The sequence below is a fragment of the Chiloscyllium punctatum genome, unplaced genomic scaffold, assembly GCF_047496795.1.
Source record: "Chiloscyllium punctatum isolate Juve2018m unplaced genomic scaffold, sChiPun1.3 scaffold_90, whole genome shotgun sequence".
NCBI classification, from domain to species: Eukaryota; Metazoa; Chordata; class Chondrichthyes; order Orectolobiformes; family Hemiscylliidae; genus Chiloscyllium; species Chiloscyllium punctatum.
Window position 1 is genome coordinate 241,348 of NW_027309824.1, and position 72,089 is coordinate 313,436.

Consider the following 72,089-nt stretch of genomic DNA (forward strand, 5'->3'; position numbering starts at 1 on the left):
GGTTTTGTTTATATTATTGAATTACTTTGTGGCTCCGTATGTGGCTGAACACATGATCAGCTGAGAGTGATGCCATTCTCCCAGTTTCTCTGGCTCTGTCATTTCTGATTGGGGATGTCACATTCCAGTGGGAAGCTTCCTACATGACCACCTTTTCTCTCAAATAAGAAATCCTCTCACTCTGATGGACTGACCCTTGAGCTATGACTGCCCCCATCTCCCTCACTTCTGCCCTCATACCTTCGCCTCTTTCCCAGAACAATGATAGATCTCCCCTTGCCCTCAATTCCTACTGCACTAGAATCCACTTTCACAGGATCATCCTCCGCTACTTCCACCACCTCCAGTCGAACAGCACCTTCAACACATCTTCCCCTCCCGTCCACTGTCAGCATTTCACAGTAATGATCCCCTTTCTGATACCCTCCATCACCTCGAACACTTGCCCCACTTCCTCGTGGCACCTTCCCATGCAATTGCAGAAGCTGCAAAACTTGCCCATTCAACTCTTCCCTCCTCACTGTCTAAGGCCCCAAACACACCTCCCAGGTGAAGCAACATTTCACTTGTACACTTTCAATCCAGTCTCCTGTCATTGCTGCTCAAAATGCAGTCTACCTTACACTTGGGAGACCAGAGACTGCTTTGAGGAACACTTCCACTCTAGGAATAACCCTGGTGTTGTGATTGCTCCCCATTTCAATAAATACCTTTCCCTCAAGTTAATGAGAATCCTTTGAAGAGGTAACAAGCAGTTTAGATCAAGGAGACAAAATGGAGTTAACAATGTAGACAACCAGTATGCCTCTAATACGGTACCGCACAGGAGGCTGAAGAGTAAGATAAAGACCCATGGTGTTCGCGGCCAAGTACTAACATGGATAAAAGTATGGCTATCTGGCGGGAGGCACAGTGGGGATAAAATGGTCCTTCTCAGGATGGCAGCTGGTGACTAGTAGTGTTCCACAAGGGTCAGTGTTTGGAGCACGATATTTCACTTTGTAGGTTAATGATTTGGGCGGCAGAACTCAGGGCATTCTGGCTACTTTTTCAGATGATGCAAAGATAGGTGGATGGGCAGGTAGTATTGAGGAGGCAGGGAGCCTGCAGGAAGATTTAGACAGTTTAGGAGATTGGGAAAAGGAGTAGTAGATGGAGAGTGTGGGGTCATGCATTATGTTATGAAGAATAAAGGCATGGACTATTTACTAAATGGGAAGAAAATTCAGAAATCTAAATTCAAAGAGACTTGGGATTCCAAGTCCAGGATGCGCTGAAGATTGTAGGTTGAGTCATTAGTTCAGAAGGCAAATACGATGTTATCATTCATCTCGAGAGGACTACAATGGAAAGGTAGGGATTTTGAGGCTTTTTCAGGCTCTGGACAGACCACATTTCCAGGATTTACACTTCCTGAAGAAGGGCTTGAATCCGCGATTTTCGTGCACTTCAGATGCTGCCTGACCAGCTGTGCTTTTCCATTGACACACACCCATGTCTGTGAGTATCTAAATGTGGGTGCAGTTCTGACAGTCTCTGTGGTGCTTAAAATGACACAATCTCTCCTGCAGCTGGCCTCTGCATCCAACTGCAGTGACAGTGGCAGAGTGTGATAACATACAATGATTCAGTCTGGGTGGGAGAGAGGGCAGCAGCTCACAGCACCATCAACACACACACACAAGCAGACATAAACACAATGCTGGTAGATGGAGGGTAGCAAATATACTTGGGATTGTCAGAATGGAAATTCTCACCTGTGAGTGAACCCTTTTGTACGGAGATGAGAAGATTTATTTCTCATTCTGTGTCTTGCAATGCTTAAAAAATGTGAGAAAGTATTGAAGAATCCTGACAAAGGCCTAGCAGTAATATTGCTCAATATTGATGAAACTGGTCTGTGTGTTCAAAGATATCATTCGAAAAACTAAACAGCAATGCAGTTTCAGAGATCGACAGTAAAGGATTTGTTATCTTATCAGAGAGTTAAAAAAACTCTGCCACTGATGCAGTGGTGCGGGAAGGCCAGCAGAGGGTAGAATTGTATGAATCTAATCATAAAACTCATTGGTTCTCACTGCTGCCTCACAGCACCAGGTACCCAGGTTCAATTTCACCCTCGGGAACTGACTGTGTGGAGTTTGCCCATTATCCCTGTGTCTGCATGGGTTTTCTCTGGATGCTCCAGTTTCCTCCCAAAGTCCAAAGATGTGCAGGTTAGGTGAATTGGCCAAGCGAAATTGCCCATAGTGCCCGGCGGTGTGTAGATTAGGGACATTAGTCATGCATAAAAGTAGGATAGTAGGGGGATGGATCTGGGTGTGTTACTCTTCGAAGGATCAGTGTCGATGTGTTGGGCTGAAGGGCCTGCTTCCACACTGTAGGGATTCCATGAACTCTATGAACAACAGGGACAGACAGAGAGAGAGGAGGAAGGAGACTGATTCCAATTTCAATGTATTTTCTTCAAAAACATTGTATGAAGATGCAGACAGAGGTGCACACAAACGTAGATACTGACACTAACACACATAACACATGCACACAGAGATATGCACGTGGATATGGGCATTTACACACAAACATCACGAACACAACCCTGCGTGCAGGGACACACTATGTCTTTAATACACATATATATTATTAATAAGCGATCAATGGTCAGTCGAAGACAGGATAATGGGGTTGATAAACATTTCAGCCGTGATCAAATGCCACGGCAGAGTAGTTGGGCTGAATGGCCTTATTATGCTCCTATGTCGCATGGTGATATGATATTGTGGTGCCTGGGATTGTCTTCCCACAAGTTCAGTGGAGACCCAAATTGGTAAGTATGTGATTTAGGAGAGTTAATGGGAATATGAGTAGGTTTGGGGGATTGAATGGTCAATATTTGTTCCTAATTATAATCTCCTTGTATCTCAAAAGAGTGGTGATTGGTTTGAGGATAGCACATTTTGAGAATAAGCACCTTCCCATTTCAGACTGAGACAGGGATGTTCCTTTCTCTTTAGGGTTGTGTGATCTGCGATGTTCTCATGCCAAAGTAGCAATGAAGACTGGGTTACTGAAAACACTCAAGGTTGATTTCCATAGATCTTTGATGAACAAGAGAATCCACGTTTAGGGGAACAGACTGGAGAGAGATATTTAGTTACAATCACATCAGCAATGCACATTCTGATCGGTGCAGCAGGCTCGAGGGGCTGAATGGCCAGCTACTGCTCCTAACCCATGTGTTGTTCTCTGAAGCACTCAGTAATATTACAGAGATAAAGGAAGTTCCCACTCAGCCAGTCAGCATCGTTATAATGAGACCATTCTGCCCTCTAAGGATTTATGCAGGAATAGATTGATGTCATTCAGCCTGCTAAGTACATCATACAATGACCTAAACCCGGACTTCAAACCCACCACAGCAGACGGTGGAACTTGAATTCAATAAAACATTTGGAATTAGCAATCTAATGAAATATTGGTGGTGGTCAAAACTAAAAAGCCCTGGCTCACTAGTGTCCTTAAGAGAAGGAAATTTGCTATCTTCACTGGTCTGACTTACATGCGATTCCAGGCCGTCAGCAATGATAGACTCTCAAATGCCCTTTGCAATGGCCAAGCCAGCTAATCAGGCATAATACTACAAGTTCTCATAGAAGTGAAACCAGACAGACCTGAGTACTTGTAGCCGATAGTATGTCTAAGTGCATGGGTTTAGAAAGGCAGTTCCCCAACACCTTCTCAAGAGCATCTCGGAAAGGGAAATAAATGCTGGCCCATTAATGAAGGAAAGATGTCCACACTCAGGAAGGAGAGGTGGAGAGGATAGAACTCACGTGAAACATGGACTTGGAAACATACCTACATGTGCATGATACACAGGAATATGCGAAAAGGTGAAAATTCATGAAAATAATCTCACATTTTAATTCCATCGCAGCTGATTATCAATAATCCATGTTTAATCCTTCTATTTCTCCATATACTCCAATCATTCCACCAACACATATTCCACAATTTCCCAGGTGCTTTCAGATCTGACACATGGTTAGTGGATTTCAAATGCTAACTCTTTTTCTCTCGACAGAGGCTGCCAAAACTACTCTGTTTCCCTTGCACTCTGTTTCTTTTTGTTTCTGATCACCAGTAACTTATTTTTTTTGATGTAACTTTTTTTTTAATTTTGAGGGACATTGGCCCATCGAATCCACACTGACCGTCTGCACAGCATTTCACCCAGAACCACCTCATATCCTACTTCTGCACTTGCATTTGTTAACCCGTTTTCTAGCTTATACAAGCATTTTCCATAGCTAACACACCTAGCTGCACATGGTGGGTAATTTATCATGACCAATACACTGAATCTGTTTGGACTGTAGAAGGAACCATGAGGAAACACTAGCAGACCCGTGGAGAATGTCAAAACTCAATACAGTGTAAACTGTGTTCCTGGGACTGTGAGACAGCTGTCTTCATCACTGAGATACCGTGCTGCCCTCCCTCTCCCGCGCCTCCCCCCCCCCCCCCCAAATCGGGTCCCTGGTACTGTGAGACAGCCGTGCTAACCACTGAGACACCATGCCCCCTCCCCCTCCCTCCCCACAAACCGGGCCATTGGTACTGTGAAACAGCCGTTCTAAACACTGAGACACCATGGTGGCCTCCCCCTCTCCCCCAAACCGGATCCCTGGTACTGTGAAACAACCATGCTAACCACTGACACACCATACCCCCCCCCCTTCCCTCAAAACTGAGTCACTGTGCTTGGGAATACTGGGGAAAATGTAAATTTGAAATACAAAGAGTAAACAGTGACAAAACACCACAGATGAGTCAGGATCTGGAGGTAGAAACAGAGGCAGCATATTGAGTCTGATATGATCCTCTTCTAAAAAAACTCATATTGGACTCAAGAAGTTAATTATGTTGTCTCTCTTCTCAGAACCTGCACATGTTTTCCTGCACTTTCAACTTAGTTACTCTTTTGGACTGTGGATATTTGTCTGATCTGAAAGGGAACAGTGAAGCTGCCATTTCTGTTGACGCTCAAGTTACGGTTTTTGAATGAATAATTAAAAACTCTGTGCCTGACAACTCCCTAAGTACCGATAGTTTATTGCCATTGTCATAATGCATCATGAAAATGTTGAACTCTGTGGTCATGACATCACATGAGCAATCCTCTGAATATAACTGATTGAAGTACTGATCCCAATTGTTATCAATGTCTTATCATGCTCCTGTTGTCACTCATCCAGCAAGGTCTTACCTTTCTGATAGTTTGCATATAACTATGAAAACATAAAATATCTTTGTATTTTTAACAAGACATATTCATCCGGGATTTGGAAGGCACCAGCAAGGGCAGACTTTATTTGTCATCCTCAATGGCTCTGGAATAAGCGACACAGAGTTGCCCTGTTTTACCTCTTCAATCTGAACTGAAGCAGCTTCAGACAGAGCTGTTTGTAGGGGTATTCCAAGATTTTTTAACAAATACTTGTGAATGAACAGCTAATTAGTCCCTTGTCAGGATGACATGCAACTTGGAAGATACCTTTCAGAGACTGATTTTTCTCTTGTTCCCATTCCCATTGCAGAATGTTCTCTAATTCCCATTAATCACAGTTTTGCTCAGGGTCCTTGATTCCACCCTCAGTCAAGTCCTGCTTCGATTGAAAGGGAAGTCACTCTGATCTCACCTTGAATTACAGGGAAATATCAGTTGAAAGAATAAGGAGCAAAAGACAAGAACACTGTTTGTTTGAACAATGTCCTCGCAATATTCAAAAGAAAATTGTTGGGTGGTCTTCTTTAATGCATTATATCTACATGACATCACTTTTCAAACAATATTCAGAATGGTGGGTATTTGTTCTTTTTATTTGCTTCCCATTCAACGTAGAAATGACAACGTGAATTATCTTCTATAGTGTGTTCATAATCCAGAATTTAATTCAATCTTTATCATCATTGCTCCAGCTCTTTCAAACAAAATTAATGAATAAGCCTGTGTCCATCCTGCAGATGAAAGGGTTCTTCCAGCTCCGACTATTGCAACGAATGTTGTAAAGAATAAATTACAGGCCCACGTAAATTGGAAATGCTGCAGGACAAGGTGCCAAAAGTTAGTCCAAGGTTAATGATGTCCAAGCATTATGAATAATACATGCAGAGGGGCAGAGTATAAAAGCAGAATTCAACTCCATGTCCAAAATACTGTTTGAGGCTCTCTCACAAAAGACCATAACTGATTCACGCTGTAAATTCACCAAAATTGGAAAAAAAACAAGAGACTGGAATTCCCAATTCTGAAATCACATTGGTAGAACAGGAAGAAAATCAAGTTTTTTTTTCTGAAATTCATAAATGGTGATGATAAGAATGTGGGAGATGGTGGGGGGTGGGTGATATTGGAGGATGATAAACGATGTTGTAGATGACACAATGATTAGCCAGTGGGTCACAATGAGGTAAAACTGAGATATGTGAGGTGCTGCATTTTGGAAGATGTAACAAGACAAGAGAGAACTCAAACCATGAAGATAGGTTACATTTGCTTTTGGAGCAGAGAAGGGTGAGGGGTGAACCTGACAGAGGTGTACTATAGCATGAGAGGTATGGGACGAGTGAACAGACAACAGCTATTCCCCTTAGTCAAAGGGGAAATACGTTTGAAGTGAAAGAGAGGATACTAAGAGAGAGTTTGTGAAATCTGTTTTGAACCCAGAGCATAATATGTGTCAAAAATGCATTGTCTGGGAGGGTGGTTCAGGAAGGTAACCTCACAAACTTTATATAGCACTTTTATCAGCACTGAGTGATGGAGACACGATGGGCGTTGTCTTTATTAAATGATTCCATGTGTTGGCATCCATGAAAGCTCTGATATATACTGAAGCAGTTGGACTTGTTGGATTGTTCCATCGAACTGTGCTTAGTAAGTGACGAGATTACTAACAAGCATCATCCCATGGAGTATCAGCACTTACTCAACTTCGGACAGCCCAGCCATCTCTGAAATTATCCAGGATAATTCACATGCACAGTGCAAGAATTGCCCAACGACAGCATCAGCATTACTTCAGCTGTTTAACACAGTTATTTTAAATTCACCAATAACACAGAAACAGACTTCGTTTCATTATTATATAGACTTCTCGTGTAAGGTTGTTATTTCTCTGAAGACTAATGAATTCCTTCCCATATATTTGTATTGACAAAGAGTCTGTTATCCTGCGAGCTGTTCATCACAACGTGACAGTTTGTTTAACACTCCATCCACCACCAGTAATATTTACTCCCAGTTAAACAGCCACATGAGATGCACTGCTGGCACTCCCTCCCAACAGCCACTTGGATGGACCAACATCAACTGGACTGGAAATTCTCAAGGGCAATTAATGCTGGTCTAGCGACGTTAAAATCCCAAATGAACTAAAAAGAAACCCCAATTTTCTAATAATTATTAAACAATGAGGACATTTTATTGATCTGATGGGTTTGACGCTGTCATTGAAATTGTGTGATCTATTTCTGTGAAATCATTTCGTACATATATTGAAAGAACAAAACAGCTCAGTACACAGATACACGGTAACGCAGCATTTAAATGCAAAATGAAAGGGAATAGTAGGCTATAGGTCTTCAGGTAACTGGGAATAACATAGATTGGTGTTTTCTGGCTGATGTATTTGTTTTGGGCTGGAGGGTCGGTTTGTATGCTGTATGACTGTCACTTTAATTGTTGGAAACAGAGAATGTGGTATCACTATTTCCATAGCTTTTGAGCATCAAATAGTGAGGAATACAATCTCCAAGGACACACAGGATTTGAAGCTATATCATTCTCCCTTCACTATCAAATTGTTAAGAACCCTATTTCTCCCTTTGTAACATTCTTGTTAGTGTTTCTGTACCACAATAACCCCTGGGGTTGATCACCCTATTCTGATCAGAAATTAAACACAGGCAACAGAATGCTGGCCTTGCTAATGAAACGCACCTCATAAGAACAACTGAAAGGAATCTGCATTGTTAAAGTTATCCATTCGACCCAATCTGATTCCTAAAGCAGTTTCAAGCGAGGCTTTCCCTTTGTCCTATGCTCCTGATGTCTCTGCAACATCATGAATCTTTCCTGAGTGCTTTTGAGTGCCGTTTAAAAGTCACATATGGAAAGCTGTGCCCAATAATCTGAAAAGAAAAATCTTCATGTTCATGAGAAACGTGTCATTTTTTTTCAGTATCTGAAGACAACAAAAATGTAGAAACTAGCGTCAGGAATAAGGAATCTAAACAGCTCCGTCATGTGATAAGGTCGTGGATGATCTGATTGTGACCTCAATCACACATCACTCCTTTGCCCTTACAACGTTAGTGCGTCATTCTTAGTCAACAATCTGTTTTAGGATTATTCAATGTCTTATCCCTCAGTGCTATCTGGGAAGAGAGTTCCACAAAGACACAACACTTTGAGAGGATTACATCAAATCACCATCTTCTTTACTGAGATATTCTTCCGTCCACTCGTGGTAATCTCTCACACAAGCTGAAATATTGTTTCAGAATTCAATTTGTAACAACTACTTGGAATATTCTGGAGTTAAACAAGTTCACATGTTGTTTGCCTAAACCCCAGCAGATCCGGGGCCGTCAGTTCAAGATTTCCTCCTGAAATAAACGATCCTCACAAGAGTCAGCTGAATGAATCTTCTCTGTACAGCATTTCATATCATTGTGGTCATAGCACTTTCGATGTGGTTAAACCCTTACCTTGTAGATCTGTAGAAAATATTCCCTACTTTTAAATGTATTCTATTTCAGAAACTTTCAACATTTAACTTACCTCCCTAAAAAATGATGTGCACCAAAAGGTTTTGTTTTGTAATTCAGGTTCCCAGTTCCTCGGTTCCTCTGTGCCTCAAGCCAATCTCTCCATTGAAATAATACCCTGCGTTTCCATTCAACCTTCAGACAACTTTGAGCACAGACATATTTTCCAACTGTGCTCCATACACCAATATTTGGCTGTTCACTTGACCCATCTTAATCTCTTTATAGACTCATGTCGTCGTCATATCTTCATTCTCTCACATTTTCAAAATTTTCAAAATTGTATTTTTCCATAATACAGACAGAATATTTGGCCAAAGATATACACTCTGGCGACATTTCAAAGTAATTGACAATTAAATATTTTTTACTCAATGCCTTAGCTAGAAATTTGTGGTAATGCTGGAGTATTTTGCAGTCCCATTACTCAGTTCCCATTACTCGAAGTAGAGTCAGATGGTATGGAATATGTGTGGGCAGAATTGAGGAACCACAAAGGTGCAAAACCATAGTTGGATTTATGTCCAGGCCTAAGAATCGTAGGCAGGAGCTGGGACACAAGACAGAACAGGAGATGGCAAGAAAAAAAGCATGTGTAGGAAAGGCAAAGGTACAGTGATTTGGGGGATTTCAATATGCAGGTGGACTGGGAAAATCACTGGCAGTGGTTTGCAAGGAAAGGAATTTGTGGAATGTCTACGAGATGGATTTTTGGAGCACCTTATGTGCAGGCAACAAGGGAATGGGCAATACTGGAGTTAGTGTTGTGCAATGGGGCAGACTTGAGAAGGAAGCTTAAGGTGAAGGAACCCTTTGAAGGCAGTGATCATAATATGATTGAACCTACTCTTCAGTTTGAGAGGGAGAAGGTAGAACCGGAGTTAATATTACAGCTGAATAAAGGCACCTACCAAGACATGAGGGAGGAGCTAGGCAGAATTGACTGGGAGAGGGGCCGAGCAGGATAGACAGTGGAACAGTTATGGCAGAAGTTTCTCGGAGCAATTTAGGAGTCACAGCAGAGATTCATCCCGAGGTAATAGATGCACTGTACAGGGAGGATGAGGTATCCATGGATGACTGGGGAATGCATGGCTAGGGTAAAAGAAAAAGAGAAAGCAGATAACATGGCAAATGGCAGTGGGAAACCAGAGGATTGGGAAGCTTACAAAGATGAACAGAAGGCAACAAAATAAGAAATAAGGACGGAGAAGATTAAATACGAAGTTAAGCTATCCAGTGCTGGAAAGGACGATTGTAAGAGTCTCTTTAGATATATTAAGGGCAAAAAAGAGAAGCAGAAATGGATACTGGGGCACTGAAAAATGACGCTGGAGAGATAGTAGTGTGGAACAAATAATAGATGAGAAACTGAATAATTATTTCACGTCAGATTTCACGGCAGATGACATGAAACATATCCCAAATATTCAAGAGAGTGAGGAGGCAGAGCTGATTAGGAGAAATTGCTCGAATAACTAAATGGATAAATAAACAAGATGGAGGCATTAATAGTGATCTTTCAGGAATCTCTAGAATCAGGGAGGGTCTCAGAAGACGAGAAAATTGCGAACGTGACACCCTGTCTTTTTAGTAGATATTATTATTGAAAACAGAAGATTTTTGAAATATTTTACAAAATTACAAAAATAGTACAAACTCGTTTATTGTGCTTTACAATATAATAACAACCCCAATATAGAATTTGTAAAAACTACTAATCTGTTCTACAAACTATCAAAACATGAAGTAGGATATCCTGCATTACTAACAATAGACAAAAGGAGTAAAGAAAATAAATAAGTAAATAAATAACTAGATACATATTCAAAGTAAATCTATATTAACTCATAACAGAACCTATATTGGTACAGGATTCCTGCTCTCAGGGGCCCCCGAACCAGCCAGAACCGTCCCCACGGCTAAACAAAGGCTCTGAACAATGTGGCTTATATATCTGTGCAAATGTAGTTCACAAATGCTCCCATATTCCATAAAATAATTCAATTTTTGGTGCACCATATTCATAAGTAAGTCAGGGGATATATTCCATGACTATCCTGTGCCAATTTGAAACTCCTGCGGGACCTTCGGATACCAAATTCGATAAAATATCTTTCCTCAATCAAAAGGGAAGGATAGTGAATGATTTCCTCCCGTGTACTTCCAAAAAGGGGAAATTTGGGGAGCCCGAAAGTAGAGACATTGGGTCCAACCCAATCTCTGTATCCAAACTCTTTGCCAGGGCATTCGCTACTCTGCCCCACTACCTGCAGATCTTATAACAGGTCCACAGACTATGCGTGAGATTACCAACGACTATTTTGCATATGCGACACATTCGAGATGTTCCTGCCTTGAACTTTGCAATCACTCAGGTGCCATCTGAGCCCGACGAATTATCTTTAATTGGATAGCCTGAGTTCTGTTACAGATAGAGATCTTCCTGGCGTTTTCCCAGATACCCTCCCACACGTCAAAGGAGATTTCTATCCCCAATTCTTGTCTTTAGGTTTTATATAACCATTCCATGTCCTTCAATACCTTATTAAATAGTTAGTGGTAGAGAGTACTGGGCACGGGCGGACGCATCAGCCGAAGCACTCTACTTTCCCTCTCCGATTTATAAGGATTAATTATCAATTTGCAAAAAGTCGCCTATTTGAAAATATCGAAAAAGATCTTTGCTATGCAGCCCAAAATTCTGATGAAGTTGTTCGAAGGACGTCATGACCTCCCCATCGAACAGATCTCCCAAACAGGAGATACTTTTGCACTCCCAGGTTCTGAATACCGCATCACTCAGCCCTGGCTGGAATCACAACGTTCCCACTATAGGAGTATAAGGGAGGTTTTTTGTAGTTTACCCGCATCCTGTCGCATTATCTTCCAGGCTTTGATTGTATTTAATACAATAGAATTTTTACAATGATCCGTAATAACTCTCATCTTGTCCAAAAATTGTAGATTGATGAGGGGATACTTTCCGAGGGAAGCTTCAATATGTAACCAGATTGACTGTGGTTCACAAGAGACCCAATCAGTTACGTACGATAATAGAGAGCTCAAATGGTACCTCCTGAAATCCAGAAAATCCAGCCAACCCCTTACTTGTGGTAGCTGCAGCTTTTCTAATTTAATAAGCGGCTGTCTATGAATCCAAATAAAGGAGTCGAGCCAACCATAAGCTAACGCAGCGCCTGTCTCGGCAGCAACAAGGGGAGCATTCTCATAGCGTATAAAAAGCGAAGTAGGATGGTCATGTTGACCAAAGCTATTCTCCCTAGCCAGGATATCAGGAGATCTTCCCAGCGTTGAAGGTCCTATCTTATTTTCTCAAACAAATGTGTATAATTGGTTTTATATAGCTGACCAAATGCCGGAGTATTAAAAATACCAAAATTAAGAAAACCTCCCAGTGACCACGGAAAGGGGAAACGGGATTCATCCGGAAAATTGGATATACTGGCAAGACGTCCCAGCACCCTCTCCAGTCTTAATGCCAACATTTTTGTGAGAACTTTAAAATCCATATTAAACAAGGTATAGGTCTATACGAAGAACAGTCATCTGGGGCCTTTACCTTTTTTAAGAATGAGAGAAATATTTGCTTCTCTCAGAGAAGACGAGAGGCAGCCCTGACTATGTGAAGAATTATACATATTTATAAGTGGCCTGGTCAACTCCCCAATAAATTCTTGATAGAACTCAGCCTAGAATCCATCTGGTCTGGGCGCTTTGCAACCCTGGAGCTGCCTTATCGCCTCCTGTATTTCCTGGGTTGCCGGGGGGAATTCAGGAACAACACCTGTTCCAAGGTTAGGCCTGGGAGGGCCATATTATTTTTAAAAAAGGATTATATTCGTCGTTCTATCCTCACAGCTCTTTGAACTGTACAATTTGAAACAGAACTTTCTAAAGGCTGCATTGCTCATTTCACGATCTCAAGTCAGGGTACAAGCACTCTTTCCAATAGACGTAATGGCTTGGGGAGCCTTTTTCTTTCATGCAAGGTATGCTAGATACCTGCCAGGCTTGTCACCGTATTCAAATAATCTCTGCTTCGCAAATAATATATCCCTCTTTGCTGTCTGAGTCAGTGTGGCATACAAAGTTGCCCTAAGGGCTGTGATCAGCTGTAGTCTAGTAATGGAGGGTCTACCCACATACGCTGTCTCAACTGCCTTCAGGCGAGTCTCGATCAGATGCTTTTGTTCTCCCTTGTGTCTTTTCCGGGTCACAGAATATGACATGACCAAGCCTCGCACATTTGCCTTACCAGTCTCTCACATCACCGAAGGGTTACCGGCCGTGTTTGAGCTGATATTCCAGAAGGTTTTAAATTCCTGAGAGAAATATGTTATGAACTTACTATCCTTCAATAGGAAAGGGTCCATACACCAATGTCGGGAAGCTATCTCGTCATCACTAGTCTTAGCCTCCATATATAATGCGGCATGTTCTAAAATAGTTATATTACATAGTTTGCAAAACAATATTGAGTTCAAAAGGGTCGAGGGGGCAGGCGAATATCAATTCTGGTATGGCACTTGCGTGGGTTAGAATAAAAAGTAAAGTCTCTACCCTGAAGGCGAAGACACGTCCATATACATACCAGCCTTACCTCCCTAATCAGATCCACCAACTGCCTAGATCTCAAAGATATGCCCACAGAGCTCTTAGGTATTCTGTCCACCTCGGGACAATGGTACAATTAAAATCTCCCCCTATAATTGTGTGGCGCACCCCAAGAGCAACCAACTTGTAGATCACTTCCATTACAAATTTAAATGGTGCACCGGCGGGCAATAGAGATTCAAATTCCCATATTCCTCTCCATATATTAGGGCTTTAATTAATATATACCATCCAGACTCATCTTTTATCTGGCTTCGCATTTGGAAGGGAAGATGCTTCCCAGTAAGACTGGCAACTCCCCTACTTTTTGAGCTGAAAGAGGAAAAGAACACCTGGCCGAATCCACCCTGTTGCAGCCTCGAATGCTCCTTATCAAGTAGATATGTCTCCTGTAGAAGGGCGACATCCACGTTTCTTTTTTTAAGACTTGATAATATTTTTTCCTTTTGATTAATGAGTGGCTCCCCTTGACTTTGCAGGTGTACCACCTAAACGAATGACTAGCCACGATAGTCTAAGCAAGCCCGAGACCCCACAGGAGGGAGAACCCCACCCAAAAGACATTGGTTAAAAACCAAAAATGAATCACACATAAAATACTCTTTAAAAAAGCTAAATCAAAACAACTAAGAACTATTCCTAAAAACAAATAACACAAAACATATTTAAAAGGAAACTTTTCCCCTTGTTCACAAGGGGCATTACTACCTTACAATAATCCCACCATAACATCTCCCAGCCAGAGGCATGCCCTCGGCACAGGCATTACAATATAGAGTAAATAAATTCCAACACCTTATAAGACAGATGTTAGAAGTGTACGAGCTAAACCACCATCACCTCGATACACTTAGCAAAACAACACAAGATGAAAATGTATAAAATTACAAAATTACAATCCCAGCAAGTAATAAGCAACCAAATAAAAATAAATAAACACTCAGCAAAGTCCCCCAATCATCAAATAAACCGCACGATAGATAAGAGTCCATAGAAAGGATAAGGAGCTAGCACTCCCCCTCCCCCACCACCACGGAAAGATGGAGAAGAGAAAAAAGGAAGAAAGGAGGAGAAAAAGAAAAAGAAAAGGGGGGCAAAATTAGGTCATTATCCATACAGTTCCAATCCTGCAGTTTATTTGAGAACATTCAGGAATTCTTTTCCTTTTTTCGGTGATCTGATACAGATCCTCCATGACTGTAGCATAGCATTGCCGGATTTCGCATAGAATATTGAACATATAAATCCCTCAGACGCTTCTTCGCCTCATCAACTGCCTTCCTCTTGCGGACCACAGCCAGAGAACAACATTATCCTGGAGGCTTTATATATCATGGCATGGCGATCCTTCCCCAACATTTTTGTGGACTCAAGCAGCATCTGTTTTTCCCTCTAATGCTGAAGTTGAACGAGGACCGGGCAGAGGGGCTGGTCCGAGCCGGGCCGGCGCATAGCAACCCGGTGGGCCCGCTCAACCGGCAACCAGCCCAGCTCCAACTCCAGTTTCAGCAGCTGTGGGAGCCATGGCTCCAGGAAATCAACAAGCTGACATTCCTCCTCCCATTCGGGAAGGCCCAGCAACTGAATATTTTTCCGATGACCTCGATTTTCGAGGTCATCAATATGATCATCTAAGGTCGGCTCTCGATGTTCCAGAGCCCACACCTGACCCATGGATGACTCATCAGTGGTCTCGGAGGCCGAGGCCCATTGCCCCGCCCCACCCCTCCCCCGACACGCTGCCCGAGTTTCTCGACCTCTCCGTCATGTTTCTGCATCATGACCGAGATCGACTCCCACCTGAACAGTGTCTCTTCAATGGACTCATCAATCTTCTCTCAGAGTTTAAGAAATTCCGAGATTAGGCTTGCCCTTGCAGGTCACGCCCCGGGGTGGACGCAGGCGTCTCTGTTGCTAAGGGGTAGTGGGGGGAAAGTCCCTGCCTGGGCTCTGCCCGTTGTGAACTGTGAGAGACTTTACCTCTGGTCATTTTAAAAAGCATCAGACTGCTAAAGTTTGATGTAGAATGGCTAGGGCTGCTGGGCAAAAGCTATTTTAGCAATTTAGCAGGTGAGGTGAGGGTGGGTACTTCAATTTGCCTGAGATTTGGGCAGAGCTCTGCAGACTGAGACCTACTGGGCCGCCGCCATCTTGGATCTCACTGGCATCCTGTTTAAAAGGGGAATGAGGCAATAGACAGAAAATTAAAAACTGATTAACCTAACCCCGGTCATGGGTACGTTCCTGGAATCCATTGTGATTGATGAGATTTCTGAATAATTGCCAGTGCCTGGTAAAGTACGGCAAAGTCAGTATGGTTTCATCAACGGGAGGTCATGCTAATGAATTTGTTAGAATGCTTTGAGGATGTAACAAGCAGGTTCGACTTAGGAGAGCTAATGGATACTGTGTATCTGTACTTCAAGAAGGACGTTGACAAGGTGCTACACAGGAGATGGCTGAGTAAGACAAGGGCCCATGGTGTCAGAGACTAGGTACTAGTGTGTACAGAAGCTTGACTGTCTGGCAGAAGGTAGAGAGTGGGAATAAAAGGGTCCTTCAAGGATAGCAGCCAATGACAACTGGTATTTTGCAAGGGAACCACAACTTTTTACTTTGTACATGAAGAATCTAGATGAAGAAACTGAGGGAAATACTGTGTTTGAAATCTTATATTCAGCAAAAGAACTGAGACATCTCTTATAAACAATGATATTTGTTTATTGAACACAATTAATATTAGAACAATAAAACGTACAATACCGTAATGAAAAACACTACAATCTATCTTATTGTTTAACTGAACTTTGGATGATCACATATCACCCCACTAGAAGTTGACCAGATTCCACGTGGTGAAGTCTTCTTGTTCTTCTGATGGTCTTGTAGGTGTCTTGTCTTTCAGTGGTTTTTCTCGAGCTACCAGTCTCTAAGCAGTTTTACGTTGATTCTTATCCTCCCAAGTCTTCACGCCTTTTGGGAGGGTGTGAAGAATCTGCCAATGAAATGATCAGGTTCATTTACCCTGATTAATCAGATCCAACCTGGGGTTGTCACATTGATGGCCCAAAGGCGACATTCCATGGTCCCATTCAGGTCCAATTTCAGGTGTGTATTACAGGGTCTGGAGCTGTCAGGTTTGTTTGCAACCATTTGTGGGTAGCCGCAGCCTGTCTGCATTCTGTAGCATGTGGAAGAGCACAGAGACTTTGGTCAAGGCTAGGTTCTTCTTCCCAGCATGTTTTAATCATTGTTCACTTTTGTCACTCCATGGTAAATGTATTATTGTCCATCGTAAGATTATTATTTAAGGTGGCCTTAAATACAGTGATCGCATTTCTTTTGCAATGACTTGAATGGATGGACTTCTGTGGCTCGACAAGACTCTGGTCAGACAAAATTTGGTTTGTTGTGTACCGTTTTGGGCCCCATAACTCAGGAAGGATGTACCACCCCGGAGCATGTTCAGAGTAGCTTCATAAGAATGGTCCTAGGAATTACAAGCTCAACATATGAGGTCTCTGGGTCGATAGGTGCTGCAGTTTATAAGGGTGAAAGGGGATCTAATAGAAGCATACAGAATACTGGTTGCCTGGTCAGAGTAGACATTGGGAAGACGCTTTCACATTGAGGAGAGAAAAGATCAAGGACATAGCCTGAGAGTCAAGAGATAATCTTTAGAATGGAGATAAGGAGGAACGTCTTCAGTCTGAGAGTGGTGAATCTATGGTAGAACGGCAGTTTCCTTCCCTAAAGGACATCAGTGAACCAGGTATGTTTTTCTTGGCAATCGATTCATAACCACCATCAGTCTCTTCATTCCAGATTTGAATTCAAGCTCCGCCACTTGCTGTGGCAGGATTTGGACCCAGGTCACCAGAACATTATCTGGGTTTATCACATAAGAATTCAATGGTAATACCACGAGGCCACTGACTTGCCCAATCCTCCACAGTGTGACTAACATGTGCAGTATGACATGTACTGGGATGTGCCTTCATGTTATCCTTGACTTCCTTATCAAGGTATGGATGATTTTTCTCCGTTATGCAATTCCTCTTCAATCTTTAGTATCTCCCTAACTATTTGCCAAATTTCTTCAGCTGTCCTGCCTTTGACTGATCTTTGCTCCCCCCAGACCATACAGCCTTCCTTCCTTAGGTCAGTATAATTATCATTGCCTAACACTAAAACTCTCATGTATGAGTCAGTCTTCACTCTTTCAATCTGAACGTGAAACTCCAGCATGTTGTGGTAACTTCTTCCAAGATAAAGCTCATTCACCAATCCTTCCATGCTAAATAATATCAAATCTAAATTAGATTAGATGCCCTACAGTATGGAAACAGGCCCTTCGGCCCAACAAGTCCATACCGACCCTCCAAAGAGTAACCCACTCAGTCCCATTTCCCTCTGAGTAATATACCTAACTCTATGGGCAATTTAGCATGGCCAATTCACCTGATCTGCACATCTTTGGACGGTGAGAGGAAACCCACTCAGACAGGGGGAAAATGTGCAAACTACACGCAGACAGTCCCCCGAGGCTGGAATCGAACCTGGGATCCTGGTGCTGTACTAACCACTGAGCCATCGTGCTGCCGCATTCTCTGGTTGTTTCCATATCGTCCTGCTCTCAGAAATACTCTCTCATATACTCTATATTCAAGGATATCACTGTCCAGTTGATTAATTGAGCCAATTTGCATGTTCAAGCCACCCATAGTTACTGTTGTGCCCTTTTTACAAACCCTCACTCTTTTCCACCTCAGAAGTACTTTGGGGGGACAGTGGCTGAAAATTCCTCTTCCCAAGAGGTTTCTTCTCTTGCTTTTTATTTGCACTGAGACGGATTTCAAATATTGTTTTTGCACAAAATACTTTGAAAAGGTCTGAGTTACCACTCACACGAACAAATGTTTATTTTTTTTTTCACTAGCCACATTTCATCAGTAAATAGCGAGGAATTAAGATGGCTAAAAGTGGTCATGAGATATCGTTAGCAAACAGGGTTGAGGAAAATCCCAAAGAGTTCTTTTCATAGATATGGAGCAAGAGGGTAACTAGAGAAATGTTTGGCCCACACAAGGACAAAGGAAGAAAGGATTAAGAGAAATTGGGTGAGATTCTTAGCGAGTACTTTGCATCTGTATTCACCAAGGAGAGGGACATGACGGATGTTGAGGTGAGGGAGAGATCCCCAAATACTCTGGATGAAGTCGACATAAAGAGGGAGGAAGTTTTGGATACTCTAAAAGGTATTAAAGTAGACAAGCCTCCAAGTCTGGATGGGTTCAACCACAGGTTACTGAGGGATGTGAGTGTGGAAATAACTGGGGCTTTAATATATATCTTTGCAGGATGATAGACCATGGGTGGGGTCCCGTAGGACTGGAGAATTGCTAATATTGTCCCCTTATTTCTTAAGGATAGCGGGATAATCCAGGTAATTGTAGACCAGCGAGCCTGACATCAGTGGTAGGGAAGTTGCTGGAGAAGGTACTGGGGGACTTGAGTAAGGCGTTTTATTAGGTTCCCCATGGTCGGCTGATGGAGACGGTGAAGTCGCATGGGGTCCAGGGAGTTCTATCTAGATGGATAGAGAACTGGCTGGTCAACAGGAGACAGAGAGTAATAGTGAAAGGGGATTTCTCAAAATGGTGACCTATGACCAGTGTTGTGCAACAGCGATGCGTGCTGGGACCACTGTTGTTTGTGATATATATCAATGATTTGGAAGAAGGTATCGGCTGCCTGATTAGCAAGTTTGCAGATGACACCAAGATTGTTGGAGTAGCAGACAGTGAAGGGGACTGTCAGAGAATACAGCAGAATATAGATTGATTGGAGAGGTGGGCACTGAAATGGCAGATGGAGTTCAATCTGTGCAAATGTGAGATGATGCATTTTGAAAGATCCAGTTCAAGAGTGAACAATACAGTAAACGGAAAAGTCCTGGGGAAAATTGACTTAGAGCGAGATCTGGGTATTCAGGTCCATTGTTTCCTGAAGATGCCAACATAAGTAAGTAAAGTGGTCAAGGCTGCATATGGCATGCTTTACTTCATTGGATCAGGTGTTGAGTACAAGCGCTGGCAGGACATGTTACAGTTGCATAGGACTGTGGTTTGGCCGCATTTGGAATACTGCATATAGTTCTGGTCACCACATTAACAAAAGGATGTGGATGTTTTGAATAGGGTACAGAGTAGGTTCACCAGGATGCTGCCTGGGATGGACGGTGCTGGTTATGAAGCAAGATTGAGTAGATTAGGACTATTTTCATGACAAAGTCGAAGGTTGAGGTCAACAAAATCAAGACAGATATACACAGGGTGGATAGCAAGAAGTTTTTCCCCCACATTATGGAACTCAAATACTCGGGGTCATGAGTCCAAAGTGAGAGGAGAAAGGTTTGGGGCAGATATATGTGGGAGGCTTTTTACACAAAGGGCGGTGGCAGCCTTGAATGTGTAGCCAGCGGAGGTGGGTTGGGGCATGAACGAAAGCGTTATCTAAGATGTATTTATACAGAAATATAAATGGGTAGGGAGCAGAGGGATACAGGACCTTAGAAAATAGGTGGCAGGTTTAGACAATAGGAGGATCTGGATCAGCACAGGTTTGGAGGGCCGAAGGATCTGTTCCTGTGTTGGAATGTTCTTTATTCTTTATCATTCATTCTAAAAATAGCAACTTTTCAACTTATTGTATGCTACAATTTAATAATATAAACGATTTATTTATTTGATAATGCATGTCAAATTATTATCATTTCTAAATTACAGTCACAGGGTCAAAGAGATAGACAGCATGGAAACAGACTGTCTGGTCATACTTGTCCATGCCAACCAGATATCCCAACCCAATCTATTCCCACCTGCTTGCACTCAGCCCATATCCCTCGAAACACTTTCTATTCATATACCCATCCAGACACCATCTCAATATTATAATTGTACTAACCAGCACCACTTCCTCTGGCAGTTCATTCCAAGCACGTACAACCCTCTGAGTGAGAAAAAAATGCCCCTTACATCTCTTTTACATTTTTCCCTACCCAACCGAAACCTATGCCCTCTAGTTCTGGACTTCCCTATCCCAGAAGAAAAAGACCTTGTCTATTTACCCTATCCATACCCCTCATAATTTTATAAACCTCTATAAGGTCACCTCTCAGTCTCCAACATTCCAGGGAAAACAGTCCCAGCCTGTTCAACCTCCAGCATAGCTCACACCCTCCAACCTTGGCAACATGAATGTAAATCTTTTCTGAACCCTTTCAAGTTTCACCTGATTAATCAGGTTCTGGGGATTTTTCCATCTTCATGCATTTCAAGACATCCAGCACTTCTTCCTCTGTAATATGGACATTTTTCAAGATATCACCATCTATTTCTCCATATATCTACATCTCCCATGTCCTTCTTCTGAGTAAACACTGATATCAAATAGTCGTTTAGTATCTCTCCCATCACCTGTGACTCCACGTAAAGGCACCTTGCTGATCTTTGAGGGCTCTATTCTCTCCCTGTTTATCCTTTTTATCTCATGTATTTGTAAAATCCTTTTGGATTCTCTTTACCTCTATTTGCCAAAGCTATCTCATGTTCCCCTTTTTGCCTTCCTGATTTCCCTCTTTAGTATGCTCCTCCTGCCTTTATACTCTTCTAAGGATTCACTCAAACTATTCTGCCTGTATCTGTCATATCCTTCCTTCTTATTCTTAACCAAACCCTCAATTTCTTTAGTCATTCAGCACTCTCTATAACTACCAGCCTTTCCTTTTACCCTAACAAGAATATACTGTCTCTGGACTCCGGCTATCTAACATCTGAAGACTTCCCATTTTCTAGCCGACTGCTTACTTGGGAATATTTGCCGCCCTCAGCTTTTGAAAGATGTTGCCTAATACCGTCAAAATTGGCCTTTCTCCAATTTAGAACTTCAACTTTTAGATCTAGTCTATCCTTTTCCATCATTATTTTAAAACTAATAGAATTGTTGGCAAATAACTGAAGCTCACACATTTCAGAGGAGAAATTAAATCGATTGATTTTATTTAAATGTGTCAGAGTTATAATTCTATTTGATTGTTCAATCATTTGCTCACTCTGAATATTAAATCATGTAGAGGTCAACCATTTTGCAAATGATAGGGTGACAATGTATGCATTTGAATACTGAGATTCAATGTGTAATTGTGATCACCAGCACAGTCAGACAACATGTCCTTTTTCGATACAAATAAAAATGTGATTCCTTACTTTTGTATCATAAAAGATTGTTTGGTGTTTATATTTTAATTCTATCAATATAAAATCAACTTCATTGTTTTCAGAGATGATGCAGTTATTGTTCATTGAATAATTGAAGCTCATACTTTATTATTGCCCAATTCATAAATATGGCAAACTCCTGATCATTGTTCAGGTCAGCAAACCCATCACTTTGCATCATGACCGACATTAAAAGTGGATTCTAAAAGGCCTGAATTCAGGTACAGTGCTACTGGACCTCACAGCTGCATGTAGCGATGACAGAGACCCTGTCCTGGTCCTGAATCTGTGAAGAGAGTTTCCAACCTGTGTCAGGGCAGTCATAGAAACATTCCCTCACAGAGAATCATTTGGAATCCCCATTGAGCAGGAGGAAACTAGCCAACAGTCTATCACTGCTCTCAGTGTAGGCACAAATACTGTCTAAATTAGATACCAATGACTGACCAGGAACCAGGTCTGACAAGTTCATCATCAGTCAGAGCCTGGCCCATGGAGCAGATGTATGGACATGGAGTGTCAGAATCACAATGCACACATTACTTATGGTGATGACATCTGGCATATCACCCAGACTCCCTACATCTGCACCCTGGGCCAGACACTGGGTGAAAACGTTCACATTTGACAGTCTATTGAAGCATTTTGTGTCTTACAGTGAATCCTCTGAAACTACATCCAATAAATGTACCTTCACATTCAACAGTATCAAAACAAAATGAAACATGTCTGTGGATATTCAGATACTAATTCATGGGTCACCCAGCAGAATGTATCTGTAGAAACCAGGAGCAAACAGCAAGCCAAAATCGTTTTAATAACTGAACTTGTGGATTTTGTCTGGTCTTGATAACCACACATATTGTGCTGACACTTAGGTGAATGTAACAATTACATCAAAAATGGAAGTCTTGGTCTAACGTCCCTACCCACCTTCCTGACCTCACACACCTCACTCCCTCACACACTCCATTCCCTCACTCCCTCACCTCCCTCACACATTCACCAACTGACGAAAATCCACAAGCTGAGTGAAATTTGCAACATAGAACAGTACAGCACAGTGCAGGCACTTCATCCCTCAATGTTTTGCCAGCCTTTTATCCCACTCTAAGATCAGACTAACCTATATAACCTTCAATGCACTAACTTTCGTGTGCCTATCCAAGAGTCTTCTTAAATATCCCTAATGGATCTGACTCTACTACTACTGCTGGAGGAAAGCCCTAGCAGCTCAAACTTTCGTTGTAAGATATGCCCTCCAGTCCAGGAAGCACCCTGGTAAGTCTCCTCTGCACACTCTCTGAGGCTTCCACGTGTGGTTGAACCACAGCTTTATAGAGCAAAGAAATAACTTCGCTGCTCATAATCTCTATCTCCCTGATAATGAAAGACAACACACCGTATTCCTTCTGAACAACCCTATCAACTTGGTGGCAACTTTGAGAGATCGATGGACAATGACCCCAAGATCCTTCTGTCACTCCGCACAGCCAAGAATTCTGCCTTCAACCCTGTATGTTTTATGCAAATACAACCTTTTAAAAAAATTGCTTCACATTTTTTTAAAGTTGAGCTCTATCTGCCACTTGTCAGCCCAGCTCTGCATCATGTCAATGTCCTGTTGCAAACTACAATAGCCCTCCACACTATCCACAACCCGATCAACCTTCGTGATATTGGCAAACTTACTAACCTACTTGTCCACTTCCTCATCAAAATCATTGATAAAAATCACAAAGAGCACAGGTCCCAGAGCCGATCCCTGTAGAACACCACTGGTCACTAAGCTCCAGGCTGAATACTTTCCAACTGCTTCCATCTTCTGTCTTCTGTGGGCCAGCCACGCCCGTATCCAGACAGCCAAATGTCTCTGCACCCCATGCTTCTGTACCTTCTGAATGAGCCGACAATGGCGAACGCCTTGTTCACCACATCTACTGGTCTCGCTTCATCAATGTGCTTTTTCCATCTTCAAAGATTTCAATAAGGTTTCTGAGGGATGACCTGCTCCTCACAAAGCCATGCTGACTATGTCTAATCAAACCATTGTTTTCTAAGTAATTGTAAATCCGGCCTCTCAGAAACGTCTGCAATACTTTGCCCACACTGATGTAAGACTGACTGTTCAGTCAATCCCACAGTTATCCCTAATCCATTTGCTGAACAAGGGAGTATCATTTGTAACCTTCCAATCATCTGGCTGGCACTGCTCCAGTGGACTGTGAGGACGCAAAGATCATCACCAAAGGCACGCCAATCTCTCACATCACTTCCTGGAGTAATCTAGGGTAACCCCATCTGGCCCAGGGGATTTACCTATCCTTATGTTTGTAATTCATTCAATCAGTGTATACTTCCCCTCAACTTTTCTGCACCCTGTCCAACCAACTGATTGACTGCTTTCCATTTCAGTGCAATACACAGTGCTGCCTCCCTGAGTAAGTACAGTTCACAACATTCTGTGAATCATGGAATGAAAAAATAAAGGAATGCACCAATGCCTTCCTGATGAAGAATTTATGACCGAAAGATCGACTCTCCTACCCCTCGGATGCTGCCTGACGTGCTGTACTTTTCTAGCACCACACATTTTGACTCTGATCTCCATCAACTGCAGTCCTCACTTTCTCCACTACTGAGGGCTGTCCCCTCTGTACACTGAGTGGGGAATTAACCATCAGAAACTCATTGTATGTGGAGCTGACTGCTCAGTTCTGGAAAGTTGCATTTGATGAATATGTTTTTTTTTAAAAAAAAGAAATTACAATTCCGCATATATTCATTTAGTGCCAGAGTTAGAGTTGTGGTTCATGGTTTGAGCAGCTTGATAAGAAACAGGAAATGACTGAAGAACTCCGAGGTACAGGGTATTCCAGGTATTATATTCCAGCTTAGATTAATGCTGGGAGTATTATCAGACAGGCTGACAGATGCGATAAGGGAATGAGTTGACATGTGGAGGTGTGACAGTTTTACCATCACAGAGGCTCTTTTGAGGGAGGTTAGAGCAAACAACTCAATACTCTGTTGTACTGGAACTATAGACAGGACAAGGCAGGGTGTTAAAGAGGAGGTGATGTTGCTTTATTAATTAACAAGTCAGTTACTGCTGAAAGGATGGACAATAGCTTAGAAGGGTCTTCAAATGAGACTTTGTGGGTTGAGGTTTGAATCAAAATGATAACACACACACTGCTTTTTTCAGCACATTTTAGCTTACATGTGGAACCAGTTCCTTAGGTCCAACAGGTCCACACAGACCCTCTGAAGAGCAATATTAAGACTGACAAGTTGCCAGGCCCGAATCAAATTTGTCCTCCGCTGCTTTGGAAACGAGAAATACAATTGCTTTGGAAACAAGAAATGCAATTGCTTCGCCACTTGCGAAGTTCTTTGCATCCTCGATCTCCACTGGAGTCGTACCTGAGGACTGGAGGGAGGCAAATGTAATTCCTCTCTTCAAGAAAGGAAATAGGGAAATCCCCGACAATTACAGACCAGTAAGCCTCACGACTGTTGTCTGCATGGTGTTAGAAAGGATTCTGAGGGATAGGATTTCTGACCATCGGGAAAAGCATGGCTTGATTAAATGCAGTCAACACGGCTTTGTGAGGGGCAGGTGATGATGAGGATCGAGCAGTGGATGTGGTGTGTATGGACTTCAGCAACGCATTTGATAAGGTTCCACATGGTCGGCTCATTCAGAAGGTCAGGAGGAATGGGACACCGGGGAACTTAGCTGTCTGGGTACAGAATTGGCTGGCCTACAGAAGACAACGAGTGGTTGTAGAAAGAAAATATTCTGCTTGAACGTCCGTGACGAGTGGTGTTCCACAGGGCTCTGTCCTTGGGCCTCTACTGTTTGCAATTTTTCCTAATGACTTGGGTGAGGGGATTGAAGGATGGGTCAGCAAGTTTGCAGATGACACAAAGGTTGGAGGTGTCGTTGACAGTACAGAGGGCTGTTGTAGGCTGCAGCATGACATTGACAGGATGCAGAGATGGGCTGAGAGGTGGAAGATGGAGTTCAACCTGGATAACTGCAAAGTGATGCACTTTGGAAGTTCGAATTTGAAAGTTGAGTACAGGATTAAGGATAGGATTCTTGGCAGTGTGGAGGAACAGAAAGATCTTGGTGTGCAGGTACATAGATCCCTTAAAATGGCCACCCAAGTGGACAGGGTTGTTCAGAAAGCACATGGTATTTTGGCTTTCATTAACAGGGGGATTGAGTTTCAGAGTTGTGAGATCTTGTTGCAGCTCTATAAAACATTGGTGAGATCGCACTTGGAATACTGCATCCATTTCTGGTTGTGCTATTATAGGAAAAATGTGGATTCTTTGGAGACGGTTCAGAGGAGGTTTACCAGGATGCTGCCTGGACTGGAGGGCTTATCTTATGAAGAGAGGTTGACTGAGATCGGACTTTTTTCATTGGAGAAAGGGAGGAGAGGGGACCTAATTGAGGTATACAAGATAATGAGAGGCAGAGATAGAGTCGAAAGCCAGAGACTATTTCCCAGGACAGAAATGGCTAACACGAGGGGTCATAGTTTTAAGCCGGTTGGAGGAAAGTACAGAGGGGATGTCAGAGGCGGGATATTTACACAGAGATTTGTGAGAGCATGGAATACGTTGCCAGCAGCAGTTGTGGAAGCAAGGTCATTGGGGACATTTTAGAGACTGCTGGACATGCATATGGTCACAGAAATTTGAGGGTGCAGACACAAGGATCAGTGGTCGGCACCACATCATGGGCTGAAGGGCCTGTTCTTTGCTGTACTGTTCTATGTTCTATGCTCTATTTCAAAGTCCTTGCACTTAATAATAAATTGCTCTTGGGTGTGGAACTGAGACCCATCATTTCAATGCTCCATACTGTGAGTTGTGCACTGTTTTCATCATATTGTTATAAAAATGAACTGAATAAAGTGGGGATTTTGTGTTTATTGGACAATTTAAAAGTTCGTATTACGAAAGGATGTCGGACCTTCAGTAATAAGACTTTACTGTTAATGGTTAGAACAATGTTGCAAACATTTACACAGAGATTTCCAGATCAAGTCACACACAAGTACGTTGGGCTGTAAAGCTGCCGGCCATCAATGGCGCTGCACAAATCTGTTTGGACACTGACATTGTAGAGATAACATACACTGGATATGGTTTATGAGGGATTCAATGTAAGATGCCATGTGCTGCAGGAGTCCATCACCTTTATAACACTTTCATTCAGGATTGCGTCCAAGGTACAGAACTACAGAGTTTAGGTCCCACACTGGAAGGGATATACTTCCAAGACATGGCTGTTTACAGGTCATTGTTATAGATGTTGAACTGCATTTTGACCAGTGCCATGTGCTAGTCCATTGACCAGTCTGCCCCACACACATCTCCCTGTTGTTCAGGTATGTCTCTAACCAGTCTATTGTGAGGGATTGTGTCAGTAACTGTCCAGCTCCAGTTAGGAAGCTCTCTGAACAGATCTTGGAGATGGCCAGTGTTTTGGACGTCATGGAGAGGCCCAGTAACACTGTGTCTGAGTTCAGGCTTTTTCTCAATGTCATTTCCAACAGCTTTGCTGCCTGTAAGATGGTGTGTTCACTGAACTGAACATGAATTGGCTGTTTACTACATTCACTGAACTGTAATAGTTAGGTTTGCGCTCTGGTAAATCAATTATTGTTCATTTCAATTGCTTTCAACTGAAAAACAATGATGTTTGTTTAAAAATGTAAGAAATAAATTGAAATTAACTCTTCAATTATACAGAATGTAAAATTGACTTGTTGTATATTTCCCACAGACTAATCAAGCAACAATCAGATATTGTCTGTAAAGCAGGATTCTGTGAACAGGACTATGTCCCAGGCATCACTATTCTCTCTGGTAGGTTCTGTACCACTGAAAGGTACAGGCAGGCAGAAGAGGGCAGCTCCATGGCACATAGTCAATATAGAGTGGCATGGTGGCTCAGTGGTTAGCACTGCTGCCTCACAGCACCAGGGACCCAGGTTTGATTCCAGCCTTGGGCAACTACCTGTGTGGAGTTTGTACATTCTCCCAGTGTCTGCGTGGGTTTCCTCCCACAGTCCCAAGAAATGCAGCTCAGGTGAATTGGCCATGGTAGTGGGTTACTCTTCGGAGGGTGGGCGTGGACTGGTTGGGCAGAAGGGTCTGTTCCCACACTGTACGGAATCTAATATAATCATAGTGCTCAGCATTGATGCTGGACACTGTGGTGGCTTGACTGCTCTGCGGCAGGTTATGGGGAACCAATAAAAGGGAAACCTATAATTGACCACATCATCACTGATCTGCCTGCTGCAGATCACCCCTACATTTCATATATCGGTAACAATGTTCACTGCACAGTCCTTATGGGGAGCAAGGGCTAACCTCACATTTTGCAGACCCTTCACACCATGTTATGTACTGAATTGTACAGACTTTAAACAGGTTAGGGAAACAATCACGATCATCCATGAGGTACAATGGCCCATCAGCAGCAGCAGAATCATATTGTGTATAACTCATACAGTCGGCAGCTTCCTGGACCGACATACCTCCCACTGTACAGTAACCGTCACAGCCCGACATACCTCCCACTGTACAGTAACCATCACACCCCGACATACCTCCCACTGTACAATAACCATCACAGCCCGACATACCTCCCACTGTACAGTAACCATCACAGCCCGACATACCTCCCACTGTACAGTAACCATCACACCCCGACATACCTCCCACTGTACAGTAACCATCACACCCCGACATACCTCCCACTGTACAGAAACCATCACACTCCGACATACCTCCCACTGTACAGTAACCATCACACCCCGACATACCTCCCACTGTACAGTAGCCATCACGGTCCGACATACCACCCACAGTAGAGTAACCATCACACCCCGACATACCTCCCACTGTACAGTAACCATCACACCCCGACATACCTCCCACTGTACAGTAACCACCACAGCCCGACTTACCTCCCGCTGTACAGTAACCACCATGGCCGGACATAGCTTCCACTGTACAGTAACCATCACACCCCGACATACCTTCCACTGTACAGTAACCATCACACCCCGACATACCTCCCACAGTACAGTAACCACCATGGCCCGACATAGCTTCCACTGTATAGTAACCATCACACCCCGACATACCTCCCACTGTACAGTAACCACCACAGCCGGACATGCCTCCCACTGTACAGTAACCACCACACCCCGACATACCTCCCACTGTACAGTAACCACCATGGCCGCACATAGCTTCCACTTTATAGTAACCATCACACCCCGACATACCTCCCACTGTACAGTAACCATCACGGCCTGACATACCTCCCACTGTACAGTAACCACCATGGCCGGACATAGCTTCCACTGTATAGTAACCATCACACCCCGACATACCTCCCACTGTCCAGTAACTGTCACAGCCCCCACTATATGTTAACCATCAAGAACGGCACGATGGCTCAGTGCTTAGCACTGCTGCCTCACAGCACCAAGGTCCTAGGTTCAATTCCGGCCTTGGGTGACTGTGTGGAGTTTGCATATTCCCCCCGTGTCTGCGTGGTTTCCTCCCACAGTCCAAAGATGTGCAGGTCAGGTGAATTGGCAATTCTAAGCTGCCCATAGTGATAGGTGCTTTAGTCAGAGGGAAATCGGTCTGGGTGGGTTACTCTTCGGAGGGTTGGTATGGACTAGTTGGGCCAAAGGCCCTGTTTCCATACTGTAAGGAATGTAAGGCCCTGTTTCCACACTGTAAGGAATCGAATCTACTCTCCAAGGTTCAAGTCAGGGACATGATGGAATAATCACTTGTCTGAATGAGTACAGCTCCAACAGTACTCTAATCTGGATTTACTAGCAACCGGCAACACAGTTGTGTGGGGAGGATCATGTCTCACAAACATGACTGAATATTTTGAGGAAGTGACAAAATTGATTGATGAGGGAATGGGGCTGGATGTTGGCCGTTTGGATGTTAGCAAGGCCTTTAATATGCTTCTTTATGGCAGGCTCATACAGAAGGTGAAGTGAAAGGGGATCAGTTGGTAAGATGGATAGAGAACTGCTTGGTCTGAGAAGACAGAGTACTGGTGGGTCAGTGCTTTTGTGATCTGTAAATAGATTGGCGGAGGTGCATATTGTGAGGATGATTGCCAGAGAATACAGCGGGATATAGGTCAGCTGCAGACTTGAACAGAGAAAACATAGATGTAACTTTATCTGGACAGTTGTGACGTGATGCGTTTTAGAAGGTCGAATGCAGGAGAGAAGTATAAATTGTATGGAAAAACTACTGATTGCATCAACATCCGAAGGAATCTAGGTGTACAGCTCCACAGTTCCTTGAAAGGGGTAACACGGGTGGATAGGGTGATCAAGAAAACTGATGGCAAACTTGCAGACATGCATCAGAGCATGCAGTATGAAAACTAACAGGTCATATTGCAGCTGTAGAGAAACTTATTTCGAGGTACATTTAGAATATTGTGTACAGTACTCTTTGCCACACAATGTTGAAGTGTTGGAGAGGGTATGGAAAAATTTTACCAGCATGTTGTCTGGTTTGGAGGGTATTAGTCAGAAGGAGAAATTGAACATATAGGGTTTGTGTGCACCTGGGCATCATTGGATATGGGGCTACCTGACAGATATTTACAGAATTATCAGAGGCATAGATAGAAGGACAGTTAGAGGCTTTTTCCCCCCAGAGTAGAAGTATCAATTACTCAGGACTGTAGGTTTTAGGTAAAAGAGAGAAAGTTCAGGAGATGTGATAGGTAAGTTTCGTTTGCTGTTACAGACAGAATGTAAAGTGCCTGGAATGAAATGATATAGGGGAAGAAGCCAATATAGCAAGGTTTAAGAGGGATCTTGGCACAAGTATAAGCAAGTAGGGAATAGAATGACATAGAGGTTGTTGGAGCAAAAACTTTTGTTTTAACTTTAGAACGGCATCATGCGTCAGTGCGGGCTTGCTGGGCTGAAAGGCCTGTTCCTGTACTGGACTGTTGTTAATGTCAAGATTTGAGCACGGGAGAGGCGAGATCCTCACTGAATGATTACTGATGATCAACAACCACATTATTATAGATCCACCCCCTCATCAACTTGCAGCTTCATATCCTCCCCCACTGTGGGGAAACTCAATATGGAGAATTTGACACGAAAGTCAGACCTGTTACCTGGTGACTCCATCTCGGCGCTTGCTCCTGCAGACTTCTATCCTGAACAGCATCATCTCGGGGGACACTGCACAGAGAGGAGCTGCATGTACACACCCACCAATGATGGCATCTGACACATGCCAGCCTCACCATGCATTCCCAGCACATCCCGGACCCACTGACAGTACGCTTCAGTACTTCAATGCTGCAGCTCAGGGTATACTGACAACTCTCATTGCAATGCTGCTACAAGGACGCTGTGCTCAGGAAACACACTCACAGCTCATGGCTTGTCCCTCTGGGCTGCTCACTCCGTGTTTGTACACACTCACTTTGAACTGACTTGAATGCTCACAGAATTATTGCCTTGCCTTACCCTGCCTTTAGCAGCGTTTCCCCTCAGCTAGAGCTACCTGTTTCACCCGTCTGCTGTATTGTCTTGGTGTTTAGCAGGAACACAAACTCAGGAAGCTTGATATCATTGTCCACAGTCAGTCACGGTGCCCAGCACAGTGAGTCAGGGGGAGTCTCAGATCCCAGTCCGGGAGCTCGGACACGGTCAGTCACGGTGCCCAGCACAGTGAGTCAGGGGGAGTCTCAGATCCCAGTCAGCGAGCTTGGACACAGTCAGTCACGGTGCCCAGCACAGGGAGTCAGGGGGAGTCTCAGAATCCAGTCTGCGAGCTTGGACACGGTCAGTCACGGTGCCCAGCACAGTGAGTCAGGGGGAGTCTCAGATCCCAGTCCGGGAGCTTGGATACGGTCAGTCACGGTGCCCAGCAGAGTGAGTCAGGGGGAGTCTCAGAATCCAGTCTGGGAGCTTGGACACGGTCAGTCAGCCTCTCGTGGTTGTTAGGGTCAGGATCCTTCCCCTGTTAGGGGGTGAGGAGATGAATATTAGGCTGCCCCATATCCCTCTTCGTTCTTTGTGCCCTAGTGCGGGATGGTTCCTTCTGGAATGTGAGAATTACCAAGGAGGATTAGGGAAATGGAAGTGGTTGGTACAGCTGTTAGTGCTGGGACAGTTGGGGGGAAGGTGTCGAGGTGTTCTGAGTGAGTGAGTGGGCAGCACAGACACCAGGCAGAGTTGGGCAGAGGGGCAGAGAAGAGATTACAGAGAGACTGAGAGAAGGTGCTGCATTCACTGACAGTGGGAGAAAATGAGCCTTGGTGGGAGGTGGGTGCAGTAACAGAGAGAGTGAGAGTGAAGTCACAAAGTGCAGATGGTGGCACTTACCCTGGTGCACGGGAGAAGGTCACTGACCTCCTTCCTATACTGATAGATATTCACCCAGAAGGCTGGCACCTCACTGACCCAGGGATCAGCCTCTGACCAAGTTGGCAGGGTCTAGTGTCATAGCTTCCCCTGCAATCCCTGGAGGAAGATAATGTCCCTCTCATGAACCATGTCATACACCAGGACCAGGGCCTTGCCCACAAAGTGGGGCCCCAGTTTACCCCTTCTGCCATGTCCAGGCCAATTTCGACTTCACAATCCAAGAGTAAAATGACTTTTTAAAGATGGCTCCTGGAAACAGGGAGGCTGGTAAATTCTTGGGTATCCAGGCAGAGGGCAATTCTTATGAAGAAGGGGAAAAATCATCACGTTAGTGTCAGATGAGAGGAAGACCACGCAGGCAGGTAGGGTATAAGGCAGATTGGGTATGGTATCATGAGAAAATGCAATTCACCTTGTGGAGAGAAACACTCCATGAAACCCGATTAAAATGAGACTTGACCAAATCATAAGATGGGTTTGGCCTCTGTCTGTCTGAATCAAAATAGGGATGAAATATTGGGAGAAACAAACTTGGAAAGGAGAATTATACAGGAGATTCAATTCCTTAAAAAGGGGTAATACAATGTTCCAGACTGTTAAAAGGTGCCGGGGAAAATTCCCTGCCTTATACTTACCTACATTATATAATCCTCCCTGGATGCAGGGATGGTGCCGGAGGCCTGGAGAACAGCTAATACCGCAACTTTGTTTAATGTGGAGCAAGTGACTGACTGAATAGGTCGAGGTTAGAATTCTGCGACAGTGGATAAACTGTCACTGAGGAAATCCCAGGGACTCCAGGAGAGTCGGTCTTGATTTTTTCAAGGAAGATCGTGTGTAATTAATCTGACTGTGTCGGTTTGAGGCAGTAACTTGGAACTGCATGTGACTTACTTGGATTTGACAAGAGATCCCATGGCAGATTGTTTAAAAACAGAAACTGTGGGGTCCAGGTGAATGGAGCAAACAACCCAGAGAAGTGCAAGGCAAGGCATTTGGGGACATCAACAATAGAGAGGAATACACAATAAATGAGAGTATGGTCAGTGTGGGCAGATAAATGAAGGTAGCTGGACAGATAAATAATCTTTTTAATGCAGCAATTGGCATGATTTTCTCTGTCAGCCAAAATACAGAATTTCAGAGCAGGAAGCTTAGGCAGGAACTGTATAAATAATGAGTTCAGTCACAGCTTGGGGACTGTATACAGTTCTGGTCACCCGATCACATGGAAGGATGGAATTGGACTGGAGAGGGTACAGAGGAGATCCGTTACCCTGTGACAGTGGAAGTGCAGTTATGGGGAAAGATAGGGGAATGGAGGATACTGAGAGGAGATTTGATTGGGGTGCACATATTGTCAGGAGCCTGTGTAGAAAGGGAGAGAACATTTTGCTCTTGTAGAATTGCATTACAAACGGTGAATATTAAACGTAATTAATTGAAATATTAGCGAAGTACTGAGGAAGGTTGTTATTTCACCCAGAGTATGGTTGAGATCTGGGAGTCACGCATGGAAGTGGAGTCGAGGTAGAAACTGTCAAACCATTTTAAAAAGGTGCCGGGAGCTGAACTGGAAGGCCTATCGTCTCTGGGGAGAGAGAACTAGGGCTTCAAAAATAACATGACATCTTGTCCAATGTAGACAGTTTGCAGAGTGATTTCCTCTATACTGTACTATTTTATGAAGTTTTCAAGATTTACCAATATCTGACAGGATCAATACGCAGGAATGAGGGGAGAAAACAGGGAGGAGCAGTGTGTGAATTGATTATCATCACAATAATACTGATCCCAATCTTTATACACAGTGTACTTCACTGAGTTAGCCTTTTTATCCTTCCTGTGTTAATGGTAAACCCCTTTGATATATCCAGTTCTCGGTCATTGTCACACTGGAGCCACATCTCCATTATGACAGCTCCATCTGACCTGGTTCATGTTATTTAAATCTACCATTTCATTGGCCTTGTTCAAACGTTAGGAAGGAATTCAGGGATGGCAGCAAGTGCAAAGTCCAGGATTGCTGTAGGGTCCATAGGTGGTTAGAGAGATAGGAAGTTGTGTGAAAGTTATGGGATATTGCAGGGATATGGGTTGTTCTAGAGGCTGAAGAAGATTACAAAGACAAGAATAGTTTTAGGTTTTGTTTGAAGTGAAAATGAAGCTGGAGCAGCCAGATCAATATTCTGGCTACGAGAGCCTTGTAGAGAGAAACCCTCCCCGACACCTGATGAAAATGTTACCGGGACAATTTATCACATGGTTTATTTATCTTTACCTCTCAGCTCCAGATATAAAAAAAATTCTGTCCACTGTGCCTACATACTACCAGTCTCTGAAACATCCTACATGTTCCATGACCCTTCCCACTTCTGTAAACCCACTAGTTTCTACAAACATTCCTATTTGTGTAAAGGTCTCCATGCCTTATGAAGCTCCCTGTTTCGAATACCCCTTCCTCCTTATGAAGAACGTCACACACAAACGGCAGACCGAGTCTTTGGAACCAGTTAGTGATTAGGAAGAGACATTTTGGGTGGAGAACATTGAGACGGAGAGTTTGTAGAAAACAGGAAAAAAAGCTTGTATTGGTCCTGCAGGAGATTGATAACAGGAGGATCGACTGAAAGGTACAGGACTGTCCTTGGGGAACTTTACAGAGACAGCATTGGTGAAACTGGAGGAGGTTTCAGAGACTAGGGGATTTGTAGGTGTTAATTAACCTTAGAGATACGTAGAGTGTTTTTACAGTGATTGGAACGAGGTCAGTCAGTTAAATCTCATTAATACGTGTTACCTGATTGGGACTGTTAACTGGCTCTAATCAGGGAATCCTGGCTCATAAATAAACAGAAGCTTCAGGGGCTCTGTTAACTATAAGAGCCGGCTCTGAGCTAGCTTGGGTCAGTGCCATGGATCATGCATGAAGACATAAAAGGTGATTTGGTAACAGGATACCAGCCTCTGTGGAGTTATTTCAGTTTGAACATCTGGTAGATATTACAGAGAGGGGGAGGGCTGGGGGCATTTCCACAGATCAGGACGGGTTTAGAATCTGGAGGTTGCAGAGACAGTGAGCTGTGTCGGGGCAGAAGGTGGTTACAGAATCAGGAGCATGGTTGGGACTAGAGGATGTTACACAGCTGGTTAGGCATTGGATTAGGGTACACAACAGGGAAAATTGTAGGAACTGGAGCAAAGAAAATAGATTGGCAGTGTTGTCAGTGCTGGAGAACGTTGGAGATATAATGAACACTGTAGTGGCTGGAGTCTATTGAGATATTGCAATCTGTCAGGGCAGGAGGAGATTAGTAAGGCTGATTGTTGTGTGGATTGGAGGAGATTGCAAAGATTAGGTTTCTATGGATCAGATAGTTGCAGAGAAGGGGAGAGCTGTAAAGACTTGAGAAATATTTTATAGAGAGGAAAGGTTATTGGGGCTGGAGGAGATTCCAGAGAAAGGAGGTTTGTATGGCCTGTATGAGTTACAGAGATAAGGACGGCGACATTGGCTGATGGAGATTTAGAATGTATCATACAGGATCGACGAGGTTATAAAGACGGGATATTTATGGATTTGGAGGACTCTCAAGACATCACACGGAATGACACAGACGCCTTTTGGCACAGAAGGGTATCATTTGGTCAATCATGACTACACCAGCTCTTCAACTGAACTCTTTGCTGAGTAATGATCTCCTCCTTCATTCACATCCTCACATTTGTTTTGTATCAAATATCATCTAATCGCCTCCTGAATGTTTCAGTCAAACATGCATCTACAACGCATCTAAGTGCATCTTAACTACTTGCGAAGATCTTTTTCCAGGTATAAATCCTCTTTCTAATTTTGACGCAGCCTTACTCCATCTTTTGATACGTTCGTTATGAGGGGCCCGCAGGAGGATTCCGGGACAGCTCTATGGTGGCTCTCAGTTTTCCCATAATTCCCCTCTGCTCTACCATCTCCCCTCTGAACCTCCAGCATTCCTCGTGGCTCTTAATTCGATTCTCCATCTGACACAAATTCTATTGTTTATCACACGAAGCAGCATTGGGGTTGTTTATCCTGCTGTTCCTATTTGAGGGACCATTCCTCAACTGGACCCAAGCCATCTTGTCTTTGCAGGGAGCCCATGGTTCAGTTTGTCATTTTCTGACCAAATTGGTGTTCCAGTCAAACCTTCCCAGCTTCATTCTTGCCCCATTGAAGGCTGCTCTCAGTCCACTAATGTTTCTCACTCTCAGTTACTTATATCATTCTCTACCATCATCCTGAACTTTACAATAAAATGATCGCTGTTCCCCAAAATCTTCCCCTACTGACACTGGATCTACTTGCCCCATCTTTTTCCAAGGACCAGGTCCAACAGTACATGTTGTCTTGGGCTGGACACATACTCCGGCAGTAAGCTCTCCTCCATGTAATCTAGGAATACTCGAACCTCGTGACCCTGCAACACCAATAACACAGTTAATATCAGTTAATATTTATTCCCTCCGTCATTTTCTTTTGGTTTCTGCCGACAGACTGTACCTCACAGTGTAATTGTATATTTTTTTGTTCTGTAGCTCCAGCCAAATTAATTGTTTCCTTGGATGGATCATCTTTGTCTTGGACTCCTAAACTAATGCTAATTTAAACCAGTACTTTTCCCTTCATCCTTTCCCTTCACTTCTATCATTTTGGAATTCTTTATCCCCAGCAATATTTGACACCCAGTCCTGCCATTCCTTGAGCCAGATTTAGACACACCAATCTGCACCTGTAACTCTACACACTCCGAGTATTAATGTCTATGCAGAGAACCTCAGATTAAGGCTTTCTTTCTTGCTCCATCTTCCACTGATAAACTTGTTGTTGTAAGTTAGTACCAAATGTATCTCCCAGTATTTTGAGAATCCTGGTAGTCTCCTCTAATATTCCTTTTTGGATCCTAAGCACAGGCCAAGTTATTTTCAATCCCTCCCAAAAAACCCCGTAAGAAATTCAGTCCCGGTTCTGTCACGTTAGCCCATCCACCTTGCACAATTGCTGCCTTCCTCAGAACCAGTCCCAGTGTCGCAGGAATCTGAAGCCCTTCCTGCTGCACCATCGTTCCAGTCACACTCTCATCTACCTAAAACTCAGAGTTCTGTTCTCACTTTGACACGGCACTGGCAGTAACCAAGGGATTGCTACATTTGAGGTCCTGCTTGCTAACTATCCACCTAGCTCCCTAAATTCTGATTCCCAGACCACTTCACCCTTCCTACCCAGATCATTCCTATCAGCATGGACGTGACCTTGGACTGCTCACTGTACCCCAGACGAATGTCCTGCAGACACAGTGACATTCTTAACCCCACTATCCTGAAATTACAGAAACACTGACATCTTCTTCAATTTCCGGAATCTCCTGTTCCTATTGTTCCTTCTTCCTTCTACCTCCGATCCTGTACAGTCAGGCTGCTTGTGGGGCCACAGACATGGCTCTGACTGCCCTCCCTTGAGCAGCCTACACCTTAATCAGATTCCAAACTGGGAAACTGAATTGGGAGGGAGATATCACGGTATTCCTGGATTCCCTGACTGTTTCTCTTCGATTGCCTAGTCCCCCATTCCCTTCCTTATTCCAGGCTGTCATGTCTGCAGGGTGATCTGCTCTCTGTGTGCGCTATCCCCATAACTCTCAGCATCACAGAGTCTCGAGCACTGTCTGATCTCCGAGACCCCGTGTTCATCTAGGACACGAGCAGGGGCTATGAATTCCCAATGTAACAGAACATAATTTCCATCTGACAAATATGTCTTGCCATGTCGTAAAATGCAACAGTCTAGAATAACTTAAATAATTACTTAGAATGAAGTTAACATCCGGGAAATAACAATATGGTTAAGTCCCTTATTCCACTGTGGCTTACTGAGGGTAATTGACTATATTGGCACAGAATTTCACAGTGTCTCTTAATTCTGAGTTCGAACCTTACTTCAGAATTGGAAAATTAACTTTGCAGACTTACAGCAATTAACTGATAGTCGTTAATAACGGTGTATTTATCAGCCAATGAACTTACAGCCTTTTCTGTGATGGCTCTTGCACTTCTTCCAAACTCAGTGCAGGCAGGTCCCAGTAGCAGAAAGTTGTCTCTGTGACTCCCAGATACGTGTAATCCTCCAGCTTCCACTCCACTCTGCTCCCTCACAGGGTCACCGTCTCTGTGACTCCCAGGGATGTGTAATCCTCCAGCTCCCACTCCACTCTGCCCCCTCACAGGGTCACTGTCTCTGTGACTCCCAGGGACGTGTAATCCTCCAGCTCCCACTGCGCTCTGCTCCCTCACTGGGTCACCGTCTCTGTGACTCCCAGGGATGTGTAATCCTCCAGCTCCCACTCCATCCTGCTCCCTCACAGGGTCACTGTCTCGGTGACTCCCAGGGATGTGTATTCCTCCAGCTCCCACTCCACTCTGCTGCCTCACAGGGTCACCGTCTCTGTGACTCCCAGGTCCGTGTAATCCTCCAGCTCCCACTCCACTCTGCTCCCTCACAGGGTCACTGTCTCTGTGACTTCCAGGGACGTGTAATCCTCCAGCTCCCACTCCACCCTGCTCCCTCACAGGGTCACTGTCTCTGTGACTCCCAGGGATGTGTATTCCTCCAGCTCCCACTCCACCCTGCTCCCTCACAGGGTCACTGTCTCGGTGACTCCCAGGGATGTGTATTCCTCCAGCTCCCACTCCACTCTGCTGCCTCACAGGGTCACCGTCTCTGTGACTCCCAGGTCCGTGTAATCCTCCAGCTCCCACTCCACTCTGCTCCCTCACAGGGTCACTGTCTCTGTGACTTCCAGGGACGTGTAATCCTCCAGCTCCCACTCCACCCTGCTCCCTCACAGGGTCACCGTCTCTGTGACTCCCAGGTACGTGTAATCCTCCAGCTCCCACTCCACTCTGCTCCCTCACAGGGTCACCGTCTCTGTGACTCCCAGGTCCGTGTAATCCTCCAGCACCCACTCCACTCTGCTCCCTCACAGGGTCACCATCTCTGTGACTCCCAGGGATGTGTAAACCTCGAGCTCCCACTCCACCCTGCTCCCTCACAGGGTCACTGTCTCTGTGACTCCCAGGTACGTGTATTCCTCCAGCTCCCACTCCACCCTGCTCCCTCACAGTGTCACCGTCTCTGTGACTGCCAGGGATGTGTAATTCTCCAGTTCCGATACCAATCTGCTCCCTCACAGGGGCACTGTCTATGCAACCCCTACTTACGTGTAATCCTCAAGCTCCCACTCCACTCTGCCCCCTCACAGGGTCACCGTCTCTGTGACTCCCAGGTCCGTGTAATCCTCCAGCTCCCACTCCACCCTGCTCCCTCACAGGGTCACTGTCTCTGTGACTCCCAGGTACGTGTATTCCTCCAGCTCCCACTCCACCCTGCTCCCTCACAGTGTCACCGTCTCTGTGACTGCCAGGGATGTGTAATTCTCCAGTTCCGACACCAAACTGCTCCCTCACAGGGGCACTGTCTATGCAACCCCTACTTACGTGTAATCCTCAAGCTCCTACTCCACTCTGCCCCCTCACAGGGTCACCGTCTCTGTGACTCCCAGGTCCGTGTAATCCTCCAGCACCCACTCCACTCTGCTCCCTCATAGGGTCACTGTCGCTGTGACTACCAGGTGTGACTCAGCCTTAATCCTCAGTGCTGATTTATATCCTCCTGCTTTGCTGCCTCTGTAACTCCCAGGTATGTTAGACTCAAGCTCCTGCTCCAAGTTGCTCCCTCATATGGTCACTCCCTCTGTGCCTCAGTGCTGGTTTCAAGCCTCCTGCTCTGCTTTTTCTCCTACTCCAAGTCCCAGTCGGTCCCGACCCTCGCTACTGATTAATATTCTCCCGCACTCTCTCAGGTTCTCTGTCCTTGTGACTCCCAGGTAATGGCAGGCCTCAAGCCTCAGCTGAGATTTATAACGTCCCATTCCGCACTGCTGCCTTACAGAATTACTGTTGTGCCTGGAAAACAGTGGAAAAGAGGAGAATTAGACAGAGCAGAGGGTGTCACAGTGATTGAGCGAGCCATATGGAATGGAACAGGTTATCTAGGGAGCTAGGCTGATCTGCAGCATCTGAAGAAGTTTGCTAGAAGATACACGAGAGTTGCATATACTGATGAAGGCAAAGGACACAGAGAGATAGTGGCTTATTCATGACGGAGCTTTGTACAGTCTAAAGGGCTTTTTCTGAGTTGATTACAGAGATGTGTATTCTTCAACAAATGCAAATTGATAGCCAGAAAGTGGCGTATGGTACTGGAGACTGTTGGATATTACAGAGTTAGAAGACTTGCAGTAACTTGGGGGTAATATAAACTTTTGGAGCACTGGTGGTGTTCAAGGACCCTCAGGACATGAGGAGGTGCAGAGAATGGGAGCATTCCAAATATTGGGATTATAGGGGCTGGAAGTCCTGAGATGTATAAGGAGGAAGAAAATTGCCAATTTAGCACATGCAACCATTGTAATTACAGAGATTTAGGAAGGGAACCTGTGCTATCATTGATTACATTTATATGGAGAGTTACAGCAGCTGAAAGGGTTACACATTTTAAAAGGGAGAGATTTTGGGTGATCAGAAGTTTAAACAAGAATAAATGAATTTCAGTGATCTCTAGCACAGATGGGAATGGAGAAGGTGAGATATTGCGAGGAACTGTCAGATTTATATGGCGGGGAGTATATAGGATATGAAAGGGAGAGCTGCATTGTCTGTATGCAGTTGCAGACATGAGGACAAGCACCTGCTGAATGGGACACAGATAACAACAGTTCCAACGGCTGGTGCAGTGGCTCAAGAAGGCAGCTCACCACCACCTTCTCAGGGACAACTCCATATCACCAATAAATGCTGGCTCAGCCAACAGAGCTCATGTTCATTAATGAATGACGTATTAAAAGATCTACAAGCAGCACTGAGGTCACTCAGGCAGGCCCTTTCAACAGTACTTCACAAACCCGGAACCACTATACCCTGGAAGGACAGGAGCTCCGGGTGCACGGAAACACCAACATTTCCAAGGTGCCCTCCAAGCCATGCTCCATCCTCCCAGCACTGTGTCTGTCCCTACACCCAAAGGACTGCAATGGGTCAGGAAGGCAGCTCCCCACCACCTTCTCCAGGGAATTACAGATGGGAAGGTAATGGAGAAACTCTGCTGTTTACAACCAGACAGAAAAATAAATCCAGCAGTGGGTGTGAAATGACATTTCCGTTTCAGAACAACATGCAGAACATGGATAGAGGATTTGTCTGATTGGCACAAGGCAGAGAGTTGAAGAAAGGGCAAGTTTTCACGATGGGAACTGGTGATGGGGGGAGTACCGCAGGGGTCAGTTTTGGGATGACACTCTGCTCATTATACATTAAGAGTCTGGACAAAGAATGTGAAGGGGTATGAGAAATGGGTTTCCAAGAAAGATCCCAGCGATGAATTTTGTGTCATATGAGGAGCAGGTGAAGTCTCTGGGTCTGCACTTGATGAAGTTTAGGCGGCGGCGGCGTAGAACCTTGTTCAAACTTACAGAATACTGAGGGGCCTGGATGGAGTGGACGGGGGCAAGATGTTTCCACGAGGAAGAGAGACTAGGGGACAAGGGCACAGCTTCAGAGTGAAGGGACGGCCCTTCAGAATAGAGATGTGGAGGAATTTATTCAGCCAGTAGGTGATGGATCAGTGGAACTCACTGCATCATGGGGCTGTGGATGCTAAGTGATTCAGTGTATCTAACTCAGAGATAGCTAGGTTCTTGATGAATAAAGAGATCAAGTGTTACCCGGAGTAAGTGAGCGATTGGGGTTGAGAAACAATTCAGCCATAAGCAAATAGTGGAATAGACCCGATGGACCGAATGGCCTAATTCTGCTCCTATACATGATGGTCTGATGGACTGCCCTTTTTCCGTAGGTTTCCAAGTGTGTAGTTATCATTTCTGGCATATTGTTTACCATACATTCCAGCACTTTCCTGATTATCGCTGTCACCACTTGGTTTCAGATCAACTCCAGAAAGCTACATCACAGAGTAACTTGAGAATCATTGTGTATAAATCTCAGAAAGGTGGCATACAGGGCCAGCAGGACACAGAGAAGGCAAAAGGAATGCTGGCATTGATTTCAAAGGGAATGGAGAATAAAAATACGGAAGGCTTGTAATAAATATAGAGGACTCCAGCCTGCCCACACTGAGAATACTGTGAACAAGTTTGGTCCCCTACCTGGAGGGAAAATGTCCTTGCATTGGAGGCAGCCCAGAGAAGGTTCACTAGGTTGTTCTTCAAAATGGAGGGATATTTATGAGAAGAGGTGGAGAAGGTTGAACTTGCAGTCGTGAAAATTTAGAAAATGAGGCAAATTTATTGATACACCGAAGATTCTTGTGTTCTTACAGATTCGGTACAGAGACATTGTTTCCCTGAGCAAGGATCTGTAACTGGAGATAAAGGGGAATACAGATACCAGAGAAGCTAACAGAGAAAAGCTGGGTTGTAGAGACTGGAGGATGTTAGCGTTCAGGTGGTTTGAGATCACTGTTGGTGGTTAGAAATCAGATAGGTTTTTGGGCTGAAAGATGTCAAGGAGATTTACAGGGTTATCAGTCCTGAAGGAGTTAGAGCGATAGTGAGGAATATAGGGACTAGAGATTACACAGATATGGGTGGTCGTTGGAGCTTCAGGAAATACAGAGATTGGGAGGGTTGTCGGGACTGGAGATTAAATAGAGATTGGTGGTAGTTGGAGCTACAGAAGTTTTAGGAGAAAGGGAGGATTGTAGGCACTGGATATTAGACAGTTGGAGTGGTAGTTGGAGCTGCAGTTTATCGAGCCCGGGAGGATTGTTGGTGCTGGGAGCTACACTGACATGGACAAAAGTTGGAGTTGCAGGAGAGAGGGAGATAGAGAGGGTTGAAGGGTCTGGATCAGTTCACACAGCCAGGGAGAAGTGTAGGGATTGGAGGAGCCAGAGATACTGAGGGTTGTAGGTCTGAAGGAGCTCAGAGAACTTGTGAGGACTGTGAAGGCAGGTTTGCAGCATTCCTATCAGTTACACAGAGATGTGGAGTGCTGTTCTGGAGGAGGTTACAGAAATCAACAGGATTGCAGATTATGGAAGATATTACAAAGACAGTGAGCTGTAGTATTTGAGGAGGTTACAGGGACAGGATGCGTTGAGGAGTTGGAGGCTGCTACTGGTGTTAAACATGCTGCAAGGGATCAATATCCTTACAGCGATCAGGGGGATTGGAAGCTCTGGAGATAAAGAATGAGAAATGCAGTAACTGAAGAATATCACAGAGATGGGGAGGAACATATGAGGGGCATTAATCACTCAGATGTGAAAGCAGAAGTTTTCGTTAGTAGGTTTACAAAAGACGTGAAATGTGAGGCCGTTGTCCACAGTGAGGGGGATGGTCTCAGGCTGCAGTCTGAAGGTTGAGGCTGGGACAGAGTTTCAACAGAGTAATTTCAATTGATAACCAGGTAAGAGCACAGCAGGCAATGAGGGAAAACTGATGAATTAAGCTGCATTTATTTTGATGTAAAATGCCTGACAGGTCAGGCAGATGAACGCACGGCATAGATGGGAACATGGGACTGGGAAATCACAGGAATTACAGAAACACAGCTAAGGGACGGACAGGACTCACAGATCATTGTTCCAGAGGACAGATTCAACAGGAAGGATAGAAGGGGAGACAAGAGAGTAGGGGGAGTGGATCAGTGAAAACATCACTGCAGCACAGAGAGGATATTCCTGAGGATCGCCCACTGAAGCTATGTTAGTGGAACTGAGAAATAAGAATGAATAGTCAGTTTGATATGACGGTATTACGGGCCCGCAGTAGTCAGCGGGAAATTGAGCAGCAAATATGTTGGAGATCTCAGATATCTGTAAGAAGGATCGGGATGTAATGGTCGGGGATTTTAACTTTCCAAACCTAGACTGGGACTGCCACAGTGTTCACAGCTGGGATGGGAGGGATTTGTTCAGTGTGTTCAAGAAAACTCTCTCAATCAGTATGTAACTGGCCCGACTGGAGAAAGGGATAAAACCTGACCTCCCCTTGGGAAACAAAGTAGTAAAAGGGGCTGAAGTGTTTGTGGGGAAGCACTTTTGCAAAGTTACCACAATTCTATTAGTTTGAAAATAGCGATGGAAAAGGACAGGCTTGGTCCACAAGTTAAAGATCAAAACTGGCCTTGCCCCAGTCCAAAAGGTATTAGGCAAGACTGTCCAAAAGTTGATTTGTGGAGGCTGTTTGCTAGTAAAGGAACGTCGGGCAAGTGGGATTCTTTCAAAAGAGAGATAAATTAAGATTTCAGGGCCAGCATATTCCTGTTAGTGTCAAGGACCATGCTGACTCAAGTGGGAAAAATTGGATGACTGGCGATATTGAGGTTTTGGTCAAGACAGAAGGGGACACATGTCATATACAGCCAGCTGGATTAAGTCAATCCCTTGAAGAACATTGTGGATGTAGTATTACTCTAAAGATGGAAACCATGAGGGCGTAAAGGGGAATGACAGGGCTTTGGCAGAAAAGGTTCAGGAAAATCCAGAGAGATTCTACTAGTATATTAACAACAGAAGAATAACTCGGGACAGAATGTGACCCCTTAAAGATTAATGAAGCCATCAGTGTGTGAACCCACAGGAAATGGGTGTGATCCGAAACAAACACTTCGCGACAGAACTTACTGTGGAAAACACACTGGAAAGCAGGGAAATAAACAGTGATGCTTTCAAAAGAGTCCACATTGGAGAACAGGAGGTGGTGAAGGTTTTCAAACACATTAAAATTAGACAACTCCCTAGGAACTAATCAAGTATATCCCAGGACATTGAGGTAAGTTAGGGAAGAAACAGACAACGATTGTTCTATCACTGACAGCCACGGGTGGTGAGCTGGGAGACTGGAGGTTGCCTAATGTTGTGCCAGTATTTAGGAATGGCTGCGACCGAAAGCTGGGGACATAAACGCCAATTAGCTTGATGTCAGTCGTGCCAATGTCGTCGGAAGCAATTCCACGGGACAGGACTTACATGCATTTGGAAAGGCAACGATTGATTAGGGATAGTCAGCATAGCTTTGTGCATACAAAGTCATGTCTCTCAAACTTGATAGAGTTTGTTGAAGAGGTGACCAAGGAGATGGAAGAAGGCAGAGCAGTAGACGTTGTCTATCCTGACTTCAGCAAGGCCTTAGACAGGGTTTAGCGTGGTGCACTGGTTAGTAAGGTTAGATCACATGGGATCAGGGCTAACGAGACAAACAGACACCAAATGGGCTTGACAGTAGGAGACAGAGGATGGTGGGAGAGGGTTGTTGTGCAGACTGGGGGGCCTCTGACAAGTGGTGTGCCATAAGGATTGGTGCTGGGGTCACGCATGTGTATTATTGACATAAACAAGAATATATGAATTATTGTTAGTAAGTTTGTGGATAGTAAAATAAGAGTTATAGTGGGCAGTGAACACAATTATCAAAGGTGATCTTAACCAATTGAGCAAGTGGGTTAAGAAATAAAAGATGGAGCTGAATTCAGGTATTTGATTTTGTTAAGACAAACCAGAGACGACGAATACAATTAATAGCAGAGCTCTGGACTGTGTAGTCGAACGGAGAGAGACCAAGGGCTGCATTTACATTGTTCCTTGGAAGTGTCATCACAGGTTTTTTTTAGACTATTAGATTAGATTACAGTGTGGAAACAGGCCCTTCGGCCCAACAAGTCCACACCAACCCACCGAAGCGCAACCCACCCAGACCCACTCCCCCACATTTACTCCTTCGCCTAACACTACGGGCAATTTAGCATGGCCAATTCACCTGACCTGCACATTTTTGGATTGTGGGAGGAAACCGGAGCACCCAGAGAAAACCCACGCAGACACGGGGAGAATGTGCAAACTCCACACAGAGAGTCGCCTGAGGCGGGAATTGAGCCCGGGTCTCTGGCGCTATGAGGCTGCAGTCCTAACCACTGTGCCACCATGCCGCCCACGACAGGAAGGAGAAAAGCAGATTAGGCAGACTAGCCCTCATGGGTCAGAGCATTGAGGACATGAGTTGGTCCATCATGATACGGCTATATCAGACATTGCAGGGTCTCCAGCTGGAGTACTGTATCGAATTCTGATCCTCCTGCTTTAGGAAGCATATTCAGAATCTGCAAATGGAGCGAAGATTGATGAAGATGTTACTGATACTGCAGGGTTTGACAGAAACAGAGAGGCTGGATAAGCTGGAAAGCAACATGGGTGAAATTAGATAGATTTGGCAGATAAGGTTAAGGAGAATACAAAAAAGATTCTACAGCATACAAGTACAAAAAAACTACTAGAGAGACAATAAGGCCCCTCAAAGATCAATGAGGCAATCTATGCCTGGAAACACAGGAGATGGCCGCGACCTGAAATGAATATTTCATGTCAGAAAGTACTGGACAAAAACTAGGAAACAAAAGAAAGAAACAGTGATGTGTTGAAAAGAGTCCCCATTACTGAAGAGGTGGTGATGGAGGTCTTAGAACACAAAGGTAGAGAAAGCCCTAGGTCCTGAACAAGTGTATTCCAGAACATTGTGGCAAAGTGGCAGTGGGGAATGTGGCAGAGATTTGTATCATTAGCCTTCATATTCTCATTGGGTGTAGCTGGCTTAGGGGTGACCGTATAAAGGTTTATAAAAACATGAGGGATATACTTAGGGTGAATGGTGAAGGTCTCTACCCCAGGGTAGGGGAATCCATAACTAGAGGCCATAAATATGAGTTGGGAGAGGAAATACTTAAAAACGACCAGAGGAGAACATTTTTACACAGAGAATTGTGCACATATTGAATGAGCTGCTGCTGTAGTGGTAGAGAAAAGTACAATTCCATCACGGAAAAGACATTTGGGCAGGTAAATGGAGAGGAGAAGGTTTGACGGGATAGGGACCAAACGCAGGCAAATGCAAATCCTTCAGGAACTGTGGTCAGCATGGACTAGTTGGATCAAAGGAACCACTTCTGATCTGCATGGTTCTTTCTCCAGTTATTGGAGGAGGAGACTACTGAGATAAGGCATGTTTAGGCATTGAAGCAAGTTACAGCGATGGATATGGTAATCTAGAATGCAGTATATTTCAAATCTGTGGAGGGACTATCAGGAAGGGTCGAGGTTACAGGGACAGGAAATGTTATAGGAGTTAAAAATTATTGAAGAGACTGGTCCATGAGACATTGTAAATGTACAGTGTTGGAGAGAGAACACAGAACAGAAAGATCCCAGGCAGCATTCCCACCCACTCATGGGAAGCCTGCCTTCCCCTCTGTTATACTGATGTTCACTAAGACATCACAGGCCTGGATAGATATCTGTGACACTCCCGATGCTGTCTCAGTTCAACAAAACTTACAGTAGGGGTGGTGATTGTCTTGGGGTGTATCTGTACTGTGCTCCCCCTCCAACACTGTATCTAAGTCATGTCTTGTTAGCCGATGTTTGGAACCCTCTCGTTGCTCTCTGCTCTGTTCACTGTGAGTGATGTTACCTCACTGCAGGATTTATTCAAGGTTCCAGATCTCCCTGCCCTTTGTCTCTGTGGCTGACCACCCATCTTCAATGTGGTGATGAACAAGATACCCAGTAGTTGGGAAGTCTATTTTTCCTGATTACCTGCAGGAGATAGAAAAATAGGCAGAATGGGAAATTAGACTGATGTAGTGAGGATTACACATAGAGAATGGCAGGGAGTCCCCCAGAGATCTGGAAAATCCCAGTCTCCATTCCTGGCCTGTGCTGTTGTGTCTCTGTGGAGTGGAGAATTCTGTTGGCTCAGGATCTGGAGTAGATCTGTAAGAGTGAGAGACACTGACAGAGGCAGAAATTGGACCGACACAATGAGGGATACCACATGGAGAGATACTAAGTGATATCACCAGAGTGCAGGAAGGTATCAGGATCAAACAATCATGAAGGAAAAGCAGGTTTAGCTCCATGATGCACTGGTATCAGTGTTCAGGGATGAGTAGCCTGTGAGCAGGCGAGGTGAAGGTCGAGTGGTGTTATTGCTAGAGCATGTATCCAAAACCTCAGCTAATGTTCGGGGGAGGAAGGTTTAAACCCCACCATCTGAAATGGTGGGATCTGAAATAAATTATTTTAAAAATAGTAATTGACAATCTAAAAATACCATAACAGATGTACAATAGATCCAAATACTTCGCCTTTCAAGAAGGACATCTGCCCATCCTCACGTGGTCTGCATGACATCCCCACAGCAAACGTTTGCCTCTCAATTACCCTCTGAAATGGCCGAGCAAGTTACTCAGCTGAACGGCAGCTAGGGCTGGGCAAGAAAGGCTGGTTAGCCAGAGACATCCATTTCCCATACTTGACTTTTTTAAAAAATCCATTCCGATGGTCCCACTGAAACTGTGCTGGGGCCAGTGTCCTGGCCAATCATGTCGGTAGGTTTATGGACAGGACTTTAAACTGACAGAGAGGACGCAGGGACAGGGTTCAGATGAAAGGAGCTTTCCAGATCCAAAGAGAAAAGTTGACGCATTAGAACAGCATGGGAATGTGGCCGTAAACAAGTAGAAAGGAACAGGATGGGACAGAGTTTAACTAAAACTATACATCAGCGAATCGATTTGTGACAGGAAATTGTGGGAAAGAATAAATTACGTATTTTTTGGAATGGACAAAGTCTCTTCATTAAGGTGGATGGATTTGTGACACAGAGGTTAAAGAGATTTAAACACCAGAGATACGTGGTGACAGGACGAACAAAAGGTGAACAGGAATATTCAATAGTTCACAAACTTGCAGAAACTCGGTCAACATGGGTAAAGCTAACAATAATGGATACCAAAGGCATTACAGAGGAAGCATTTGGCTGCAGATCATGAAGTAGAGTCAGTCTGAATGTAAATTCTGGCTACTACTTGCCAAGGAAACAAGCAGTAGAACAGTTTTAGCCACCGAACAGTATTCCATTGCTCATCACTGCATTAACCAGGAACTCATTGGAATTTTTTTAATAAGGGCATTGTGATTATTTCGGAAAACTTCAATATTTGTATAATCTGGGACAACACACGGTCAACATTGATATTGGAAAAGGAGTTCGGTTAATTTTTTTTCAGTGTTTCTTTGAAAAGCACATTGTGCAACTGTTCAGGGACATAACTATCGCAGAACGACTGTGTAATGAAACTTAGTGAATGAGTAATGTCACCTGCAGAGATCCTTCGGGAAATTGTGATAAAGTGCAGTTTAAAAAAATATAATTTTAAAGCGAATCACAGAAAGGACAAGCTACAACTAGAAACAAAAATAGTCAATGACATGTTTGCGAGAGGAGAACTGACCGAGGTAAGCAGGCTAAACTGACTGAAACATGTGCCTGTAAATGGACAGCAGAATATATTTGAAGGAACAGTGTAAAACACTCAACAGAAGGACATTCCACTTAAACAGTAAAAACCTCAGCAAGAAATCCCCACTAGTCCCGCACTCAGGACATAAGGGATCATACTAGATTATGAGGCTGAGAAGATCACCAAAAAGTACTTAAAATCCTGAAGTGAGAGAGTGTTTTAGGAGTAAATGTTAAATTGTTTGCAAAGGGTCTGCTAGCAGGAGGTGGGCTGTGGGAAGGGGGACCATGGTCTGGGTTTATTGACACGATAGGAACAGGGAGAGGTGAAGGTGCTGGAGGTGGTGAGAGTGTTACAGGGAGTGGTCCAGGGAGTGGTCAGGGTGTTACAAAGCCAGTACGGATTGCTGCAGCTGGAAGTGTTTGCAGAGGTAGGGAGGGACATATGTATTTTTATTTATTCATTCATGGGATGTGGGTGTCACTGCCTGAACTAACATTCTTTGATCCAACTGCTAATTACCCAGAGGGTAGCTCAGAGTCAGCCATATTGCTGTGGGTCTGGAGTCACATGTTGGCCAGACTAGGTTAGAATATTTAATGCTCTTCCTTAAAGGAAGTAAGTGACTAGAGGAGTTCTTCCTCCTGATAAACAATGTTTTTATGGTGGCTCCACCAATATCTTTTACAGATACAACATGACATCCCAACTCTTACTCTTAATGCTCTCCCGAATGAAGGTAACCATCCCAAACGCCTGCTTCACCAGTCTGTCTACCTGTGACACCACATTCAAAGAACTGTGTACCTGCATCCCCGGGTCTCTAACTGACAACACTGCCCAGGGCCCGAACATTAATTGTACAAGTCCCACCCTGGTTTGTTTCACCAAAATGGAACACCCCACCTTTATCTAATTAAACTCCATCTGCTATTCTTCAGCCCACTATCCCAGTAGTACTGTCCATCCTGTTGTATCATAGATAAACTTCTCCACTATCCACTTTACCACCAATTTCAATGACACACAAAACAATTACTTACCAGGAAACCAATATTCGCATCCAAACCATTTATCCAAATGACAAACAACAGGGGACCCACTCCAACGCTGGTGACATGCCTCCAGTCAGAAAAACAACATGTCTCCTACCACCCTCTGTCTCCTACCATCAAGCAAATTTTGTATCCAGTTCACTAGCTCCTCCTGAATGCCATATCCTTTTACACTGATCTGAGCTTATTACCCAGTTTACCAGAAAGAACACAGAACACAGAACAGTTCAGCCCAAGACCCTTCGGCCATGATTTCATGCCAACCTTTTATCCGACTGTAAGATCAAACTAACCTATATATTCTTCATTTTACTATTATCCATGTATCTGTCCAAGAGTCTATTAAATGTCCCGAATGTGTCTAATTTTACCACCACCATTGGCAGTCCATCCAACCACCTACCATTCTCTATCCTCTTATCCATCCTCCATTCACCTTAAAATTACGCCACCTTGTAATAACCATTTATGCCATCGGAGGAAACGTCTCTGACTATTCACTCTCTCTGTGCCTCTTGTCATCTTGTTCACCTCCACAAAGTCGCCCCACCCCCTTCTTCAGTCCAATGAAAAAAGCCTTAGCTCCCTCAACCTTTCTCTGTAAGAACTGCCCTCCATTACAGGCAGCATCTTGGTAAATCTCCTGTGTACACTCTCTAAAATATGCACAGCCTTCCTGTAAACAGGGGACCAGAACCGAACACAATATTCCAAGTGTGGTCTCACCAGGACGCTATAAAGATGCAGGAAAACCTCAAATCTCTAACAGTTAATCCCCTTCGAAGAAAAGCCAACACAACCTATGCCTTTTTAACAACCCTATCAACTTGCGTGGCAACTTTGAGGGATCTATGGACATGGACGCCATGATCTCTCTGTTCCTCCACAATGCCAAGTATTTTGCGTTTTAACGCTGTACTCTATATTCAGGTTCGACCTTCCAGAATGAATCACTTCACACTTTTCCAGATTGAACTCCATCTGTCACTTCCAGCCCAGCTCTGCGTCCTGTCAAAGTCCCATTGCAACCTCCAACAGCCCTCCACATTCCCCACCACTCCATCAACCTTCACGTTATTGGCAAACTTACTAACCCACTCTCCAACCTCCACATCCAAGCCATTTACAAAAATCACAAAGAGCAGAGTCCCAGAGCCGATTGTTACAGAATACCACTGGTCACTGAGCTCCAGGCTCAGTACTGTCCATCTGCCGCCATACTCTGTCTTCACTGGGCCATCCAATTCTGTATCCAGACAGACAGATTTCCCTTTATCCCAATCATCCTTCTTTCCTGAATGAGCCATCAACGTATTCTGTCATATTCTTAAAGAATTCAATAAGGTTTGTGAGGCATGACCTGCCCCTCACAAACCCATGCTGTCTCTAATTTAACTATGGTTTTTTCAAGTAGTCATAAATCCTTTCTTTAGAGTCCTCGCCAATAATCTGCACACCACAGACATTAGACCAAATCTGTCATTTCCAGAATTCTACCTCCGTAATATGGTCCAGACGCTACAAATCTTCTCTCCTCTGCCATGTTCCCCAGAAGGGTACTGGAGGGTGGTAGGGATTACAGAGTCAGGGAGGGATATCAGGACAGGAGGATTTTGCAGACATTAGGAGGGTTGCAGTGCCAAAAGGAGGCTTCAGTAATTGTGAGGTTTCATGGTGATGATGGCATTTGAGGAGGGAGGGTGGGAGGATTGTAGGGAAATGAGAGGTTTCACAGTTTAGGTGCTTTGTTAGGACTGCAAAAGGTTATTGAGTCGGGGAGGTTTAAGCACTGGTGGATATTACAGAAACATGTGGTTTTGGTTGCAATGGCAGGAAGAGGATTCAGGACGCTGGGGAGTATGGGGTCTGAACGAGGTTACACAAATAGGAAGAGTTTTCAGGAGTGTAGATGTTTACAGTGACAGCAATGGTCTGATCTGGAGCAGAGCACCCAGACTGGGAGGGACGTGGGGACCGGAGGTGGTTTCACAGGGTGGGAGGACCATAGACCCACAGGAAGTTACAGAACTGTGGTGAGCTGTAGGGCTGATGGGCTCATGGAGTTGGGAATGCTGGGAGGGATAGAGAGGTTTACAGGGATAAGGATGTTTGTCGGACAGGGCTGGATTACACAGACAGGGACTGTTTTAGGGAGCTGAGCAGATTACAGAGATAAAGAGGTTTGTATCATCTGGCGGAACAAACAGCGATATGGAGGGTCATCGTGACTGAAGATGTTTATAGATATAGGAAGGCTTAGGTTCTGGGGATTATTTAGACATGGAGGCTGTGGAATCTGGATTCTTTTTTTGAGAGATTGGGTAGCAAGATTAGTTGGAGACAGTTTCACAGATAAGGGAGCATAGCACAAACAGAAGGATGTTCCTGCGGTAGGGAGGGTGCGAGTGGAGAGTGATGTTTACACAGATGGGGGTATAAGAGCTTCAGAAGGTTATGGAGACGAGTAAATGTTTAGAGATGCAGGAGGAGCTTACATTGACAGGGTGGGTGATAGTCATGGGAGGATGTTACATTGTTAATGAGTCTTGTAGGAACAGGATCGGGAGATGCACAGGCATTGGAGAGGGATCTACAGATCGGGAGTGTTGCAGGGACCTGAGAGGATAACACAGATTGGGATGGTGTTAGAGTCTCCACAGACTGATAGCGTTTTAGGGACTGGAAGAGGCTTGGTAGAGAGGGAGGGCTGGAAGACTGCAGGAGATTATGGAGAGTTGAAGAGTTGGAGCAGTTCACAGAGGGAGGGTTCTCCAACAGGAGTAGGTCACAGATAGTGAGGAATTTGTGGCCTGAGAATGTTAAAGAGAGGGAGAGCTTTCGGGTCCGGAAGAGATTACAGTGACAGGGACAGTTGAAGAGACTGGAGCAAAAATGCATGCAGAAGGTTACACAGACATGGAGGATTGTATTGTTAGACGGAGCTTAGAGAGAATGGGACTGTTGTAGGGATTTACACAGATAGGGAAGGTTGTGCTTTTGGAGAAGGTTACACTGATACAGACAGTGTTCGGGAGTGTTTAGTGGACGACAGAGGAGCTCAGAGAGAATGTATTATGGGGAGTGGAGGAGATTACAGACACAGAGATGGCTGTCGGTTTGAAAAGAGTTTCTACAGATCCTCAGTGCTGTAAGGCTGGAGGGAGGTTACAATAATAAGGGTTTCCTACACTTAATGACTTTTTTCATATAGAGAAAGTCTCCGAACAGGACTGTCAAAAGGAAGTATAGACAGTCCAGATGAGTTTACAGAGATATAAATGTTTTTTGGGGTTTCAGGATGGAATAGTGATTGAGAGTGCCGTAACGAATGACAATAGTTATATAGAGGGTTCTAAAAGCAGGAAGAGGTGACAGTCATATCGATCTTTGTAAGGACTAGAGAAGCTTACATCGCAAATGAATGTTTTAGAAACTGTTGGAGATTACACATATAAGGACAGTATTGAGGATGAGGCAAGGTTCAAGAGACAGGGATGGTTGACAGGACTGGACAATAACCTGAATAGAATCTCCACAGTGTGGAAACAGGCCATTCGGCCCAACACATCCACACCAACCCCTCTAAAGAGCATCCTAACCAGACACATCCCTCTCCCTGTCCAATAAACCCTGCATTCCTCATGGTGAACTCATTTAAACCACACTTGCCTGAATACTGCAGTCAATTTATGATGGCCAATCATGTATCGTGCAAATGTTGGACTATGGCAGGAAACCAGAGCACCTGGAAGAAACCCACACAGTCGGGGGGAGCACATGCAAAGTCCACACAGACAGTCGGCCAAGGCTGGAATTGAAGCCAGATTCCAGTCACAGTGAGGCTGATTATACAGAGCACTGCAGAGATTGGACTAGGTCACAAAGTTCACAAGGGTTTATTGGAACAGGAGGAAATATAGTCAGGAACAGGAGAAGCTTACATAGATGGTGCCCATGAGAGGGACTGGAGGAGGTTAACGCAATAGGGAGGGTTGTGCATTCTCTCGACAATTAGAGGTAGGGATGATTGGGGAGACTGGATGAAGTTAGTCATACTCAGAGTTGTACACACTCTGAGTAATGGCAGATGGAGTTTACTTCTGATCACTGTGAGGTAATGCACTATGGGAAGTCTCATAAGCGAAGGATATACATCATGAAGGGTAGGTCCTCCTGGAGAACTGAGTAACACAGGGACCTTGGTGGATAAGTCCCTGGATGTCTGAAGGTGTCAGCACAGGTAGACAGGCTGGGGAAGGCACCTGAACTGGGAGAAGGAGGGGGACCCACATCCTGATGGGGCAAATTGTTACAGCTGCTTGAGAGGATATAATCTAATCTGGCAGGGTGTTGCACCTTAAACAGTCATAAGGCCAGAAAGAAGATTGAGGTTGGTGCATAAGTTAAAGACAGCAATTTCAGCAGACAAGGCAGGCAAGAACATAGCAGGAAATGGGGGAGGGGGAAACTGATGATTAAACTGCATTTATTTCAATGCAAGGGGCCTGACAGCTCAGGAAGATGAACTCAAGGCATGGATTGGAACATGGGACTGGGATATTATAGTTAGTACAGAAACACAGCTGATGGAGGGACAGGACTGGCAGCTCATTGTTTCAAGGTGGAGATGCTACAGGAAGCATCGAAGGGGAGACAAGAGAGGACGCGTGGTTGGGGGTTTTCATTGCATGAATCATTACATCAGTACCTCGAGAGGATATTCCTGTGGGATCACGCAGTGACGCTATGTTAGTGGAACTGAGAAATAAGATTGGGTCATCACTCTGACACGATTGTCCTACTGACCCCAAATAATCTGTGGCAGACTGAGGAACAAACATATCAGGAGATCTCAAATATCAATCATAATAATAGGGCTGGTTAATGTTGGGGTTTTTTAACTTTCCAAACCTAGATTGGGACTGCCAGTGTTCAGTTTTTGGAAGAGAGGAATTTGGTAATTGTGTTCCAGAAAACTCCCAATCAAAATGTAAATGGCCTGAAAAGAGAAAGGGGCAAAGCCTGACCTCCCCTTGGGAAACAAGGTCTGGAAAGGGACTGAGGTGTGAGTGGGAAAGCATTTTGCCAAAGTGACTCAAGTCTATTAGTTTGAAAATAGCGATGGAAAAGGACAGGGCTGGTCCACAGGTTCAAGTTATAAAATGGGGCCAGACTAATCTTGACAATATTAGCCAGGAACTCTCAAAAGGTGGTTGGTGAGTCTATTTGCAGGGCAAGAGAAGTCTGGCAAGTGAGAATATTTTAAAAGTGAAATAAATTGAGCGATCACCACCAGCATGTTCTTGTTTGTGTGCAGGCCAATGCTGACAGCATTCGGAAACATTGGCTGTCTATTGAGGGTCTGGTCAAGGAAAAGGGGGCACATGTCAGGTATATCCAGCTGGACCAAGGAAATCCCTGAGGATCACAGGGACTTTAGCAATACACTTTGGGTAGAAATCAGGATTGCAGAAAGTGTACATGCAATAGCCTTGGCAGAGAATGATAAGGAGAATTCAAAAGTGATTGTATAAATATATTGTGTAAAAGAGACACAATGCTGTCCCTTAAAGATCAATGAAACCATTGGTGTGTGGAACCGCAGGATATGTTTAAGACCGTGAACACATTTTTTACTCCCGAACTTATTGTGGACAAAGACTGGGGAACTCAGGGAACAAGAGTAATACGTTAGACCACATTTGGAGTTCTCTGCAATTCCAGTATCCCCGCTATAGGAATGATGCTGTGAAATTTGAAAGTGCTCAGAAAAGATTGACAAGATGTTGCCAGGGTTACTGCTGAATAAGCTGGGCTGGAGGGTGGCATAGTGGACAGTGAAGACGTTGTAATCGAGGATAAAGCGGATGGCCCTCAGGACAACTCCATACAACCCTGTTACGGTGGACGCTGCAAGACGTGTCAGATTGTGGACATAGATACCACTATTATGCGTGGGGACACCTCCCACCTTGTTCATGGTAGGTACTCATGTGACTCAGCCAACATTGTCTCACTAATACATTACAGGCAAGGATGCCCGGAGGCATGGTACATTGGGGAAACCGAGCAAAGGCTACGACAATGGATGAATGGACACCGCACAACAATCAACAGACAGGAGGGCTCCCTCCCAGTTGGGTCCCAGAACATTCAGCCTCGGACCTTCGGGTGACCATCCTCCAAGGTGGACTTCAAGACAGGCAGCAGAGAAAAGTGGCCGAGCAGAGGCTGATAGCTAAGTTCAGTATCCATAGGGAGGGCCTAAACCAGGAACTTGGGTTCATGTCACATTACAGGTGATCACCATTGCACTACACACACACAGATATTCCTACACACACACGCACTCTCACATACACACGGATACAGGTACATACAGACGCGCACACAGACACCCACACACACATTTATAGACACACACACTCCCACACTCACACATGCACCCCCTCACAGACTTAAGACACTCTGCACCCACGACACACACACTTTCTCACACTCACAACCCCCACCCCAGACAGACACACAGACAGACAAAGACCCACAGGCACACATATATTTTGTGGGGTGAATTTGTACTTGCAGGATTACATTGTACTTTGCTCAAAAACTGCATGCATTCATGTAGAACTCTGAGCTCAAAAACTGCATGAATTTATGTCAAACCCTTATCTCACTTTTTAGAGTATAATCAATCTAAATATCATGGCATAGACAGAGAACACAGTGGGCCAACACCTTCAACATATTGTCTAGCTATCACTATTGTTAACAGCTAACCCGAGAATGCAACTTAAAAAAATGTTTTGTGATTTACACATGAAAGAAGTGAAACTATCACTGTATTCTAACCGATGAAAGGCTTAACAGACAATCAATTTTTCAATGTATAATGTCAGTTACATCACACTGTAAAATTTTACTATAAATTCTGTGTTACGATCGAGCCCTCCACTATCACCTGATGAAGGAGCTTCGCTCCGAAAGCTAGTGTGCTTCCAATTAAACCTGTTGGACTATAAACTGGTGTTGTGTGATTTTTAACTCTCTTCAATAAGGTAGATTGATTTGTGACACAGAGATAAAAGAAATTTAGACACCAGAGAGACGTGGTTACAGGACGAACAAAAGGTGGACATAAATATTCAATGGATCACAACCTTGAGGAAACTCAGGCAAAATGGGTAACGCGAACAATAATGGATAACAAAGGCAGTACAGAGAAATCATTAGACCTCAGATCATGAAGTAGAGTCAGTCTGAATGTAAATTCTGGCTACTACTTGCCAAGGACGCAAGGAGCAGAACAGTTTTAGCCACCGAACAGTATTCCATTGCTCATCACTTTTTTACACAGGAACTCATTGGAATTTTTTAACAAACACTTTGTAATAATTTTGGGAAACTTCAATAGTCCCATAATCTGTGACAGTCACACTGACAACAGTGATATTGGAAGAGTAGTTCAGAGAATTTTTTTTCAGTGTTTCTTTGAATAACAAATTGTGCAAGTGTCTCGGGACATAACTATCTCAGAGCCATCTGCGCCAGGAGGATCATCAAATCGGTGAAGGACGCTCTCTGGGCGGTCCGAAACTTGTTGATCTTCCAGCTGAAGGAGTTGACCCCGACTGAGTGTTGCAGACTGGCACATTCCAAGGTCCAGGACTACGTGTTGAGGGACGCGCTGAAGCTTGGGGCAGCTGCCGCCAAGGCGCGGTGGGGAAAGACCACCGTGTAACATCGGCCTGCCTAAAGAAGAACAGGGGGCCCATGGGGACGTTTTTTTGGGGCTCTGCTGATGCCTCAGCCAAATATATGTGCATAAGATTGAGAAATGCACAGACCTGTATATAGCAATGATAAATTCTGATCTGTGCATGTAAATGTTGACATATGTATGGCATGGCCAAATGTACAGACCATCAAATCATTTTATGAAAAAAAAACTCAGATCGACCGTTGTGTGATCAAACTTAGTGAATGAGTAATGTCACCTGGAGAGATCCTCAGGGAAATTGTGATAAAGTGCAGTTTAAAGAAGTATAAAGTTTTAATGTGAATCACAGAAAGGACACGCTACAACTAGAAACAAAAACAGCCAATTACATGGGTTTGAGATGAGAACTGACCAATGTAAAGAGGTGAAACAGACTGAAATATGTGCCTGTATAAGAACAGTGGAAAACATTTGAAAGGACAGTGTAAATCACTCAACAAAAGAACATTCCACTGAAACAGACAAAACCTCAGCAAGAAATTCCCACCGGCCCCTCACTCAGGACAAAATGTATCATATTAGATTATAAGGCTTAGAAGATCACCAAACTGTACTTAAAATCCTGAAGTGAGAGGGCGTTTTAGGAGTAAGTGTTAAAGGGATTGCAAAGGGTCTGCTAGCAGGAGTTGGGCAGTGGGAAGGGGAATCAGTGTCAGGGTTCAATGTCACCAAAGGAACAGGGAGAGGTGAAGGTGCCGGAGGTGGTAAGAGTGTTACTGAGAGTGATTAGATTAGATTACTTACAGTGTGGAAACAGGCCCTTCGGCCCAACAAGTCCACACCGCCCCGCCAAAGCGTAACCCACCCATACCCCTACATCTACCCCTTACCTAACACTACAGGCAATTTAGCATGGCCAATTCACCTAACCTGCACATCTTTGGAGTGTGGGAGGAAACCGGAGCACCCGGAGGAAACCCACGCAGACACGGGGAGAACGTGCAAACTCCACACAGTCAGTCGCCTGAGGCGGGAATTGAACCCGGGTCTCTGGCGCTGTGAGGCAGCAGTGCTAACCACTGTGCCACCATGCCGCCCACTGGTCAGGGCCTGAACGATGTTACAAAACCAGTACGGATTGCTGCAGCTGGAGTGGTTTGCAGATGTAGAGAGGGACATATGTATTGTTATTCATTCATGGGATGTGGGTGTCACTGCTAATTACCCAGAGGACAGCTCAGAGTTAGCCATATTGCAATGAGTCTGGAGTCACATGTTAGCCATGCCAGGTTAAAATGTCAGATGGTCTACACAAAAGGAGGTCAGGGAACCAGATGAGTTCTTCCCACTGATCAACAACGCTTTTATGGTGATCTGACCAATGTCTTGTACAGATACAACATGACATCCCACCTCCTATGCTCAATGCGCTCCCCAATGAAGGTAACCTCTCCAAATGCCTGGTACAATTGCAACATTTAAGTGGTATTTGGATGGGTATATGAAAAGTAGGGGTTTGGAGGGATATGGACCGGGTGCTGGCAGGTGGGACTAGATTGGGTTGGGATATCTGGTCAGCATGGACGGGTTGAACTGAAGTGTTTGTTTCCATGCTGTACATCTCTATGACTCTAACTTCCATACCCTTCATTTTATTATCATCCATGTGCCTATCCAGAAGTATATTAAATGTCCCTAATGCATCTAATTTTACCGCCATGGCTGGCAGTGCATTCCACACAGGCACCACTCTATATGTAACGAACCTACCTCTGAAATCTCCCCTAAACCATCCACTAATCACCCCAAAATTATACCCCATTGTAATAACTATTTATTTGAGGGTAAAAAATATCTCTCTCTATTCACTCTGTCTATGATGCACATCACCTTGTTCACCTCTGCCAAGTCACCCCATCCCCTTCTTCACTCCAATGAGAAAAGCCTTAGCTCCCTCAACCTTTCTTCATAAGTCATGCTCTCCAGTCCAGGCAGCATCCTGGTAAATCTCCTCTTTACCCTCTCTAAAGCTTCCACATCCTTCCTGCAATGATGGGACCAGAACTGAACACAATATTCCAAGTGGGGTCTAACCAGGGCTCTGTACAGCTTCAGCATAACCTTACAGCTTTAAAACTCAATCCCCAAACTAATGAAATCCCACACAATATATTGCTTCTTAACAAGCCAATCAGCTTGGGTGGCTACTTTGAGCGATCTATGGACTTGGAACCCAAGATCCCTCTGTTCCTCCACACTGCCAAAGATCCTGCCTTTAACCCTGTATTCTGCATTCAAATTCAATCTTCAAAGTGAATGACTTCACACTTTTCCCAGATTGAACTCCATCTGCCATTTCTCAGCCCAACTCCGCATCCTGTCAATGTTCCGTTGCAACCTACAACAGCTCTCCACACTATCAACCACTCCACCAACCTTTCTGTCATTGGGAAACTTACTAACGGACTCTTTCATTCACACATCCAGGTCATTCATAAAATCACAAAGAGCAGAGGTCCTGTAACCTCTCCCTGCAGAAAACCACTAGTTACTGAGCTCCAGGATGAATGCTTTCCATCTATCATCACCCTCTGTCTTCTGTGGGCCAGTAATCCTGTATCCAGACAGACAGGTTTCCCTGTACCCCATGCCTCTGCACTTTCTGAATGAGCCATAAAGATGTTTTGTCACATTCTCTAAAGATTCAATAAGACTTGTAAGGCATGATCTGCCCCTTACAAAACCATGCTGACTATCTCTCATCAAACTATGGTTTTCCAAGGAATAATAAATCCTGTCTCCCAGAGTCCTCTGCAATAATCTGCACACCACAGACATAAGACTGACAGGTGTGCAATTCCCAGGATTATCCCTATTCCCTTTCCTGAACAAGGGAATAATATTTTCCTGCCTCCAATCATCTGGTCCGACTCCAGTGGACAGTGAGGGTGCAAATGTCATCACCCAGGTGCTCAGCAATCCACTCCCTCGGTTCCTGTAGTAACTTTGGACGCATACAGTCTGGTTCAGCGACTTATCTATCCTTATCTTTTACAAAATTCTTAGCACATCCTCCTTCGTAACATCCACCTGTTCACGTACATCAGCCTGTTTCACGCTGTCATCACAAATGACAAGAACCTTCTCAGCAGTGAATACTGAGACATAGTATTCATTAAGGACCTCCTCTACCTCCTGTGACTCCAGGCACAAGTTTCTTCCACTATCCCAGTTTGGCCTTATCCTCACTCTGAACATCCTCTTGTTCCTCGCATAAGTGGAGAATGCCTCACGGTTTTCCTTAATCCTTCCCAACAAAGCTTTTTCATGCCCCCTTCTAGTTGCCCTATGTCCATGTCTTGGTTCTTTCCTGGTACCTTCCGAGAATCCCTACAGTGTGGAAACGGGCCATTTGGCCGAACAACTCCATATCAACCCTCTAAACAGTATCCAACCCAGCCCCATTCGCCCACTCTATTACTCTCCATTTGCCCTGACTAATGCACCAAACCTACCCATCCCTGAACACTATGGGTAATTTAGCATGGCTAAGGCACCAAACTGGCACATCTTTGGGCTGTGGGGGGGAAACCGGAGCACCTGGAGGAAACACACAGGGAGAATGCGCAAACACCCCACAGACAGTCGCCTGAGGCTGGAATCGAAATGGAGTCCGTGGTGCTATGAGGTCGCAGTGCTAACCACTGAGACACCGTGCCATCCAATGTAACTCTCTGGAGCCCTGTCTGATCCTTGCTTCCTCAACCTTCAGTAAGTTTCCTTCTTCCTCTTGACTAGATGCTAAAGTCCATGTGGACAACGTTGACTGCTCTGCCTTCATCTATCTTTGGCCTCCTCCTCGAAGAGTCAATCCGGTTTGTGAAACATGGTTTCCCACTCACAAAGCCATGCTGACCATCTCGAATCAGCCCTTGCCTTTGTAAATGTAAGGATCTCTTTTCTCTCAGAATCTCCTCCAACAACTTCCCCATCACTGGTCTCACGAGGCTGTAATTTCCTGGCTTTTCCCTGCAGTCCTTCAGTGATGGAACAGCATTAGACAACCTCCAGACTCTCACTGCGTCTGTTAATAATATACATATCTCTGTTAGGGATACTGCAATCTCTTCCCTAGCTTCCCACAATATTCTAGGATCGACCGAATGAGCTACTGAAGACTGATCGACCTTTATTTGTTGTAAGATTCCAGCACTTTCTCTTCTCTGGTGAGGATTCTTTCCAACACATCACTATTTATTTCCCCACATTCCGAGCTTCCATGTCTTTCTCCACAGTAAATACTGACAAGACTGTTTTGTCTCAACCATCTTCTCTGGTTCTACACATAGGTGACCTTATTGATCTTTAAGGGGCCCTATTCTCTACCAAGTTACTCTTTAGCCCTTATTGAAACTTACATAAAGGCTTCTGATAATTCAAGTACACCATATCCCCTATACTAGTACACCCCTCCTACACCCTTACAATTCTGTCATTTATATTCACACCAACAAATTCAATCCAACAGGCTCGTTGCTGTATCAGTCGGCATGGAGACCACTGTCACACACAGTTACTGTACTGCCCTTGCCATAAGTACATTCAGTGCCCTGACTGTAACCATATTGACATTCCCATCACTGTTTGCTGCCTACAAAAGAATTCCTGCTAACGGTTGCTGCTGTTTGCTTATTCGCAGCTCTACTTTTCATATTCAGATCCACATGACTGTCTCATTAATGTATTAAACTCATCCTTCCTTCATAACTTGTTGGCTTTTTGCCTAGTCTGCCTATTGGGATTAGATTGGGTTGGAATATGTGCTCAGCATAAATGGGTTGAACCGAAGGGTCGGTTTCCATGTTGTACATCTCTCTGACTCGATGACTCTATCTAAACAAACCTTCAGTATTCACTTCCCTGCGATGGACATTCTGCAGCTACATCTCCGGAATGACAGTTCCATTATATCTGTTCACTGTCATTCCATCTTCCTTATGGCGAACGCAGGGAGTCATTCCTCAGTAGTTGGGGTTGGACAGATGGGTAGAGGTTACAGAGATAGGGAGGCTTAGAATTAAACAGAGTTATATCTGGTAAAGAATGTCAATGGGACAAAGGTGTTTGGGGATTGGAGGAATTTACAGAGATAGAGGGAGCTGGATTAGATTCTGGAGATAGGGATAGGATTGGAGAAAGGAAGAGGCAGGCAGTCTCAGAGGCACAGAAAGGGAGCTGTTTCATCTAGGAGAGTAATGTGTATAGTAAGAGATATGGAAGGGTGTTGTGTCTGAATACATTTATAGATATAAGGCGGCTTCTGGGCTCTGGAGGCTACAGAGATAGGAAGGCAATGGAGAATGCCAGGTTACTGGGTTGGAGACAGTTACACAGATGGGGAGGGTTGCACAAACTGAAAGAGGTTCCTGTGGTTGGGAGGGGTATGGTGTCGGGAATGAGGGTGAAATTTAACAAGATAAAGATCAAAGAATTGGAGAAGGATAAGGAGATTACAAATTTTTCACAGCGAAGGAAGGGTTGTAGGAGCTGGAGAAGATTACATAGGTAGGGACCGATTGAGAGGTTAAAGACAAATACATTGACATGGAGGGTGGTATTGGTGGGAGGATCTTACAGGGATAAACAGGGCTGTCAGGGTTTACAGGGATGAAGGAATTTAGTATCTACTGCAGAAGGTTAGGGATTAGGGTGTTAGGGATTGGAGAACCTGACAGAGACAGAGACAGAGACACAAAGAATGATGTGGACTAGAGGAGATTCCAAACAGAGGAAGGATTATCGGGACTGGAGGATATTACAGAGATCACGAACACAGCATGGGCCAGGATTGATGCCTGCGATCCCCTGTGCTGTCGCATTGAGGACCAGTACAGCACAGGTGAAACCAGGACCCTCACAAGATGGTGGGAATGAAACCTAGAATGTTGCTGTTCCTTACCCAGCTCTGTATCTATGTCCGGTCTTCCAGGTCTGAATACAGAAGTCTACTACCTCCACCCTGTGCTGTTTACTGTGAGCGATCTTAACAGCTGCAGGAATTACTGAAGGCTCCAGATTTACCTCTCCATCTCTCTCTCTGGCTGACCAACTGTCTTGAATGAGGTGATGGATGAGACAGGAGTTAGGAACATCCTGATGACCTGCATGCGACTGAAATAGACAGAATGGGAAATTAGACTGATGCAATGAGGATAATTCATGCAGAGTGGCACAGAGTTCAGAAGAGATCTCGAAAATCCCAGTCTCCATCCCTTGCCTATGCTGCTGCATCGCTGTGGAATGAAAAATTCTGTTGACTCAGGATCTCAGACCATCTGTAAGAGGGGGAAATGCTGACAGAGGAAAGAAGAAAGGAAATAGGGAAATCCCCGGCAATTATGGACCAGTAAGTCTCACGTCGGTCGTCTGCAAGGTGTTAGAAAGGATTCTGAGGGATAAGATTTATGACCATCTGGAAGAGCATGGCTTGATTAAATGCAGTCAACATGGCTTTGTGAGGGGCAGGTCATGCCTCACAAACCTTATCGAATTCTTTGAGGATGTGACTAGAAACATTGATGAGGGTCGAGCTGTGGATGTGGTATATATCGACTTCAGCAAGGCATTTGATAAGGTCCTCCATGGTTGGCTCATTCAGAAGGTCCGGAGGATTGGGATACAGGGAAACTTAGCTGTCTGGATACAGAATTAGCTAGCAAACAGAAGACAGCGAGTGGTAGTAGAAGGAAAATATTCTGCCTGGAAGTCAGTGGTGGTTGGTGTTCCACAGGGCTTTCGCCTTGGGCCTCTACTGTTTGTAATTTTTATTAATGACTTGGATGAGGGGATTGAAGGATGGGTCGGCAAGTTTGCAGACGACACAAAGGTTGGAGGTGTCGTTGACAGTATAGAGGTCTGTTCTAGGCTGCAGCGGGACATTGACAGGATGCAGAGATGGGCTGAGAGGTGGCAGATGGAGTTCAACCTGGATAAATGCGAGGTGATGCATTTTGGAAGGTCGAATTTGAAAACTGAGTACAGGATTAAGGATAGGAGTCTTGGCAGTGTGGAGGAACAGAGGGATCTTGGGGTGCAGGTACATAGATCCCTTAAAGTGGCCACCGAAGTGGACAGGTTTATTGAGAAAGCATATGGTGTTTTTGCTTTCATTAACAGGGGGATTGAGTTTAAGAGTCGTGAGATCTTGTTGCAGCTCTATAAAACTTTGGTTAGACCACACTTTGAATACAGCGTCCAGTTCTGGTTGCCCTATCATACGAAAGATGTTGATGCTTTGGAGAGTGTTCAGAGGAGGTTTACCAGGATGTTGCCTGGACTGGAGGGCTTATCTTATGAAGAGAGGTTGACTGAGTTCGGACTTTTTTCATTGGAGAAAAGGAGGAGGAGAGGGGATCTGACTGAGTTTTTCAAGATAATGAGAGGCATAGATAGAGTCGAAAGCCAGAGACTATTTCTAAGGGCGGAGATGGCTAACACGAGTGGTCATAGTTTTAAGCTGGTTAGAGGAAATTATAGAGGGGATGTCTGAGGTGGGTTCTTTACACAGAGAGTTGGGAGAGCATGGAATGCGTTGCCAGCAGCAGTTGTGGAAGCAAGTCATTGGGGACATTTAAGAGACTCCTCGACATGGATATGGTCAAAGAAATTTGAGGGTCCATACATGAGGATCAGTGGTCGGCACAACATCGTGGGCTGAAGGGCCTGTTCTGTGCTGTACTGTTCTATGCTCTATGTTCTTTGTTGTAGATGTTGGCAGCCTTTCTATAGCAACGAGCCATGTAAATAGAGTCAAGGAGATTGGCTGTGCACCCAAACCTCTGTAGTTTCTTGCGGTCCTGGGCAGAGCGTTGCTTTATGAAGCCATGACACACCCAAACAGTATGCTCTCAATGGTGTATCTGTCGAAGTAGTACATGCTGAATTTCCTGAGTCTCCTGAGGAAGAAGAGGCGTTATTGAACCTTCTTGACTGTCACACATATGCAAGAAGACCAGGGTAGGTTGTCAGTTATCGTCACTCTGAGGGAGTTGATGCTCTGCACTTCCTCAACCACAGATGTAGATGATAGTGTGTTCTTCTCCTTTCTTTATGAACTCAATGATCAGTTCCTTACAATTGCTGAATTTGAGAGAGAGGTTATTATCATTACACCATGCCACTAAGCAAGGGATGGAGACTGGGATTTTCGAGATCTCTTCTGGACTCTGTGCCACTCTGCATGATGGTCTGAGATCCTGAGTCAACAGAATTTTCCATTCCACAGCGATGCAGCAGCATAGGCAAGGGGCGGCACGGTGGCACAGTAGTTAGCGCTGCTGCCTCACAGCGCCAGGGACCCGGGTTCAATTCCCGCCTCAGGTGACTGACTGTGTGGAGTTTGCACATTCTCCCCGTGTCTGCGTGGGTTTCCTCCGGGTGCTCCGGTTTCCTCCCACAATCCAAGATGTGCAGGTCAGGTGAATTGGCCATGCTAAATTGCCCGTAGTGTTAGGTATGGGGTAAATGTAGGGGTATGGGTGGGTTGTGCTTCAACGGGTCGGTGTGGACTTGTTGGGCCGAAGGGCCTGTTTCCACTCTGTAAAATAATCTAATCTAATCTCCTTTCTGTATTCTGACTCATCGTTGTTTGATATCCCTCCTGATTTGGTGATTTTATCAGCGAACTTGTAGCTGGCGTTGTTTGGAATTTGACAACAGAGCCGCATGTGTTCAGGGCGTACAGTCGGGGTGGAAGACAGAGATATGGGAGTAGAGGAAGTAGGGTATGGGGCTGAGGACTCAACCTTGGGAGTAGAGGGAATCGGGTATGGAGATGAGGACACAGCCATGGGAGTGCAAAAAAAGCGAGGGAGAGACACACACAGCAAGAAAGAGACACATATACACACAGTGAGAGAGAGACACACGCATACACACAACGCAAGGGAGCGACACGTACACACACACACACACACACACACACACACACACACACACACACACACACACAGAGTGAGGGTGGGACACACACATACACAGCAATAGGGACCCACACACACATTGAGAGAGTGACATGCTCAAGCGTATAGACACAGACACAGACACACATACCACATACACATACACACAGCAAGGGAGCATCCTGCACAAACGGCGAGGCCGGGATAATGCACACACACACTGCAATGACCAGGAGTCTGGTATAGGCATCCATGTTGTCCAAATGTTCCATGGATGAGGGCAGGGCAGGTAAATGCATCCGTTGTGGACCCGTTACATCAGTCAGCACATTATAGGACAGCAGGTCAGGCTGGGAGACTGAAGATGGTGTGGGCCATAACCAGCGTCTCAAAGCACTTTATGTTTATTGAATTAAGAGCTACTGGGTGGTAGTCATTAAGGAACGTTGCATGTGATTTCTCACTTACAAGGATGATGGTGGTCTTCTTGAAGTGGGTTGGGATTTCGGCTTCGGGAGGGAGAAGTTGAAGTTGTTTTTAAATACCTCTGCCAGTTGGTCCTCACAGGATCTGAGTGCTCACCCAGGAATACTCTGCAGGCCTGCCAGTTTCCTTGATTTGACCTGCAGGAAGACTGATCATGTCTGCCGTGGTGATAGCAGGCACAGGTACATCCGATGCTGTCAGGGCAGGTTTCACACTGACAGTCACACAGTCATTCATCATAAACATTCCCTCCCCCAGCTCTCTCTATCATCATCAACACATCAGTTACATTGGTTGTTGTGAGCAACACACAGTTAGTGTTGAGACAGAGTGACATCATTAGATTGGGATTGTGCACCATCAAGTCCTGTGTCACCATAACGGGGTAAATTCATAACAATTCGGGGGCAGGGTGTGCTCCTAATGGGCGTCAGTGGTGCAGGGAGTGAAGATGTTACAGGTATAGTTCCAGTCAAGCCACTGATTTAACCTGAATGTAGTCAACCACCTTGAGTGCTGTGTTTTCAATGGTGGACAGTCCTTAGGGAGTCAGGAAGTGCCATTTACATGAACCACCTGAACAAAGGACCTGAGGGCAGTTTTGCTCAGTTTGGAGATGATACAGCGATCATTGGATCGGCAGGCGATATTCATGAAGTGGGGAAGCTGCATTAAAGCTTGGACAGTTTTGGACTGTGGGCAAACACGTGGCAGATTGAACACAATATGGAATCGTGTGAGATTATGCACTTTGATAGGCGGAATAGAGGCAGACACTATGTTCTAATAGGATCCATTGAATCTGAAGCACAAAAGGATTTTGAAGCACTCATCCTCTCTTTTTGGTTAATGTGCAGGTTCAGTTGACAGGTAGGAAACCAAATGTAATGTTAGCATTCATTTCAAGGGATCTAGAATACAAGAGAGGAGACATACTGCCGAGAATGTAATGGGCTATGTTCAGACGGCATTTGGAAGTTGTTTTGGGCACTATCTCTGCGGGAAGATCTGCTGCTGTTGGAGGAGATCCATCCTGGGGAAGGTTATTTGTCATAGACACGGCATTGTGTGTACTCGATGGAATTTAGAAGAATGGGAGGTGATATATCCGATAGAAACTGATTGATCACTGCAAAGATTGACACAGTCAGTGTGTAGAAGATAGTTCCACTAGTCATACAGACAATGACAAAATGGCAGTTTCAGAGTGAAGGAATGGGCTGAATGGCCTAAAACTATTACTATATCTCATGCTCTTTCGGTAGTAGGGTCTATTATTCAGTGCAGAATTGTAAGTCTCTGACCTGCTTTTGTAAAACTTGTATTTGTATGGTGATTTTACTTCACGTTCTGTTCAATGGTAACCCCTATGATATGGATGGTTGGAGTATTCAGTGTCAGCCAGTAGTCCATTAAACGTTGAATATAAAGTGATCTGTGAGTCTCATCTGGCGGGAGTTCATTGTCTCTCCGATGATTGTCATTTTCAGTTTGGTATTTTCGAAGGATTGATCCTGTTACGCCAGTATTGATGAATTAAACAAAACAGATGCAATTTATCACAGCACACAGCAACAATAAGTCATCGAACACTGAACACCCTTCTAATAACAAAAAGTCTACAATGTTCTGTATAAGAAACACTGCTTTCCTGTTCATGTTCACATCAGATAACCTATCCCATTAAGATGCTCAACTTGGAGCTATTTTTTAAAAATCTTTTTTTTGGATGCAGGCATTGCTGGATGGGCCCACGATTTCTTGTCCGTCCCTCATTGCCCCCTTGAGAAAGTGGCGTTGAGCTGCCTTCGTGAACCGCTGCAGTCCACCTGCTGTGTGTTGACCCGCAATGCTGTTAATGAGGGAATTCCAGCGTTTTTACACAGCAACAGTGAAGGAACGGCGATATATTTCCACATCAGGATGTTGACTGGTTTGGAAGGGAATTTGTAAGTGGCAGTATTCCCATAAGCCTGCAGCCCTTGTCATTCTAAACGAAAGTGTTCGTGGGATTGGAAGATGCTGTCTGAGGATCTTTGGGGAATTTCTGCATTGTGTCTAGTAGATAGTACACACTTCAACTACTGAGAAACGGTGGTGGAGTTTGTGAATGCTTGTGGATGTGATGCCAATCAAATGGACTGTTTTGTCCAGGATGGTGTCAAACTTCTTGGTGTTGTTGGGTCTGCACTCATTCAGGCAAGTGAGAGAATTCCATCTCATTCCTGACTTGTGCCAAGTAGATGATCGACAGGCTTTGGTTAGTCAGGAGGTGAGTTACTCGCACAGTATTCCTAGACTCTGATCTGCTCTTATATTTATGTGGCGAGTCCAGTTGAGTTTCTGGTCAATGATAACTCCCAGGATATTGATAGTGGGGAATTTAGTAATGGTAATGCTGCTGAATACCAAGTTGTTACATTGTTTCTTATGGTGATGGTCATTGTCTGGCATCTGTGTGGTTTGAATGTTACTTGCCACTTATCAGCCCAAACCTGGTGAGGGTCCAGATCTTGTTGCATTTGGGCATGGACTACTTCCATATCTGAGCATTTGCGAATGGTGATGAACATTGTGCAGTCATTGACAAATATCCCCACGTCTGACCTTATGATGGAGGGAAGGGCATTGATGAAGCAGCTGAAGATGCTTGGATTGAGGCTTTATCTGAAATGTCACTGAAGATATTACCTAGTATGGTGATGAAACGTCTGATAATGAACCTTCCAGCTCAGCGAGCAAACCTACATTCACATTATCCTGAGAGACTGCTGCAGAAATGTTCTGGAGCAGAGATGACTGACCTCCAACAACAATGACCATCTTCCTATCTGTCAGGTATGACACCAGTAATGGAGTATTTGCCCGCAATACCCTTTTTGATCGGGTTCCATGATGCCACATTTCAAAGAATGTAGCTTGATGGTAAGGGCTGGAATTCAGCTCCTTTTTCTATGTTTGAACCAAGGCTGTAATGAGATGGATAGATATGGACAAACAGAAGTAAGAAGTTTTATTTAGAAATTCCCCTGGACTGCAAACCCTTTGTCTGGGTATCATACACTGTGAGAAGTGTGTTGATACTGGCTGTCATCCCAGATCACTTATTCCCAATAATGTTACAGAGCTAGGTTACTGACAGCGAACAATATCCATTCGGCCAATAGATCAGTACCATGGAGAAGGTGGGTTTTAAAAAAAAATAGACTATGCGAGGAACAGCAGGGAATGATAAAAAAAACCCACTGTGTGAGAGACTGGTCCAGAGAATCTCAATCAGGTGGATCGCTGACTGTCGTGGAAATTAATCTGACTGGACTCAGATGTGAGCAAGAGCAAAGGAAAAGCTTTATTTTTAACCACTGCAGGGAGCCAATACACTTGGCAAACACACCTTGTGTAAGGGCCCTGAACATTATTAACATATTCCTTTTATGTCCTTCTTATCACACGCTCAATGACAAGAGTTGGGAAACATTCGAGTTCTTATTTTCTCATCCCCTTGCCGTGGACATAACTGTCTTTATATTTTTCTTTGCTTTTCTGCTGAATTCGCCTGCTCGCCAGGCCAGGTTGAATGTATACAAAGTTCAGTAAAGACAAGCTGTCTCTTCGACTGCAGAATTCAGCAAAGTGTTTGCAATGTTCAGAAAAGTTTTAGAATTAGCATAGCATTCTCTTTCAGGTTTCACAGAAAATGTTAAGTTTGTTAATTTTCCATTACACTGACAGAGGGGAAATCAGGATCTCAGCTGTGGATCAAATAATGATTGATAAATATCACACACCACTTCCATAGTCTGTAATCCACTTTTCAATTTATTTAGCTCCATATCAGGAGTACATTTTAACAACCTTATCTCTTTGTAGTTTGCATGTTTCCGTCTGTACAGAAAATCACTTTTCCCTGTATTTTGTATTGCATAAATGCATTTCATTAATATTGTCTCTGCTTACTCCTCATTGCAGATATACCCTTGAATCTCTTATTCATATGAGTTATAAAGAGTAACGTTCCAATGCTAGTGATTGGGGAACATCACTGTCCCTCCACCCAGACTGAACAGTCATGTCCCCGAGTCCTCGCCATCTTCTCTCTTTTCCCCAATGTCATAATCACAATGTAAATGAAGTCCAGTAAATGATACTTCATCACAGTTCCTTTGCATCGATAACATCAACAACATGACCCACAGCTGCCCTCTCTGATTCTGGAATAACAATCTCAA

General features: G+C 44.4%; 1 long non-coding RNA gene across 1 annotated transcript; it reads right to left on the bottom strand.

The window, feature by feature from the left end:
- Nucleotides 1-16,207: 16,207 nt before the first annotated feature.
- LOC140471502 (uncharacterized) lies at nt 16,208-38,797 on the bottom strand. The gene is made up of 3 exons (XR_011957053.1): nt 38,291-38,797; nt 36,576-36,687; nt 16,208-16,654 (listed from the first exon to the last, which is right to left on the bottom strand). It is a non-coding gene; the product is annotated as an uncharacterized lncRNA (long non-coding RNA).
- Nucleotides 38,798-72,089: the final 33,292 nt, after the last annotated feature.